At 30.9% G+C, this 60,948-nt stretch overlaps 9 protein-coding genes across 13 annotated transcripts in view; 4 read left to right on the top strand and 5 right to left on the bottom strand.

Annotated features, from left to right (window-relative positions):
• Positions 1-1,005: 1,005 nt before the first annotated feature.
• On the bottom strand, positions 1,006-2,779 carry LOC131601050 (uncharacterized). The gene is made up of 3 exons (XM_058872765.1): positions 2,634-2,779; positions 2,224-2,373; positions 1,006-1,528 (listed from the first exon to the last, which is right to left on the bottom strand). The coding sequence occupies exons 2-3, from the start codon at positions 2,369-2,371 to the stop codon at positions 1,266-1,268; spliced, it is 411 nt and encodes a 136-aa protein (XP_058728748.1). The 5' UTR covers positions 2,372-2,373; positions 2,634-2,779; the 3' UTR covers positions 1,006-1,265.
• Positions 2,780-3,865: 1,086 nt separating this feature from the next.
• On the bottom strand, positions 3,866-9,096 carry LOC131601049 (7-dehydrocholesterol reductase). The gene is made up of 13 exons (XM_058872764.1): positions 8,827-9,096; positions 8,519-8,741; positions 8,373-8,428; positions 7,198-7,300; positions 7,043-7,108; positions 6,495-6,608; positions 5,919-6,045; positions 5,587-5,687; positions 5,283-5,408; positions 5,078-5,142; positions 4,668-4,749; positions 4,504-4,586; positions 3,866-4,126 (listed from the first exon to the last, which is right to left on the bottom strand). Exons 1-13 carry the CDS (start codon positions 8,925-8,927, stop codon positions 4,060-4,062), a joined length of 1,314 nt encoding a protein of 437 aa, XP_058728747.1. The 5' UTR covers positions 8,928-9,096; the 3' UTR covers positions 3,866-4,059.
• A 3,917-nt stretch (positions 9,097-13,013) lies between these two features.
• On the bottom strand, positions 13,014-18,079 carry LOC131601046 (uncharacterized membrane protein At1g16860-like). 3 transcript variants are annotated; one of them, XM_058872761.1, is made up of 6 exons: positions 17,909-18,079; positions 16,349-17,311; positions 16,077-16,232; positions 15,565-15,776; positions 13,461-15,457; positions 13,014-13,386 (listed from the first exon to the last, which is right to left on the bottom strand). In XM_058872761.1, exons 2-5 carry the CDS (start codon positions 17,222-17,224, stop codon positions 15,265-15,267), a joined length of 1,437 nt encoding a protein of 478 aa, XP_058728744.1. In that variant the 5' UTR covers positions 17,225-17,311; positions 17,909-18,079; the 3' UTR covers positions 13,014-13,386; positions 13,461-15,264. The 3 variants fall into 3 exon arrangements, with proteins under 3 accessions (XP_058728744.1, XP_058728743.1, XP_058728745.1); XM_058872760.1 differs by having other exon boundaries at positions 16,349-17,299; XM_058872762.1 differs by having other exon boundaries at positions 13,014-13,380; positions 16,349-17,299.
• Positions 13,215-13,729, bottom strand: LOC131601484 (uncharacterized). The gene is made up of 2 exons (XM_058873315.1): positions 13,461-13,729; positions 13,215-13,386 (listed from the first exon to the last, which is right to left on the bottom strand). The coding sequence occupies exons 1-2, from the start codon at positions 13,727-13,729 to the stop codon at positions 13,215-13,217; spliced, it is 441 nt and encodes a 146-aa protein (XP_058729298.1).
• Positions 18,080-28,408: 10,329 nt separating the features above from the next.
• LOC131601045 (ylmG homolog protein 1-2, chloroplastic-like) lies at positions 28,409-30,975 on the bottom strand. The gene is made up of 2 exons (XM_058872759.1): positions 30,207-30,975; positions 28,409-28,749 (listed from the first exon to the last, which is right to left on the bottom strand). Exon 1 carries the CDS (start codon positions 30,893-30,895, stop codon positions 30,221-30,223), a length of 675 nt encoding a protein of 224 aa, XP_058728742.1. The 5' UTR covers positions 30,896-30,975; the 3' UTR covers positions 28,409-28,749; positions 30,207-30,220.
• Positions 30,976-35,596: 4,621 nt separating this feature from the next.
• On the top strand, positions 35,597-37,380 carry LOC131606070 (uncharacterized). Its single transcript, XM_058878354.1, has 5 exons — positions 35,597-35,963; positions 36,152-36,576; positions 36,744-36,825; positions 36,925-36,993; positions 37,084-37,380. Exons 1-5 carry the CDS (start codon positions 35,766-35,768, stop codon positions 37,333-37,335), a joined length of 1,026 nt encoding a protein of 341 aa, XP_058734337.1. The 5' UTR covers positions 35,597-35,765; the 3' UTR covers positions 37,336-37,380.
• A 4,277-nt stretch (positions 37,381-41,657) lies between these two features.
• LOC131601043 (serine/threonine-protein kinase BLUS1) lies at positions 41,658-48,217 on the top strand. Of its 3 annotated transcripts, none has more exons than XM_058872755.1 (19): positions 41,658-42,060; positions 42,317-42,741; positions 43,303-43,384; positions 43,476-43,544; positions 43,651-43,821; positions 43,931-43,996; positions 44,236-44,304; positions 44,384-44,497; positions 44,642-44,712; positions 44,918-45,130; positions 45,828-45,949; positions 46,040-46,134; positions 46,199-46,255; positions 47,038-47,187; positions 47,274-47,322; positions 47,407-47,456; positions 47,555-47,616; positions 47,703-47,754; positions 47,835-48,217. In XM_058872755.1, exons 1-19 carry the CDS (start codon positions 41,863-41,865, stop codon positions 47,838-47,840), a joined length of 2,121 nt encoding a protein of 706 aa, XP_058728738.1. In that variant the 5' UTR covers positions 41,658-41,862; the 3' UTR covers positions 47,841-48,217. The 3 variants fall into 3 exon arrangements, with proteins under 3 accessions (XP_058728738.1, XP_058728740.1, XP_058728739.1); XM_058872757.1 differs by having other exon boundaries at positions 41,659-42,060; positions 46,199-46,240; XM_058872756.1 differs by having other exon boundaries at positions 41,660-42,060; positions 45,843-45,949.
• Positions 48,218-51,668: 3,451 nt separating this feature from the next.
• Positions 51,669-53,857, top strand: LOC131601044 (putative glucose-6-phosphate 1-epimerase). Its single transcript, XM_058872758.1, has 9 exons — positions 51,669-51,813; positions 51,928-52,002; positions 52,082-52,138; positions 52,216-52,376; positions 52,454-52,594; positions 52,717-52,819; positions 52,915-53,014; positions 53,133-53,380; positions 53,520-53,857. The coding sequence occupies exons 1-8, from the start codon at positions 51,691-51,693 to the stop codon at positions 53,345-53,347; spliced, it is 975 nt and encodes a 324-aa protein (XP_058728741.1). The 5' UTR covers positions 51,669-51,690; the 3' UTR covers positions 53,348-53,380; positions 53,520-53,857.
• Positions 53,858-58,331: 4,474 nt separating this feature from the next.
• The window catches only part of LOC131601042 (4-coumarate--CoA ligase 1-like), a 3,930-nt gene continuing 1,313 nt past the window's right edge, over positions 58,332-60,948 (top strand). The window contains exons 1-3 of the mRNA XM_058872754.1: positions 58,332-58,933; positions 59,798-60,271; positions 60,382-60,580. Of these exons, the coding sequence (XP_058728737.1) occupies positions 58,415-58,933; positions 59,798-60,271; positions 60,382-60,580 (1,192 nt within the window). The 5' untranslated portion in view covers positions 58,332-58,414. The remainder of the gene's footprint in view (positions 58,934-59,797; positions 60,272-60,381; positions 60,581-60,948) is intronic.

The following is a 60,948-nucleotide window of genomic DNA, read 5'->3' as shown; positions in this document are numbered from 1 at the left end:
TTCGCCACTTGCAAGCCCATCATTCCTTTCTTATTTGAACCTCTCCTTCAATCATTTGACGAGAAAGATCCCAATAGACACACAACTTCCGCCATTTCAAGCTTCTTACTTTGACAATAACTATGGAGTATATAAACTTCCATTGAGTAAAAACTCAGATGATAGAAGTAAAAACTCAGATGATAAAGAATAGTGATTGCATCCACAATCAGCATGTAGAGGGATATCTTGTTCAATTGATTGGAGTTTTTTTAAGTGTGGAACTTGGATTTGTTTTTCGGCTTGGAATTTTTATTGGTTTCCTTATGTTTGGGAAACAATGGAGGGTAACTCTTGAACAAAACTCTTATATGAACTTTCCCTTGGTTTGCATTTTGAATATGCAACCCATAGAGGACAAAAACTCAGTTTTAAAGTGGTAGGGACATTAGTGGCTAATGAGTGTGCTATATTAGCAAAAAAGTGTTTTCTATTTCTAACTCTGTTGTTCTTTATGTATATTTCTTTGTATGATAGTATATGTATAGGAAATTTGAAGAAACATTCTATGATACATGGACTTGTGGTGATATGTCAGTGTTCTAAGAGTGAGAATTTCAAGATGTAAAAAAAGGTAGTGTGCATTGTATTTGTTTGGTTCGTAGAATAACCAGATTTCTTTGAATGACAGTGGAGCTTCTGTTTTTCAAAAACGTAGGCGACATTGACTGAATGGTTTTCTGTTATTTTTTATGCCCATTTTATTGCATAATCTCTTTTTTTTTTTCTTTCTTCATGCAAAATAGTTTTTGTGTTTCTGTTTGCTACATAATCTGTCAAATTGGTGATTAGATTCTGCAAAATGGTTTGTGTTTCTGTTTGTGCATAATCATTCAATTCCTTTTCAAATGTTTGAATTGTTTGAAACAAGAAGCAATTAGTTTTAAAGTAAAATTCCTTGTGATGATCAATCAGTTTCCACCATTGGAGCTATGGATATATTTCCTCACCCCATGACAATTAACATAATATAAGCATTTTCCTTTCACAGTACATTTATAAATTTAAGAAATTTCATTGAAGGCAATAGTAACATCACTTCTCTATCAATAAAAAACATCACTTCTTCATACTTGCACAAATTCTATCATAAGTATATCTTAGTCCAAAACAAAATATAGATATGTAGTGAAAAAAACTATTATGCAAGCAGATAGTGTCAATATTAAACATACTAATACAAATGTCAGGGATTTTCCTTCTTCATATTGGAACAACTCCGCGAATCATCCAGGACCAACTTTAGGAATATCATAGTGCTCGCTCATGTTTGCGAGGTATTGATTGAAATCTTGAATCCTATCGCGGTGAGATTTGTTAGAAATCTTGGCCAATCTATGAACATCAAGCTGCTCTCTCTGTTCTATGTACCGCCTCTCTGCTGGCGTAAGATGATCATCATAATGAGCAGGCTTCTCTTCACCGTTCAGTTCACCCCCCTCATTTACTTCTTGGTCATTAGGATCTTTAGCTTGCTCTGTACTTCCACCTACATCAAATACAAATATCACAAACCATTAGTATATACATTGCACAGTTTATGGTGAATACAACAAAAAATAAGATTACGGAAATGCAAACCAAAAAGAACTACTTTGCACGACCGTTCCCAGTAGACTAAAACCCAAAAGTTTCTGAAAATGATCTTTATTGTTTACTATTGCCATAAAACAATGTCCATTATCCCTTATAATTTTCAGTAAAAAAACCCGTGTTCAAGGCGAAATGCGTACTAATTCAAAATCCAGAGTTTCATCATATTAATGAGTTCACCCTAATACTCATTTACTTTAATCAAATCACCTAGACAACAATCGTCTATTCTTCCAAAATTCATTCATATTCTCATCATAGTTTTTTTTTTGCCAAAGGCAAAACATCTTACATAACAAATAATTAGAATCACATAAACACATTCATTAAAGTTCACACATTGGAATCAATTTCATAAACCAATAATAATTAGTGGGGTCGGCTACATTGGAATCGATTTCGCCATAATGTTCTATTCAGTATCATGCTTCTATCCAAATAGTTAATCTCAATTGCATGAGAATATACATCACATCAAATACAACTATTTTGATATTAATCATGATAAAAATCCAAAACCCTAAAGCTGTTTTACTTTTACTCAGTTATATAATAATGAACATGCGCGAGCACACAGAGATAGATCATAACCTGCTGAAACTTCATCATCAGTTGGTTGCAAAAACTGTTGTTGATTTCTTTTACTCTTCTTTTTCTTCTTTTTGATTCTACCAGCAACATCCAATGCTTTTCCCTTCAGCTTCAATTTACCACCAACAACATTCTCGTACGCCGACATCTCTGCAAAAACATTATACCAATCAAAATTGAAATTCAAACGCATTAATATTTAGGGCAGTTATAACAAAAAAAAACCTAAAATGTCAATAAGCATTGGAAAACATGGATCTGATAATTAGGGTTTTGTTTGGGAAAACTATTGAATGAAATCAGATATACCAAACAAACAAAAAGATTGAGAAAAATAATAGATAATTTTGAGTGAAAAAGTTGATTTGAATTTGAAATTAAGAAAGGAAAGAGTATGAGAAAATCGAAACCTTGAAACACGGAAGCGGTAATCTCACGATCTTCACAACTTCATTCTTCTATTCAAATTCTTTGCAAAGCTTTGATTAAGATGACGACGAGGATGTATCAATGATGCTTTTATGCTACTTACACCCCCGATACAATTTTGTTACAGAATATTCCCAAAATACCCTCATGTATAATCGATTTTTTTTTTTAAACAAGGACTTAATGTATTTTAAAATTTTAATCACTTTATGTTTTTTTTTATTTTTAAAATTACGATCTTCTATTTTAAAAATTAATTTTTTATCATTAATTTTTTTATTATTTTTGTGTTTGGTTTCTCAATTCTCACCTAGAGTTAGTTTGCTAAGACCACAGAGTTTTTACCTTTTAGTTTTTAGTTTTTAAATTCATTTTATATAAAATACACATCATCAAGATGTAGTAGATGCTTAGGATCCGTTTGTTTTGGCTTTTTTAAAAATAATTTTTATAGTGTTACATAATTTTGTGAAAATTTTTTTTATAAAAAGAAACTTTTTATAAAAGCTTCAAATGAAAATTTTGTTTGAATAGTTCTTCTTAAAATGTGATTTTAAGTATTTCATCTATTTATGAAAAAAAAATTTGGATTTCAAAATTTCAAAAAATCACTTATGTCAAAATTAGTGTTTCATTTTAGAAAAAACAAATATACAAAAACTTGTAATATTTTGAAAAATGATTTTGGAAAATCTATTTTTAAAAATACAAAAAAAAATCTATTTTTTTAAAGCTGAAATAAACATGCCCTTTATTTTACCGCCAATTCAAACACATTTATAATTGATTTAGACTCTTAATTATTAGTTGACTAAAAAAATTCTCTCCTAAAATAGATCCTTTTGAATCAAACTGAAGAAACTATTTTCTTTGTTAATTCTCTTCTTGTATCCTATTCTTGTTGTTATAGTTTTTCTTATACTTGGAAGATTATTATTGTTTAAAACTATTTAGTATTAGTTGTTATTGTTTGCCTCACATCATTTTTTTTTTGTTTGAATCCTTTAATTTTCTACTTTTCACAACAAAAACGATATTTTATAACTTTATTGATTAAAAATGTTATATTTTTACCTCAAAAAAAATTATATTCTTGAAGGTTGACTCAATCATTGTTCTTAATTCACGATTGGATTATTGCAAAACCAAATGAATCACGAGGATTCAACAGGGAAGATTCCAATTTCATGAGAAGCAAAAACCATCTCTAAAATGAAAAATCAGAAGCAGCCGGAAGGAGTCGTTTGACATTATTGATTAACAGCTCTAGAACCAAAAGAGAGTTCCATAATTACTGAATTATTTTACAGCTACAGTCTACCATTGCATCAATCAGAGGCATTAAACAACAAAAGTACATGGCACCAATTGAAGGATTCCAGATAAGTCATCTTCAATAATCATTCTTCAATATATTCCTGGAATGATTCTGTAAGGTACCCTGTCACAATAGAGTTTCCAGTACTTGCCATACCTGCATGCAATGCAAATTTTCAACTACAGAACCAAGAAATTTACTAATCTATTCGTAATATGAAGAGTTCACTAACGTTATGAATTGTATGCTTCATAACCAGACGAATTATAGTTGTACTAGACTAGTTTATGTTTGGAATAGTTTTGTAAAATCACGATGTGGTGACTTTGGCAAAAACTACAATTCGATGTTTTAACCAAATCAGTGTTATTGAAATTTGGCGGTAAACACCATATATCCAAACATGTAGTTAAAATCACAACTCATAAGCAAACTGTTTGTAAGGATAGAATGATGACAAAAAGAGCATCTATAGTTAGACTATGCAGGCTGAAAAGAAAGTGTCCAAGTAATAAATATAGCAGAATGCTTACTTGGATCTGCATCGATCGTCATCCCTTTTGGCTCGATCAAAAAGAAGGATGGTGAGAAATATCACGTAGAAGTAAGGCAAAAACTGCACAGGAAAAAAGAAGCAGTTAAGCTTAAGATTCTCTACAACGTTCATCTTGTATGGAGAAATAAACACTCTTATTACATGACTGAAAAGAGCTGGGACAGTCCAGAAGAATGCAGCTAGTATTTCAGGGACATAATGAAAATGACGCGCTAACCCCCACCTGCAGGTAGCACAGAAAAAATGAGCTTTCCTAAGAAAATAAGGTTACACCAAATATCAAAATCCAAGATATATTACGAGACTAAGTATAACCTAGAGTTAGCAATCACATATCTATATGGACGTAAATGATTAACATCAACTTAATGGAATTATAACACATCATAAACCAACTGTAACAAATGGAGAGCTTAAACTACCCAACAAAGGAAAACAGGTGTTGATCTTCCGGTAATCATCATACTACCCCGATCATTACAAAAACTTCGCTTTTACGTAGATTTTTTAATATGCTTCAAAAAATGTTTTACTTATAAGTGAAAACTTACCATCCAGAGGTTAAAAGAAGACTTTTTTTTGTTTCCCCAGAAGTAGTAGTATATGAGGCCTCTATCTGCAAGTACATTTTCAATATGAATGGATTATGCAAGTCTTACGGCAAACTTTTATATAAGTTATTCCTAATCTGACCTACGTTATATAAAAAATAGAAAGTACATTCCATTAGAAAATGGTAATATACTGCATATTTACCTTTGATGGAGCTCTTCCCCAGACCAAGCCTTTTCCATTTGTCCTACGAAACTCTTGCCTTTGCCTGTCACAATCATAGTTGATGTATATGCACAGAATGCCGGCCACTAAAATAAAGAGTGCTAGCTGCAAGACAAGGAAGATAATGTTCATTAAAATGGGAAAAGGTTGAAAAAATATATATTAAAAATAAGGAAAACTCTGCTGGAAAAATCACTTGAACAACTCAGACCTATCTTTTCATATTGTTCCCTAACTGTATAACTACCACAGAGCAAAGACACAAACCAGAAGGGGATGGTACCTGGGTGCCAAGATTTACTGGATGGTTGACAAGGTACATTCCAGGAGACGTATACACGGAGGGAACCCAAACCAAACAGCCCCAGCAAATATAAAATCCAGCTGCCAGATTTAGGGGTTTTAAGATTTAATTAGACAATAAAGAGGTTTGAATACAATGAATTTAGCACTAACATGTGAATACCAATTTGAACATAATATACGAAATCCAGCTGTCGTGGAAGGTATGATCTTAACAAACTATGAAAACTAATGAGGTCAAGAAAGCATGACAGCTGAATGATAGGGAAGAGCAAGTATGTCAACAAAAACAATAATAAAGCATGTGTAAACCTCGATCATGTGCAATATCCATTGTGTTCCAGTATCCAGCTTCCCACCAGAAAAACTTGGTAACATACACCAGCATCAGTGTAGTATTTACAAGCATTGAGTCAGCTACTTTCCCATTTTCTTCATACTATTAGAAAAATAATACAAACGTTAGAGAATTAACCAAAGGGTGGAAATTTCACAAAAATAAAGCTACAAATACATCTATGTTCAAAACGACTTAGGAATTCCAATCCCATATTAATCAGTACTACCTAAAGTAAGTTCAAAATAACTAAGGTAATAAGTCAGTACCGCCTGGTCATTATATCAAAAACAACTAAGGAAGTCCATCCAAACCCATATAAATATGATTTATATTCCTACCATAAGCTAATCCATATCATAAGTTAAATCTTATCAAGAGACCCAAAAAAAATCCAAAAGCAAATGGCATAATGGAGTTTGTTTGGCCAGCAACTACAAGCAGGTAGTTAAAGGATTATTAATTTGTGTAACCTAACTAAATGTTGGATAGTATAACCATTAAGCTTAACTTCAATATTCATACAAAAAATAAAACCTCTGAGACTCAACCTGCTTTATGCAGTAGGTAAGTGCAAGAACAGCCCATGACATCATTCCAAATCTGCAGTTTGTGAAAACTTTTATGTCAAAATATTTTCCAATGCGTGGATAGAGCTCCAAACCCTGCAAAAATGACAGAAAGTTAGAAGGCCATTATTCATGGAAAAAGGTGGAATTAATCAACACGTCAAGATATGTTATTCATCCCAAAGGACAGTATAATTTTTCAAGCATTTTCTTCTAATACGGTGAAAATAGAAATTACAACCATAAAATATTGGAACATTTCTACAATAATTTCAAAGTTCTTATAATGACATCTTGAATGGAATTTCAGCAACTTAAACAAAAATATTGGTAATTCTAAAAGAATATTACATGTATTCTCTGCTTTTTTGGTTTAGAATGAGAGAGCCGGTAATTTTAAAGAAAGATTTATTGCATCAATGATCCTCTAAAAGCATGACACCAAACAATCAGACAAGGGAAAAGCAGAAATTAGGTTTATATACTTTTTTTAATAGTTTAATCAAAGTATAAAGTGGAGATTAGTTTACCCAATAAAAATCGATGATTATGTTCCCAGATGAGCCAGAATCAGAAGAAGATGGTGCCAAATGACCCTATCAAATATAATTATGTCAGAAACTTCAATGTAAATTGCACAGGAAACAAGTAACTTATAGTTTCTTCTATTTCACAACAGTCTCACTTTTATGTATAAGAAAATACAAAAGATTAAGCTCCCAAAGATGAGTGTTGAATATATCTCTCCCAAATGATCATAAACGATTGTAGGGTTGAATATCCCAAACCTGAAAATAAAGGCAAAATTACGTGTCATCTACTGCTGAAAAAATAAAAGCAAACCTCTGGCTTTGTAAAGAAGAACTAATTATGTAACACAGTTTTCTCACAGAAGAACACATATTAACTTGGGATTAGTTTCTTAGAGTATTTTTGTACCTTTAAAAGCATAGGAACTTACCTTCATAAAGCCTTTAAATTCAAAAGGATAACCAATTGAGGAGACTAGCAACAAACAATCATATTTTTGTTTTAGTTTTACCAAATATATCAAACCAGACGTCATCTATGAAGCATTGACACTTCACGTAAACACCAAAGACGCCACTGACGCCAACACAAGTACTAATTTGTTAAAATAGAAGTTTCATTCCTAGAGTTGGACACACCTTTAATCTAAAGTGTTGGTACTAGTACTACATAGGAAATCATACCAAGTTTCATTCCTAGAGAATCTCAATGTTAAGTGTTGAGATCTCCTATGTCAATTTTATAAGAAAAACACAACATCCAAAATGAAATGAAAAATCAAATTCATTAGCAACCATGAACTAAAAAGCAGAAACATTGGACATGCCGCTGAGTCTGACACTGATAATTATTTAAGCGTGTGTTTGGTTCTACGGTGGAAAAAATTAATTTTGAGTGAATTGATTATGTAAAATTGATTCTGGATAAAAGTGAGTTAAAGATAAAGTGATTTATGTTTGGAGAAATTCTTGCAAAAGTGAGCTGAATAATAAATTCCAGTGTAAAAATCACGTTTGATCAAAAGCTACAAATCCTAGCTTCAAGTAGAATCAATTCTGGAAAGCATAATCAATTACGCTCGAGATCAGCCAAACACTTCAAAATCAATTATAGACGTCCAGAATCAATTCTAGATGCCTCAAACGTGAAACCAAACATAGACTAAGTCAATGAATTGATTGAATATAATCGCGTATGTTCGGGTCAGAAAACCACACAGTTGAGAACAGACACCATACGCCTTCAATACAAACGATGATATATTTGATATTTCTCATTAATTCTCTCCTCTGAATGAAGTAGAAGAAATTACAAAAGTAAGTAACTCACCACCAAAGAGCAACATAAGTAACCAAAGTGACTAAATACGCAGCAACACCATTCGCCTGAAAAAAAAAATTCAAAAACAAAAACAGAAGTTATCATCATAATTCAAGAAAAAAAACTAACAAAAAGAAAGAGAAACAGAAACAGACCTTATAAACAGGACGATTGCCAGTGGGAGAAATAGGACCGTAAACAGTTTTACCAGGAAGAAGAAGCTGAAGCACGGCTTCAAAAACACCATAAACAGCGATAATTTCGCAAGCGAGAAGAGTAGGTTTAGGCCACAAATCAACAAAACCTTGAAAACCGTTACTCCTAAAGTAATGAAAAGTGTTGAAAACCGATCCATCCGCAACCGTCATTGTATACCATCTACATACATACACCATTCAGTTTCAAATTAGATCTGATTCAAATTCAAAATCGAAGATTAGAGATTCAATTAGGGAGTACTTACAGTAGAATTACGAAAGGAGGACAGAGTGTGAGAAGAGAAATCATGGAAGCGTATGTGACGAGCGGTGAATGAACGATGTCGTTTTTCTTCGATTCCGCCATTTTCGATCTGCTTCTTCTTCACTGTGTTCTTGACTTGTTTGTGAGTGAGAGAAAGAAGCTACGACTCAGCGACGACTATAAATTTTGCTACGCAATTGGCCAGAAGTGTTTATTTTCTTTGTGGAAAAATCACGTTTCGAGTTTGTTAATTACATTTCTTCACTATTTTTAGATTTTAAAAGCTCTCTTTAATATATATGGTTGAAAAATTATACAGCAACAAAAGTGTAAGATCTTAAATTCGTTTTAAATTAATTACATATTTTTAAACTGTTTTAAACTATATTTTATATTTTTCAAGGATAATTGTAATAAAAAATAAAATAAAAAGTGAGATGTGTGTAGGTTTGGGTCTTGAGATATGTATGTGTATTAAATTGTTTTATAGCTTTGGATGAAGATCATGAGTTTGATAGAAGAACTCTATATTTAGTTCAAAGCTTGATGATGTAAATCTAGTCTTTTCTCTTCTTTTTATCATATTTGTTTTCATCAAAATATATCTAGATAAGGTCTTGACTTTATAGTTTTTGAATCATAGACAAACGGAAAGGTTAAGTTGGCACACAAGGTGTTATTGGACATAATCAAGAAAAAGTAAGAGGACGTTAAGGGGCAGTGGTTCGAACAACTCTAGGAAGTATTGTGGTTATATCATACCGATTTCCATTAAACTTATAAAGAAACTCATTCATAATGGTATACGGCGTCAATGCCATGATGTCGGTCGAAATTGACACACCCACATGAAGGCGCGCTTAGTTCAACGAAGAAGAACCCAAGATACGATTTAGATGAACAATTGACCTGATCGACGAAACCCCGTGACATCACACACACCATATAAATCACTGCCAAAAATAGAGCCATCAAAAGGTGCAATTTTAAAGTGGTCCTAAGTGGAATGGATGAGGGCAGCCTTGTGCTTACGTAAATGGTCGTACTAGCTTACTTAGGGAACCTGTAGCCTAACAAGAAAGATTTATATTGTAATTGTAAAAAAATTACCTCATGGCGCCTACAAACTCGAAGAGCTAGATCGAAGACTTATCTTTAGGACGTGGAACACAATTAATATGAGATATTATTGCAGTTAGTCATTTACTATTACTTACTCAATAAGGCAAGAGACACTTGGCCTGTCAATGTATGAACTTTCATAAAACGACTTGCAAATATTAGAAATAACGTAGCATGTTTTCACAAATTTGAGTGTCCTTAAAGGGGGGGCCCCATCTTAATAATATAGTGAATTATGAGACTAAAAGTATTTATGTTGGAACTTCAATAAAGTGTCATTGTCGTCCTCAGTGGCAATATTTATGTTGAAATTTCATTGAAGTGTCCTTGCCGCCCTCAGAGACACTATTTATGATGTCACTTCAATGAACTTTTATTGTCGCACTCAGATGCACTATTATGCTAATACTTCAATGAAGTGTTTTTGTTGCCCTTAGAGATAATATTTATGTTGAAACTTCAACGAAGTATCCTTGCCGCCCTCAGAGACAATATGTATGTTGAAACTTTAATGAAGTGCTCTTGCCATTCTCAAAGGCAATATCTATGTTGGAACTTCAAATGAAGTGCCCTTTCTACCCTTAGAGACAATATTTATGTTAGAACTTTAATGAATTGTCATTTCTGCCTCAGGAAATATTAATGTTGGAACTTCAGTGATGTGTCCTTGCCCCCTCAGAGGAAATATTTATGTTGGAACTTCAGTGAAGTGTCCTTTCCTTCCCCCAGAGGCAGTATTTATGTTTGAACATCAAATGAAGTGTCCTTACCGCCCTTAGAGATAATATTTATGTTGGAATTTCAATAAAGTGTCATTGCCACCCACATAGGCAATATTTATGTTGGACCATCAGTAAGGGATCCTTGCCAAGAAAAACTCAAGCAATGCTTGAGGGACTCGCTCAAGGGAGAAATTTATCCAGTCAAGGAGCGTGACAGACAAACAACGAACAAAAGTACATACATAAAGCATTAAGTCCTGCAAAGCACGGGGAAACCGCCTCAAGCAAAGATTGAGGGATTCAAACGATCACCTTCTCTCATGACTAAGCACTACAAGATGTCTTCGCCAACTCAAGAAACAATAGAAAATCAATGAATAAACTACTTAATGCTAGAATATTATCATTAAAAAGACCCTAAACGCGATGTTGCAAGAAAGTCTTTAACGGGCAACATCGTATATTGTATAAAAAATAGAGACTTAAGAGTTGTAAAGATGGACTTAAAAGGTCTAAACCTCACTCGAGGGACTCAACTCAATGAGTCTCGTCGCAAAGAAGTCTCAGACAATAAATCAGATGTTTATCCAAAGTGACTCATGTTATAAATGTCCACGAACTCACAAAACACTTGAACTAAATCACTTCGCTCTTTCCAAAATCTAGTGCTTGAAGAACTGTGGATTGAAATAATTTTACAAATCTTAATAATTTGTTTATAAAAAATATTATTATGAAATTTATAATTAAGAAATATCAATGCGTTTTATTTCTTCTATTTACTATCTACTATATTATTAAAAGTGATATTTTTTATAAATTTAATATTACAGCCATTTTTTATAAACCTTTATTATTAGTAAAAAAAAGAAGTTAATTCAACCTTGTTAAAGGGAAAAAGAGAATCTTACTAGTTATATAGAAAAATAATAGTAGTACTAATTAATAAATCTTTGCCGCACATGCAAGAAGCCAAAATGCAAAATATTTCAAAAGCTTGTAGATCTGAGTTTCCTTAATAAACCAAACAAAATGACAGCTTGCATTAACTACTTCTAAATTAGGGTGAGATTACATGAATTTTCAAGAAGTTCTAATAAGTAAGGCTATGTTTGGATTGATGGAAGGGAGTGGAATGGAATGGAACGGAATGGTATAAACTTATGTTCCATTGTTTGGATTGATTATAAACGGATGGAATGGAGCGGAACCGGATGGAATGCATTCCATCCCATTCCATCACTTTCCATCATTTTTTATACCCTCCGATTTGGGCGGAATGACAAAAACACTCTATTCCGTCATGAAATACCCAAACAATGGAATGTCATCTTTAATCCATTCCGCCCCGCTCCGTTCCGCTCCACTCCATTCCGCTCCGTTTATTTTACTCTATCCAAACATAGCCTAACAGAACCTTTTTTTTACTCAATATACAGAACTTTAAAAAAAAAGAAAAAGAGAAAAATTGAAACAAAAACTGTTCATTTATAGACAGTAACTATTTTAATCATGAAAACTATAAATACAACCAGATTTTTGAAAGAAACACAATCATTGAAATCTAGGAATATATTTCAATGCATTTACTCCCCCTGTCTAATTATTTTGTGGAAAGTGTTTTGTCCTTGTAATCATATGATACTCCTATGTTTATGTTTATCGATAGCAAGTCAGAGTATGTTAGAACATATAGGGTAGACTATATGGTTACTCATCTTAATTTAATGATACAGGGAATATAACTATGGTAAATTTTTTTAAAATGTAGTAAATCATAATCAAATTTAGTACTAATTTACAATTCTTTAAATATAAATTTGTAAGTCCTCTGTCTCATATTATAAATAAATTTTACTTTTTAAAATCATTTACTTTTTAAAATCATTACCAGATACATAAATTATATAATATGGGACGGAGTAAATATAATTTTTGAACGAAAAAATTATAAAATATGCCAACTATAATTTTTAGACAAAAAAACTAAAAAGCGCTCTCTATATACAACTATCCAAATTTTTAATACACTACAATAATTTTTATCTCACTAATGCGTTTTACTTGCCCAAATTTTCAACTAATAACATGATATATTATGCTCCTAGACTTACTCACAATCTTTATTGCAATTTAATTTTACTTCTTATGATTGTGAGATACAGGGGAACCATACCTTGATTATGATTGGTGCATATAAGCTCTTTAATGGCTTATACATGCTCATTCATCATGTTTATACCATTAAAACTAATACCACTTGTATACCTAATACCACTGTCCCTAGTTCTTAGAATTTCTTCATATCTAGAAAAACTATTTTTTTATGACAACAGTTACCAAATAGAGAGAAAAAAATGACATGAATTTAAGCTTGTCATCTAAAAGTGCAATTCATGTGCACACACCTCATTGATCAATCAAGTTTATGAATGATTCTAGTTTATGATATGAAGCTTTACACAACATAACCCACTTCATTTTTTTTGTATTATTAACTTTTTCATACACATAAAACATTAAACAAATACTACTTCTTAGTTCTTCAGAGCTCTTTCTTCTCTTTCCTATCATGAGACAAACTCCTTTTGACCTTCTCTGCAGCTGATTTTGCAACATCCTCCAGTGTTGCTTTGCTTGTTCCTATGCTTTTTGAAAAAGCTTCTTTCACTCCATTCTCATCTTTTACTACTTGAACCTCCCCTCCTTTTCTGAAACTTCAAAAAAAAAACCACAAAAATTAATCCATAACATTACTCTACAAAATCAAATTATTCATGAAGGTACTTACTCTATATTTGGAGGAAAGAAATAAGCATAAGTGTGATTGAAAATAGCCTTAACCATATGCCAATACTGTCCAACACTTGTAGGGAAAATTGATGAATACATAGAATAGGCCCTTCTAAATTTCTCCCATACCCAAAAACTTGATTTCTTGCTCTCATCTTCCTCATCATAAGAAACTCTATTGGTATTAGCATTAGCTATAGAGAAGGTGAAGAATCCTAACACCAACAACACCAAAACAAAAACACTTGCATCACGATTTTTATCCATGTAGAGTATAACATTATTGTCACTACGATTGTTGTTAAGTAGGGTATGATGCTAGAGAATTGCATCACACACACATGACACGTGGCCTTTTTGTATTGCTTACTCATACTCTACACGTTTCACTTCTCCATTTCTCTACTCTAAAGTTTATCTACATTGATTAATTAATATTATATATGCTGCACCGATATGTGAATCATCTTGGAACACTCATTTTTTAATAGTTGAAGGAATGCACATGTATGTAGTAGAACCTTACACTTCATTTTAATGCCTAAAACAGAATCATGGGACTAGCTTTATAAAAAGAAAAGCTAAAGGGAGAAAAAATAAATACACTATCATTGAAAAAATCAAATTTATAGTGGTACCTAATTCAAGAGTTGGAATCTTATTTGTTTTATCTTACACGTGTAGTTTTACAAAAAAATTTATGTTAAGGTTACGGGTATTTGCAATGTAGTTTGAATCACGTAAAATTTATCTTATCTATGGATAAATTTATTTGTAATACGTTTTGATTTTAAAGAATTGATAAAAAAAAATTCAATTCGATCCACAATAGGTAAGGGGGAGGGGGTTGATGTTACACAATAGGAACAGCTTCTACAATTTGGGAATGGCAAAAAAGAAAAAACAGTAGTGCATGACCTTTTTATATGTGTCTTGGTCACAGCGGACCGTACGATCCATTATATATTAGGAAGCTCAAACAACGCCATCAAATATTGGGATCTCCTCGCAAATTGTTCAAAGTATGCAAGTATCTTAAAATAAAAGAGATATCCTTACTGACTAGTGTAGGAATATGCGTCAGAAGCTCTCTACAAAACTCTACTAATTAGAGAATGTCTCATCAAGACTCTTCACTTGCTCTTGTCAATAGCCGACCTAAGAACGTACGCTGCAAACCTTCGTCTTACAAAGAAGAGACAATGGCTTGGGGCAATTCTTCTGACCTGTTATCAAAATATGAAATTATGATTTTTAGTTTTAGAAACAAAATATTAATTTAAAATTAAAATTTATTGTTCAATAAAGTTTTTACTTATATATATCTAAACTTAAATTACTTTAAGTTTAACTCAAATTTAAGTAGAATCAATTTAACAAAATCAACTTTTTTTATTGCGGAGTCAAATAAGGTTAGAAAGGATAATTTGAAATATTGTAGTAGCAAAATAGGGTAGGAAAATGTGGAAGAACCTTATTTGCTTTTATAAGTTGATGTTGAGTGAGTGGGGGAACCATAATGATGATGCATAATATATTCCATTAACAGATCAAAACATCAAGTTGAAATGAATATACATTACTTTGTCACTATAAGAAATCATGATAATATCCATTCAAAAAGTTTGAAATTCTTAGAGAAAAATAAACGAATAAGAATTGTCATTAGCTATACAACAAAACTAAGGAGGAGTAAAGGAAATTCATGGTAGCAAGCAAGATCAATAACACATATATGCTTCACAAAACACAAACCACAAACCACCACCCCATCAATACAACATCAACAATAGTAAACATAACTACACCGGAATCACATCAATCTTCGATGTATCTTCGCATCTCAAAACAATTCCTTCGAGACTAGCTGGAAAAATACATTTCGCCCATTGGCACCCCGTTGTTAAAGGCTCGGGCGGAGGCACAATCATTAGCACATTGTCGTTTCTATGAACAACTCCCATTACGCTAACCGTGCTACCTTCTTTTATGTACCTGCAAAAACATCATCGCCAACACTTACATAAGAAACTCGTTTTCTTCAAACATAAGCAACTTGTTTGGATAATCGTGATAATAAATTGTTTTCATAAGTATTTTACCCTTCTTTTAATTGCATGACACGATCATCGCTTGAAAGGTTTCTCTTCCCCAACCAACGAAGGAAATCGGGGGACATGTCTTTATTCTCTGGATTTACATCAATTACAACGGAATCGTCAACATAAGGAGTCACCCTTGCGCCAAAGCCTGTTTTAACCAACGCTCTCAATCCGGATTGGAAATCAGAAATGTAAAAATCCACCACATGCCTCTACATTAAATAGAAAGAAATGAAATATAAGTTTCATATATTTATCCGCAAATGTCCCGAAAATACACAATTTGCATCCTGATACAGGAATTTCTAGTCAATGTTAAACGAGATTCAATCTTCCTCTAGCCGTATAGTCCACGCTTCAGACCCGTGTAAGAGTCCGGTTGTGTGGATGTGTTTTGGAAATTCACATAAGCAAAGCAGATTCAATCACAAATATTTCATGTCACACTATTTTATCAAACTAAATAAAACTTGGCAGTCTAATAAGAACAGATAGAACTGACTATAACTTACCTCGGTCGAACGAAGTCCCCAGGTAAAACGGCGATGTTTTGCGTTAGCTGCTTTGGAATCCCATCCTCTATATTCATACAAGCTAGTGGATGTATATACACATCTTGGAACTTTTTGAAAGGACGACTCTAACGGAACATTCCCGCAAGTAACCACCTTCAGAAGTTACAATATATCAATCGTTTATTTCCATCAATCATGCATATATAACACTATCATACAATGTACTATACATGCTTAGTTAATCGATGCGTCGATATTAAAATACGTACCCCAGAAACCTTCACAAATTGTCCATTCTTGGCAGTTCTTAGTTCTGCATCTGGATATTGAGAAATGAAACCAACAATAGCTTTTCTTCCCCGACAACTATTCCAAGTGAACAATGCCGCAACGGCGCCAAAAAGAATTACTACAACAATAAGCAATATAGCGTTGTGGACAGCTCCGAGAATAAATCCACCGGCAATGAATCCCATAACAAAAATCAGAATCACAGACCACAATATCGGCTTCGGGAAGTTCTTTTTGAAGGAATACTCATCATCCACACTGAGAGTAGTAACAGCTGGATTATGAACTACAGCGGCACTATGCGCTTTCATCGACCCTAAAGACTCTAATGGACCAGACACCTTCCTCGGAGCCCCTGATGAGTTTAGCGGACCAGATGTAATCAGACCGGTTGTTGGAAGAACGGGAGGTATTGGACCCGAGTTTTGGCGTGTACCGCCACCTGATTGAGGACCAGACGACTTCTTAACCGGTTCACCGTGTTTATTCAACGGACCAGAGTTCGTCCTTTTCATCGAGGCTGAAGTAGACATGCCTGCACCAGATAGATTCCCTGACGTGACATAAGCAGAACGAGCAGCCGCGTTCTGCATAATTGGTCCGGAATGCGAAACAGAGCCTCCAAACGATCCAGTCCTTATAGGTGCATTATTTAACGGACCAGATTTTCTCGATTTAGAGCCATCCATAGGTATGTCAAACATTTTCCCTAACTCTCCCGACCTCTTGATGTCACCGCCCGTATAAGGCATCGCAACCGAGCTCATTGTCGGAGCCTTTTCTTTCGGCTGTTCAGGACGGCCTGATACATACAGACCGTTGCTGAGCTGATGAGATGGGAATCTCGAACCCATCACGTCTTTTCAAATCAGCCCAAACAAACTAATTCTCTTCGCGCCGATGCAGTACTCAAAGAAACCAGATTAAAACTGCAAATAAAACTATGAGAATCTCAGAATTGCTTAATTATTTAATTTTGGTTTGTCAAACACAAAAATACAAAAGAATATAAATTATAATTGAAGTAAAGTAACAACAAAAATCCAAAACTAATACAAGTAGAATTCAAAAGTAACTTAAACTTAAAACATAAAAACAAAATCTAATGTTTATAACTATTAAGTGTGTTTAAAGAAACCCTTAAAACTATAATTAAGTAACAATAGTGATGTTTAACCATCCAAAGCAAAATTGAAGACATGGTTAGATCTAAAGGAAAAAGAAATTTCAAAGTGATGGATCTTCTTCATTGTGCAAACTGTTAAGAGATCCATTCATATATAATTATTCAGTCAAATTTGTATTAAAAAAAATTAAAAAAAAAATCAAAATGTTAATTCAAATTACAATGTACAAACCAGAACTTCCAAAAGCTATAATCTGATGAACAAACAATCAAGAACAATAAAAAAAATGATTTTTTTCAAAAGGGTAAGTTCAATTCATGAGTATAAATGCAATGAGAGAAGATCTATTGAAAAGGAAGAGACTTTATGAACAAGAATATGAAAATGGAAAAACCCATTTGAGTAAAGTACCTGAAGATTGAAGATTGAAGAAGAGGAATGAAATCAAAAGAAAGATTGAGATCCCATAGTTAGAGTTTCTCTCACTAGTTAGTTGTTGTTGAGATGAGAGTAGAAGTAGTTTCTCTCTCTAAGAAGAAGTATAAAAGTTAAAAAAACAAAAACAGGTACTGCAACAACTGGTAGGTTGTCTTGTCCAGCAAAAACCACCAAACCAAGCAACATATTGTTTTTTTATTCAGACATTAATTAATTACCTACTAATACTTTTTTATTTTCTTTCTTATTCCAATACTTTAATTTATTTATTAATCTTAATCCTAATAGGTTATTTGCTAAAAGTATTAATTACTCTTAATAGGTATAGTTACAATACCCAAGCAGGGGTTGAAATAGCTTTGCTAAAAATCACAAAAGGCTAAGTCTTGTCTATGGTCTATCTTAGACTTCTTAGCACGATATTTTCGAGTGTTTGTTTAATCTATTAGCTTAAATAAAAGCATATTGTATTTAAATAGATTAACAAATTAAAGTATCCACGAGACAAGACGCTTATTTGTATTTATTTATTCAAGTTTACTTATTAACACAAGTTTTGTGATACTATTTGTTTAACAGAATTTTTAAAAAAATTGTATTTTATTTCAAAATTTTATTCAATTTATTTTTTGTATTTTTGTATTTTATTTCAAAATTTATTCAAAATTTATTTTGTAATTTTGTATTTTATTTTTGCGATACTTATCACCAAATTTTACTAGTAAATTTTTTAACTTGTCCGTAAATTTTTCAAGATAACTAAGATTTACTTTTGTATTTTATTTTAAGTATAAATAAAATATAATAGCAATAATAAATTTGTTTTTATTTATTTAAATAGGTCGGTTTAATAGGTTTAAAAGACATTTTGTATGGCATGTGGCCTAACTATTTTAATTAAATAAACTTATAAAAATGTTTAAACTTTTTCTATTTAAAAAAAAAAGTTTGCGTGACCTGAGTCTGTGTAAGATAAATTGTAAATCCGTATTAATCGGTCTGACCTATTCTCACCCTTAGACCTAACTAATTAGTTTCTTGTTTAAATAAACTCTTTTTTTTTTTTATGTTTTGAGTCAAATCTTTTTTCATGGCTTTGGTTTTTTTAATTCATATGTAAAACTTGGAATTGACTATGTTTGTTTTAGATTTTAAAATATTGATTTTTTATTTTTAAAATTATTTTAAAAAAAATGTTTTTTAAATGTTAGGTACAGGAGTGAGTAATTAAATTCTCGCATTGTCTAAATGGATGAAATGTTGAATTTATAAAAAAAGATTTATTTACCTACCACCTTAAAATTTATGATGAATATGTGATGTCAAAGTCTCTTATAATCATATACGTGTACACTTCTAGATTTTGTTCCCCAGACTTCTCCATCATAAAATATAAAAAAGTTTTTATATTTGTTTTTTAATTAAAATATTAATTTTAACCTTGTAAAATATAAGTTATTTTGGTAAATATTAAAATATATTCAAAATTACAATCTTTTCATTAAAAATATATCTCAAAAATATTTTATTATAAAAAATTATTGGAAAGAGTTTCATATTTAAATTATTTTTAAAATTTAAATATTTGAAAAATTATAGTAAAAAGATAGAATTCTTGATATTATATTTTAAATGTAAATTTTTATTTAATATTTTTATAAAGAATTATTTATTAATTTTTTTAAAATAAAAATATATAAAATTATGAAAAGCGTTTTTTAAAAACTTAAACAAACGGACCTGATGTAATAAATTTAATATAACTAGAGGTGGCAAAACGGGTCGTCCGCCCTACTTTAAGCCCGCCAAAAACGAGCGGAACGGACATGTCTGCCAAGTGAAATGGACATAAAAATTATGTCTGTCCCGCCAAGATGGCGGGTTAGGGACGGCGGGCTTGCCCGTCTATTTTTATTTTTTTCAATTTTTTAATAGATTAATAGGTTTTTTTACCTTTTAATTAAATTTTTCACTTATTTTTTAAAACAATTTTTTATAAAAGTAACTTTTTAACAAATTTTACTTAAAAAAATATTACATATATTTACAAATAAATATATAAATAAACCATCAAGAATTGAAATTACTAAAGTTAACTAAAAAAGAGGGAATTTTGAAAGAGGGACGGGTTTTGGCGGGCGGCGGGCTATGACGGGTGACAGGTATTGGTGGAGCAAACTTTGGTGAGCGGCAGGTCTAAAATCCCAACCTTACCGCCATTTTTTGGCGGGCGCGCGGGCCACGGCTTATTTTTCCATCTTTAAATATAATATAAAAATTTGAGTTTGACTTAATTTTATTTTATAAAATTAAATTTAAAATAAAAATATTCACTTATTAATAAATTTTCAAACTTTCTCTCATTTAAGAAGTTTAAATATCTTTATTTTGTGATTTTATAGTTTGTGTGAAATAGTGTTTTGTTCATTGTTTTGTTTTGGTAATAGTTGTTTGTCCTTAAACACAACTTATGTGGGATCGCATGTGAGATCAAGATTCAAAATCTTGTTGTTATTAGAGATGGTAAAAGGATATGTCTTAGATATGTAGATATGTAAATACTGCATCTTTTAAACGGAAAAATACTAAAATTTATGTTAAAGCTCACGTACGCAAAATTTATGTTACTATTATATCAATTATAATAAAAAAAGTTCAATCAATAGCATATACTAATGCCAAAAATATTTTGGTGTTTTATTTTATTAATTTGAATGATATGTGGTTGTTATTAAATTCATTATTTTTCATTTTCACCTATATTAGGGGGGGAATAAGTCAGACCGATTAATAGGGACCTTTGATCTAACCTATACAGGCCAAAGTCAGATCAAATTTTTTTTTTAAATAGAAAAAGACCTACGCTTTTTTATAAGTCTATTTAGTTAAAAAGATTATGTCACAGATCATATAAAAAGGCATTTAAATCTATCAGACCGGCCTATTTAAATAAATTTGAAAAAAAAAGTTATATTTTATTATGTACTTTTAAATAAAACATAAAAATAAAACTTAATTATCTTCAGGCAATTATGGAAATAAGTTGAAAAAAATCTTATGAACAATGTGATATGTTGTTTTCATAATTTTTCACAAACGAATAGTATCACAACACAGACGTTATTAAGTATACTCAAATAAGTCAAAGAAAACAAATATTTTGTCTCATTGATATTTTAATTTGTTAATCTATTTAAAAATTAATTAAATTATTTATTTAGAAATATTTAAATAAAATAGACTTTTAAGTAGGTTCGTTGGTCAGTCAGACCTTCAAAAAGGCCAAACTCAGGCCTAAAAGTTAGCATATAATAGACTACAGACCACACTTAGACTTAGAGTATTTTAGAAGGCCAGACTCAGGGTTGACAAACTCTATCTCGGTTCAGCCTATTTTCACCCCTAATTATTAGTATTTGGTACTATTAGTATTTTATAGAAATGTGTATTCAATCAATTAGAAATTCTTTCTTTATTTTTAAATTTTAAGTTTTATAATATACATCAATAAAAGGCAAATGGGTGATAAATTGTGTTATTATTTCTTTTTTATGACGAAATCAATCCTGTTTAAAATTATTTTCATATAGGAGATACTACATTGTTATTTATAAGTCTTCGAACTCTTTGTAAAAGATCAACTATTTTGGGTGCTAAGAAACAAAAGTGTAAAATGTAAATTATATAAAAGCATGTTAATTGTCGGAACACATTTTCTCATGTTTGACCATTTTACTTGAAGCAACTTTGATTATTAATTGCCTCACTGTAAAATCATTTGTCCTCAATCCCACTAGTAAAAAAACTCCAAGTCAAGTAAACACAAACATGTTTCCTTCCTATCCACGTGTGTACCAAAATATTTATTGGCCAAAGTGTCAATCTCCCCTCAAGTTAATCAGTAAAAAAATTCACATACGTCTCTTTCTTCACAAATACGTGGGCCCGTCAAAATATATCAAACAGGACATCCCTATAATGAATCGTGTATTCTCCAAATGTATCCAAACACGCCTTATGACAAAAAGGATAAATCCCATTAATAGAAAATAAAGGAATCATAAGGTGGTATCTTAAGATAGTATGGTATTTCATTGAAGACATATGTTGATCCAGGCCATCAATAGGAATAACAAGAAGACAGTCTTAAGCATGTGCGGCTTGCAAACAACCAAAAATTATCTTTTATTTTGTGGTCATGTCAATTTTTACAACCATGTCTTTTATCGATTCAAATTATATATATATATATATATATATATATATATGGGAGGATATCAAGTGAGAGTATTTTTAAATGAGAGATGAGAGGAAGAAATATCAACCATTGGATTCATCAAGAGAGAGAAATTTATAAGCCTCATTAATGTAATAACATTCTCTCTCTTGATGAATTCAATGGTTGATATTCCTTCCTCTCATCTCTCATTTAAAAATACTCTCACTTGATATGCTCCCATATATATATATATATATATATATATATATATATATATATATATATATATATATATATATATATATATATATATATATATATATATATATATATATATATATATATATATATATATATATATATATATATATAATTTAAACGGATAAAAATATATTTTTTTAAATATCGTATAATTCAAATGCAAATTAGTTAAGATAATATAAATGATATTTTTATAAAAATTTAATTAATTTGTGTGTAAAATTTGCTAATTTTATGAGAAAAAAGTCACCATTTTTTTATCTCTTTCTTATATTTCTCTCTTATGTTAATGAGCGAATAAACTGTCTTTTATGTTACACGATATATTTATTTAATTAATTTTTATTTTTTTAACTTGTTTATTATATTTTTTTAATCTATGTATAAAAACTTTAAATAACACTCATTTTAAAATGCAGAGAATAATAATTATTCCCTACAAAAAATATATCGTGTAACATAAAAGATACTTTAAATAGTAAAATGAAGGGTCGATGTTAAGTTAACCCCCACCAAATATTATTGCTATTTTCAATGTAAATAATGTGTATTTTTTCTTTTTTGTTATACAATTTTGTATGTGTATATGGACAACTTTTCTTGCTTAGATTTACTTAACATATTTTATTAATTTTGGGGTTTGTCTTTATGAGCTTCGAGAAATGACTTTTTGATGCTAAAATAAGTAGTAATTTGAAGAACTTTACAATCTTTGGATATGAAGCATATATTATTAAAAATGGTTGCTTAAACTTGAGATAAAATGTACTATTGTGGTATGTTCGAATATTACTGTCTCATTCATTCAACACAATTTTAATACATATTTGTATTGTATTAACGTATAGTTGTTTCTAACCCTATTTTTAAAATTTATGTTTTACTTATATGCTATGAAAGGACATTGAGATTTATGCTAACATGACAGCAACAATTTAGACAAAAGAGACTATTTTTTATGCTTAAGAAAAAAAGAATTTTTTACCTCACCCTTGAGGTTCTTATGCATTATATGTGTTTTTAGAAATGTCTTATGTTTTTTATGTTGTATCTTCGGACGTATATTTTGCTTATTTAATTTGTTTTGTAAGTGTATTTACGAAATAATTCCTGTTATGTATCTCTGAAACTATTTTTGATAATTTATGCTAGAGTCTCTTCTCTTTCTTTATTTTTCATTTTTTATCTTCCAACTCTCCAAACTCTCTCAAACATCAAAATTATTTTTCCATCAAATTTGCTTTTTTTCACTCGAGTTCAACAGTGAGCATCAACTTCAACGATCAACACACTCCAGATCATTCAAAGCTCAATATAATCGATAAATTTTCGAATTTTTGATTATACCATTTTTTGATGTACTATTTTTTGATGATGTTTATGACATATGACTATTTTGATGTATTAGTTTAATGTACTATATAAGATTGAGTAGACATATCACTATTTTGATGTATTATTTTGTTGCACGGAAAATTGGAGTTTTGGAGTGAAATATTATTGATTTAAAATATAGCAGAAAATTCCTGAGCCATATCTACAGAATATTCTAGCGCTCAGACGTTCTGGATATGCATCTACGAAACTTTCCCTGAACTTAATTAATTTGAAGTTTTTCTCAACGTTTGTCAGTTTAAAATACTTCCGTAGATGTAACTCCGAAAAAACCTAATTTTGACCAATTAAAGGTGTTTCCTGATATGTATCTTCGAAAATAGGGGCATTAACGAAATTGGGTCAGATGCATAAGAGTATCAAAGGGTGGGTTAAGAAATTGTCTAAGAAAAAAATATTATTTCAGTATATTTTAAATTGGTGTCGATTGTCTACTGGGCTAAACTATCAGGCCTAACTAACCAACTTCCAAAAATAAAAAAAGTGTTATTGGATTGCATTTGTAATTTGAAAAAAAAAATTAGGGGAATTGTTTTTCCCAACTAACCAATATGCAGACCAAAAATCATACTAAATGTTCAAGCATTATTCACTAGGTACTACTCTCACAACTTAAATGAACGTCCAAATTTTTTTATTTTGGTGTCATTGTGTTTCAACTTCTGCATAGATTTTTTATACTGACCACTTCTTCCGCATCTCATCGAAACAAATACATATCTTCGATCTAAACTGGAATCTGACCTCCCGATAGTTTTCCCAAAACGTAATTTGTCAAATTTCATACAAACCGATTGGAACATATGTTCACGTAACATAAACTCGTGTTTAATGGAAAATTCTTTTTCAAAATCAATATGTACAAACCTATTTAGGTATCTTCCGAAACACCATCCTCTGATCTATTAGCTTTGTTGGTAGCATCAAAGTACACCATACCGTCAACCAATGAAACTAAAGACAATTTCAAACACACATACAAACGATCCAAATTTCTCTCTCGGAAGATCTTCAGATGATAAACTCTTGACGATATTCATCATGAAGGAAAAAAAATCAAATTTATTCAATGATCTCAATGATAGAAATGTACACGATTATGATTTTTATGATGTTAAAATACAATTTAATTGTGTTGCAAGCAACATTAATGAATAAGAATGGAATAGGGTTTAAGAAAAAATGTTATATGATCGTGAGCAAAAGAGTTTAAAAAACAACTATGTTGAAAACACGATGGTCCAAATTTCACTCTTTACACTATCCCACTTTTTGTCATTAGGTTGATTGTATTTTAAAGCGTGTATTCGAAGAGTGATATTTGTATCTAGGAGTAGTAAACGCGCATGTCCACCCTGTTTAAGCCCGTGTCGCTAAATTCTAAAAAAAAAAACAGGGCAACATTATGTAAGGTGCAAACTTAAAACTTTGACTCGCCCTACAAAAATATGAGGGCGATGTGGAGTAGACTTGCGGACACTACACATTTTTTATCTAAAAAAAACAAACATTTATATTAATGGTCGCAGAAACTTACAAAAAAAATGGACAGAACTGAACGAATATATTAGAAGATGTGGACCTAAATTCAAGACCCGTCACGTAAAAAAATATGGATAAAATACACATGTCCAACTGACTGCACCCATTTTATAACTCTTAAATGTATCTGAACAACAATATTTAGACAAGCTCTTTTACACATTAAACATGTTTTGAAGTGAATTTAGTTTTTATATTTTGCGGAGCGTTCAAACTTTATATTCTGAAGGATGTAAAAGAGACATTTTCAAAAATAGAAATACGAAAGGTATAACAAACAACTCCCATTAAAAAATATTTTGAAATTCTCTCAATCCACTCTTTGAAATATAAGAATTTATCATATCATGTTCCTTAAATTTATCTCGACAAAAGTATACTATTAAAACTTTTCACTTAAAATATTGAAATTTAAAATAATTCAAATTGAAATTAGAAAATAGTACACATGTGTTTGTTTTAAGTTAAGAAATGTCTCTTAAAATCCTATTCTCAAGATTATTATTCCTCAGAATAATATTTCTATAAAAGTGTTTGCTAAAGATTATATATCTCAAGAATCTTTACAAATTTTATTTTATTTAAAATATATAAATTAAAAATAAAAATAAATATGAGTATTAGTAGGAAGTCATGGTAAGTTGATCATTATTCTCATGGAAATGTTGAATTCCTACCTTTAAAGTAGAGAATAAACTTGAGAAAATTTATGTGTAACAACATTCTAAGGAATAAAAGATACCCGAAAACAATTTTTATAAACTTGAAACAAACATGGGATTGTTTCGTTTCCAATGCCACATTCCAAAAAATATATTTACAATCTTTGAAACAAACACACCCTTAATTGAATCTGATTTAATTGTTGTATCAGTTTCATCCAAATTGAACCGAAGAACACATAAATAATTTTTTATATAAATTAATCAAAACCGAGCCACAATTATTTATATTTTTAATTGCATACTTTAAAAGATTTGAATATATAAACAAGTTAAATTCCATATGTTTTTAAACAAATCCAATAGAACCTAATTAGTGGTTGCTGTAATTATTTAGCATTGGATGTAAGAGTAAGCCAACTGGTTACTTATCTTCAAAGAAATTATTTGTTGTTATGATTGTTGGAATTGATTTTGTTTAGCAACTTGCCATTTAAAGATTGTGAATTAGGACATGTAAATTTTAAGTTTGAAAATAAAAGGAGAAAGATCAATGTTAACACATTCTTAAATACATTTCTTAAGTACTTTTTCAAAATCCATCCCTTTCTTATATGGGAATTGTATGCACTGTGTGTGTATCATGCAAGTAGAGCGTCTATATTGATTTAAATTTTTGGTTCTAGTCTTAAAAGTTACTATTATATCATTAATAATGAATAATAATGTGTATGAAATTTTTTATAGTTTTTCTAAAAAAATATTTATTTTTAATTGTTTGATTTTTCTAAAACTCATTATACCACAAAATTTATAGGTCTTTTTATATGTTCAAATCATATAAATCTATTTCCACCATCTTTTATATTATGTTCAAATCATATTATTCTAAGTGTTTCAAAGTCGGATTTTCATCGGAGACTTGAGAATCGAATAACAAAGACGAGCATCTCTTTTAATAATCATGTTAGAATTTAGAAGAAAAGCTTAAGAATATATGTGTGAAAAATAATAGAGAATAAAGATATATTTTAAAAAATCTCAGTATACTATAGCGTCATGGGAAGTGATACCTCCTCTTAGGCGAACAATGCATGTGTCAGGAGAGATAGTGCAAGGGTATTGTATGCATCAAGAAGTATGGGGCATGTTCATTTTTCAGTGCAGCCGCCATTATAAGTGGCGCCTCTCTTTGCTACAATTTTTTGTTTGTTTAAAACATCGCTCACTGTTCAAGAGCCTTATGGCTCTGATACACTCCCCAATTTATTGCTGGTGTTTATTTGCACCTGCAGGGAGGGGCCATCTGGAATTAGAAAGTATGTCTGCAACTTTTACATTTTTTTTTGAACACCAGACTCCCCTATGATCTGCTCACCATACATACCTTTAAACTATAGAACCTATAGGCAGCAAAGAGTCATACCATACCAGAGAGATGTATCGGTTCCATTGCCAACTTTTTGATTGCATCAGAAAGTCGTTTTTCTTATTTGGTATGGATAAAACATCTTCCGATGTTATACTATTCAATTCTCGACCATGAATTATTTATTTGATAGCTCAGATATTGTTATTCTGATATTGATCCGATTTGATATCATCGAGATCCAATACGATTGAATTTAGTGACGAAATATTTTTCATTTCTATGGGATTAAATCCCGAAGTATTTATTAGAAATTAAAGAGAAAGAAAACATAGAGAACATGGAAGTCAATATTCTTGTATTTTGGTTAATAATGATTAATGATGGTTATTGGGGTATTTAAATTGAAAATGTTGGTTATTTTAATATATAAAAAAAATCGGTTTTGTAGTTTATAACCCGAAGGATTTTCAAATTCTAAAATTTGAACACTCAGACAGAATCTTCTGATTTTTAAAACCATAAGAATATTTCTAGAGTGTTCAAGAAATTTCAGGGGTTAAGAAAATAAATTCTCATGATCCTTTGTTGTTAAAAGTTCACATACTTAATTTAAGCCTAGGCAGTCAGTAAAAAGCCACTAAACAACTTTCATGCCTAGTGAGCATAGAAAGATAAATTCAAGACAAGAATCACAACAAAACACTTGTATTTTAAAAACGCCCAATCAAATAGATGGGGCAAATAACATGTAATTCAAATAAATGATGATCCTACATAACAAAATCAAATTTTCTAGCAGAAATACAGGGACAGGCAAATTTTGTAGTTCCCTACCTTATCCCCTCCATTATCGAAGCCACCTAGCTTGATAAATTTTTCAACAATTATATCACAACTTAACATACATGAATCAGTGTAAGAAGTGATTCGTTAGATCATATTAGAAGTTGAACTCAAATAAAGAATATGATCAACAAAACTGAAATTGGCGTAGATGGCAAAACATTCATCGTGCGTCATAATTTCATAACCAATATCGAACGTGTATTTTATATTTATGCAAGAGCAAGATTACTGGCTTGCAAATTCTGCACAGAGCTTATAGCGAAGGAATTTCAATTAAGATACAACTAAACTATCCAACCCAACAACAAAATACAACATAAATTATTTGAAATTAAAATCCAATTACTTTCATAACCACATGCATAACTGCCAAAAATATATCAATCTGAAAAATTACACTGTATAGAGAAACCAAACTTAATCCTAAGCTTCTCGAGAACCTGCTTTTCAAAATTCTGCCAAAACGTTTTAGGACGATGCTTTGTCAGTCATGAGAACATTCTTCAGTAGCCCACACCTATCCAACCATAGTAGTAACATCCAAAATATTAAAACTGACAATACAAGATATAAGAATTAAGTAGTGAAGATTGTATGCAAAGACACCAATTAAGAGAAAAAATGGCATAAAAATATGAAATTCTACCATCATTAAGAGAGAACTTTCATAGATAGATAGATAGAGGATATACTATTCAAATTTCCGTGATATAATAAGCTATTAAGCATACGGAAACGTTCAGATTCCATGGCTAGCACAAATAAGCATGATATAAGAGTAAGGCCTCAATTCAGTCTTCAACCTCAAGTACCAATCCCTCCTACATAGTCCCTAGACTATATAAAAATAATAAGTCTCCAATATTTCATAAGTAGTCACTAAAATTTTGCTAAACCCTTGTCATGTTGGTCCCTAAGTTCCTGTCAATTGCCATGTCTAATTGTATGGTTTAACATGAAAGGTTTATCAAAATATATAGAGTAACACAAAAGACATTTCATATTGAAGTTATGTCTAGTGTCCGACATATGTGGTTACATTTTCTCAAGTTATTATTGGTGTCTAGAGTCTAACATATGTGGTCACATTTTCTCAAATTAGTATCGGTATCTAATGTTTGTACTTATGGGATTCATAGATGATAACTAAAATTGGGATTTAGTCAATATGTACGATCAATAGTGAATGTAAACACGTGTTAGAACGACTTTCCAACACCAACACATGTAGCATATATTTGGAATCAAGTTACAAACCACAATCTAATGCAATAAAACATGAAAGTATAAAAACTATTTAGAGCTTTTGTGTTTATGTGGTTTTCTAACGCAATTTTGATCAAAATGATGGACACCCAAACATATATGTAGTTACAATAACTCACATAAATACGTGAATGCTTGGATGCCCATCAATTCGATCAAAACTGTAGTAGAAAACCAATGTTGAGTCTAGTGTGAGGGCTTCATAAGCGGTAATTAAATTTGGGGCTTACTCAATATGCATAATAGACAGTGTTTGACACATGAAGGTTTTCCTATTGGCTACCCCAAATTTCAATACACAATAGCAATGTAGAGGCGCTATACCAATTTTTTGACGACAATAAAACACTTCCCTAGTTGGGGTTTACTCAATATGTATAATCAATAGTGTCCAAAACTTATTCAAACGAAACTAACACATGAGATTACAATAACACATTTCCAAATTCTCATATTATTACCGGCGTCTTGAAACTAACATGTGATTACAATAACACATTTCCATACTCTCATATTAGTACCCGTGTCTATGCATTTCCATATTCTCATATTATTACTCGCGTCTACGCATTTCCATATTCTCATATTATTACTGGTGTCTCCGTGTCAGTGTCGAGTCTAGTGTCAGAGATTCATATGTAATAACTAAACATGGGGATTACTCAACATAAAAATGAGAAATTAAAAAAGGAATGCAAAGTAATGTACCTGTGAGTGTAATTCTAAACAGGAACAGTGAGGAGACTGGCCAGAGTCCCCAAAACAGCAAAAGCAAGAAGAGGACTAATATCAAGAGTATCAAAAACAGGTGGAACAACATTCCTAAACAAACTAAGATAAGGATCACAAAGATCCCTAATTGCAGAAAGTGGCTGTCTCTCCCACGGAATATTCGGGAACCAACTCAGCAAAACCCTAACCAACAAAACACCACTGTAAATATCCAACCATTTCTTCAATCCCGCCGCCACAACCGCCAGCGGCGTGTTCAGGGAGCTCTGAGTACTCTTCCTCATTGCAGCAAAGAACAGCGACGACGACGAAGTTCCAATCGATAAACATAGTTCCGGCGGTGGAAGAATGTTGACAAAAGCTTTGATACATAAAGCCGCAATTCCGAATAGCGTGGTTATTGTTCGAGTGGAGCCAGAGAGATTAACGGTGTCGTCGTCGTTGATCGGAGATTGAGGTGACGGTGCTGCGGCGGTTACGGTGCAGGCGGTTACGGTGCAGGCGGTTACGGTGGTTTTAGGATTGTTTGAAATTGAAAAAGTTTTGGTTGGGCGTTTGGTTGGGATTAGGTTTGGTTGAAAAGCGAGAAGACGAGAAGAGGTTGAGAGGTGTGAAGTTACGGTCATGCCCATGCTCATACCCATTGTTGTTGCCATTGACGCCATTGTTGGTTAAGTGTAGTGAGTTCTCGAAACAATTTTTAGGGATTAGGTGTTTTTGTTGCTTCTCGCACTCTACGTTTCAATTTTACTTTTCAAATATCTTAATATTTCTTCTTCTCAATTTATTTATTTTTTAAAATATTTCAATATAATTAATTATTAATTACAATATTTTAATAAATAAAATAAAAATTATTAGTATAATATACATAATTGATAAGGTGTGTGAGGTAATATTGAGTGCGAGTTGTTACTATAATGGACAATTTATTAATATTAATGTGCATAGTAATAATAAAAATTTCAAAACAACATTTTTTTTTTAAATTATATTGTTTAAAAAATATATGTGTGCATGTTAACCATATAAGGGGAGAGACACTCATATGTCTTAATAGGTGTATAATAAATTGTGATGGTTAGGGCTTGCTCACGACAACAATAAACCTTGTAAGGTGGGTGATGTTTATAGTAGTTTGGAGGATATGTGTTGGGTGCTTAGTTATAAGCATATGAATTGTGATTTGTCCTTAACCTTAAGGTTGAGGTATTTTATATATATATATATATATATATATATATATATATATATATATATATATATATATATATATATATATATATATATATATATATATATATATATATCAATGAGTCTGGATAGTTGAAGTGATGGAAGATCAGTTCTTCCTTAAATTATGGGGGTGGTTACCCTCTATGACTCCCTTTCAGAGTTTGTTTATACTGGGACACGTCATTTCCATGTCTACTGAGAGTTAATACATATGGATCCAATATGTGAGTTAATACATATGGATAAATCTCAATTGATTAGCCAGTCACAGACGCCCAGGCGACCTCGTAACACATTTCGAGGGACTCTTAACTTTGTAGGGTGACTCGTACCTCGTAATTGTAGCCTCCCTTCATTTTCATGGATCATCCCCTCTTAGAGACCCAATAAATGTATACCACTACACAAATTATATCATTTAACAATGATATATCTTTTTCAGAGTTCTTCACAAAAACTTTAATTTTTAGATGAAAATGTATTATTTGTAACAGCAAAGAAGCACATCCAATCACTAAATCGTCTTCTTTTAAACTAAGGCATGTCTCAAAGACCTAATACACACACTTACGCGAATAACAAGAAGCACATTCGTTTACTAAATTCTTTTATGTTAAAGTAAGTCATGTTTCTAAGACCAAATACACACACTTGCAAATAACTAGAAGCACACTCATTCAAGTTTTTGCCACCGTGACATTTTTGTCGCCCTTTAACCTTAACAATCTGTAAATTTATTATACAACTGTCTCCTTCCGCCATGAATCTAACTAAAAATATCTATCATTATTATCCATTTTCTTAAACAACTTTTTTGCAAACCAGTTTCTCTCAACTTGCCTACACTATGATTTGATTGTTGGATATCCTTTCACCATACGGAATCCTTACTAATTTCTCTAACCATTTCTATATTTATCATTCCATATTCATCTGATATAATTTAAACCGTAACTCATTTATATCAATTTTACACCTCTAAAAATCTTATGTGTTTACTGTTGCTCTAATAAAAACAGTTTAAAAAAATAATAATTTTATAAATAGTATAGAGAAATTTTGAAAAAAGAACAAATTAACCCACAAACGCAATAATTTTTTAAAAAATCTATATCTATTTTTAATTTCTTAAAATTATTTTCTTTTTAGCCAAGAAATTGAGTTTAAGTTAATTAGTTTGAATTAAAATAAAGTCCTTCAAAATAATTATAGTTTAAATTCGCGTAGAATAATTTTTTAATTGATTTTACTTACCTCTCAATCAAATTTTAGACTTTTAAAGAGCTCAATTCCCCTAAAATCTAGAGAATTAATCCACACAAAAGTTGCTACCTATTTTTTTCTTTATACTTGAAATTTTGGCTCTTCTACTTTTTCTTTAATTTACGCTATTTTAATATATTTGTCACGTCATTTTCTAAAATCACAATCAAATACCAAATCGACAGTTAAACAGAGAATGGAAGTTCTCATTATTGACAGACCCTTTAAACCTTCAGCCAACCACATATCAATTGACATGGTATAGAATCTATGTAAGCAGTAGACAAAATACTCTTTTTAGTTCTTTATCTTATTCTCAGGACAATTTAGCTATGTTAAGCAATCGTAGATGTACTTATATAAAAGTAGCATCTATGACGGCGGTCAATAGAATTTATGTATTATATTTGTTATATAAATGATAGAGGTCATTCTCCTATAACAAATAGCACGAGTCAATGTTAGAACATGAAATGTTCTGATCAATATTCTTAGTTTTGATGATAACATTATATATGAATTTTGTATAAGACAATGTGGTACTCTAATTATTCATGATTTCCATTTTAGGAAAAGCCTAAGAGAGTATGCACAAAATCAGCATTCTGAAGCTCTGATGACTGAAGTTGCATCTACACCAACGCTGAAGACTCTGATATTCAAACGTTATTCTAATAGTCTGAGTCTAGAAGCAAGTACAAGATGAAAAGGCTACAACGTCAAATCTGTCTGACTGACAAAGGAACGTTAGAAACTACAAAAGGCAAAGTCAGCAAAAACAGTTGAAGCATGGCTCGAGGTAGTTGACAAAAGAGTGAAACATTAAATGCAGCAGTGTACAATTCACGCAAAGCATTAAATGCTACTCAACGGTCATATTTTCTCACTGCCTATATAAAGAAGTTCTGATGCTGAAGCAGCTAACAACTCTTGCTCCAAGTAACCTTACGCTGCCAAATTAACTCCAAACATTGTCACACAAAAACAACAAAAAACTTCATCTTCAACCTAACAAATTGTAATATCTTAGTGAGTTTTAGAACTTAATCTTAAGAGAAAAATCACTCGGTGATTATAGCTTATTAAGAAGCAAATTAAACTCTTGTAATATTATTTACATCTTTTGTAAAAGGAAATTCCTAGAGTGATCAAGTTGTGATCTGTATACTCTAGAAGGCTTGGAAGTTGTCTAAATGGAGAACCATTATAATCAAGATTGATTAGTGGATTAAATCCTCAATTGTGGTAAATCACTCTGTCAGGGGTGGACTGGAGTAGTTTGATTAACAACGAACCATGATAAAAATAACTGTGTGATTATTTTTTTATCTTTCAGTTTTAGAAACAACTCTTATTCAATCCCCCATTTCTAAGTTTTTTTCACTCCTTCAGTCAAACCAATGTGATCAATACTAAGTTAAGGAGACGAGATCATTACATCAATCAAGTCCTTCTTAATATTTTGGGACAAACTTATTGTCAACCCAAAGATCTTTTGATAAAGTGGAAAGTAGATTTGAATTGATGAAAGTTCATCAAGTACTAATCCTAACCTAATTGAACAAGATGAATCATCATGCAATTGATCCAAAAAGAAAAAGAAAGAGAAGGAGATGGAGAGATTGGACAAGATAAAATCAAGCAAAGATTAATAAACCAAATTGGATCTCAACTAGGTCAAACTTCATCAAAATAAATCATTCATTTTTGTTGATTTGGCCTTTTAGACCTATTAGCACCCAAGTTCTATTGATGTTGATGAAATTTATGACCAAATAAGTCACAATCCAATACAATCAGCAACCAAACAAGTCACAACATAATTAAACACAATTAAACAAATAAAACTATTTTTAATGATTTTTTAAAATGAAAATAAGAGAGAAAATAGCAAAGTATATTTAAAACATCAAACAAAAATCAAATAAAATCACCATAGATCAGAAAGCCATCATTGAATCTTATACAATTTTTTTCATAATTTTTTAATACATAAATGAATTTTTCAACTATTTAAAATGCATGAAACAAAAAAATAGATGAAAAGTAATATAATTTCCGAGAAATGTGTAAAACTAATCATTTATATCCATCAAGTTCTTTCATATTACTATTTTATAAGTGATCAAAGTAATATAATTGTATCCATTGATGTTATTTTGTTTTTTCTTTTTTAACTAATATATTAATGAATTACCATTATAAATACTATTCCATATTTAAATATAATTTATGGTACAATCTTGATATTTATATCCATTATAATTATAAGAGGATTGATTTTTATTTTTTTTTAAATTTGATTTACATATTTTGTATTATTAAAAATGAAGATTATACTGAAGTAAGAAGTAAATGGACGCGGTTATTCTTTTTATGACAAAATCAATTATTTTAAAAATTAATATATAAAATAAATATTATTTTATATTATATTACACTTTTTGTATAATTGATGAAATGACATATAAAATGTGTTAGTTATTATACACTTAGTATAAAAATCATTTACAATGTCACAAATTCATATAAAGCTATGTTCATACTAACAGATTGAAATTTCTAAATTTATTTGTATGATATGGTAGAATGATATATCTATTAAACTCTTATATTATAATATATTTAATTAATTAATTCTTTTTTATAAATACGTAAGGAAGCTGGTTGCATAAAAAGAGAGGATGGGTGGCAGGGTAGCAAAACAGAACTCTCCCCTGTTTACGGACACCCATTAAAGCCTGAAGAAATAAATATAAATAATAATAACAATAATAATAATAATAAAGATTAAAAAAGAAAATAAATAAAAAAACAAATCACAATATTACAATTCAAAATATATTCATTTGATTCCTCTCACGAGAAATATGCGGCATTCACCCATTACATTCAAATACGTTATGTAATACTTTTTTTTCCCTTTCTCATTCATTCATTCATGTATTACTCCATCGTCCCTCTTTTGGTTTTGTTTTCTTCTTCATCATCCTCATTGCATCACCACCATTGTGAGTACTTTCATCACCGATCAACATGAAGGATAAAGATAAAAACAAAGACAAGGCAAACGAAACCGAGAAGAGAAAGTATCCTACCGGCGCCAAACATTACCTTCTCCACGAAGAGATTGGACAAGGCGTTAGTGCTTCCGTTCGTCGTGCTATTTGTGTTCCTTTCGACGAGGTCGTTGCCATCAAGATTCTCGACTTCGAACGTGACAGATGTGATCTGGTAATCCTTCATTTAATCAAATGCACCTTCAATTACCGTTATAAATTAGTTATGGAAATCTCTAAAACCTTCCCTAATTGCATTCATTTGGAGGATATATAATTTAGAAAAATTACTAATAAAATTTTAATTTCTTAATTTCTAATTAGTGATTAATTATTAATTAGCGGAATAACGGATGAATGCAGAATAATGTGTCTCGTGAAGCGCAAACGATGGTACTAGTGGACCATCCTAATGTATTGAAATCATATTGTTCATTCGTGAGCGATCATAATCTCTGGGTTGTGATGCCATATATGGCGGGAGGTTCGTGTTTTCATATATTGAAAGTTGCACATCCTGAGGGATTTGAAGAGGTTGTTATTGCAACCATACTTAAAGAGGTATTGAAGGGTTTAAAGTATCTTCATCATCATGGTCATATTCATCGAGATGTTAAGGCTGGTAATATTTTGATCGATTCTCACGGTGCGGTTAAGCTCGGCGATTTTGGTGTTTCGGCATGTGTTTTTGATTCCGGTGATCGGCAACGGTCGAGGAATTCTTTTGTTGGAACTCCTTGTTGGATGGCACCTGAGGTTATGGAGCAATTGCATGGCTATAATTTCAAGCATGTTCTTCCTCTCCTTTCTAAAATAATAACCATATTCCCTTTCTAAATACTAATTTCTTACCCTTTTCAAAATTTTCTTCAATAATACCTATGATTGTTGTGTTGCAACCCTCATAGCTTATTGACAATGCTAACATTAATTTACTTCAAAATGAATCTTCCAGAGCTGACATTTGGTCATTTGGCATAACTGCATTGGAGCTTGCCCACGGTCATCCTCCCTTTTCAAAATATCCACCTTTGAAGGTGTGTGAGCATGACTGGTATAAAATTATTTGCAGTAAGAAAGTACATAGTATTTTATCTCATTTTTGTTTAGTTTAAATTCATAATTGAACTTTCTAGGTACTACTTATGACTTTGCAAAATGCACCCCCTGGCCTTGACTACGAAAGTGATAAGAAGTTCTCTAAGGTGATGCCATCTTTTACTGATTGCTTGCAAGAAAATTCAACTCTTCTATGACTTTTTCCACATAATATTTTATTCTTTGTTTCTTCCCAGTCGTTTAAGAAGATGATTTCTTGTTGTTTGGTTAAAGATCCTTCAAAACGATCATCTGCTAAAAAGTTGTTAAAGCATTCCTTCTTTAAGCAAGCACGTTCCAGTGATTATATTTCACACACACTTTTGGAGGGGTTGCCTGCTCTGGGTTCTCGCATGAAGATTCTAAAAGATGCTTTATCCTTCCAATCCATTTCTTCTAATTTGAGAGCTAGATCAAGATCATATCGAGCTTTCCTTTCTTCCTCCTAAAGTTACCCAACATAATGGTCTTAATGTATTATATATTTATTTGTTATTAAAAGAAATCATTTTTTATGATTAATCATTTATTTTATGTAATTGCAATTTAACCCTTTTTGCATTAATGATTTTTCTCCTCTAACCCTGTCCTATGTTTTCTAAGCAGAAAGTCCCTACGCATTGTACAATTTATAATTTTTACAAATTAATGTTTTTACTTTTGACAATAAAATATTTATCACTATTATGATTTAATTTTCTTAAATTTTCACATTTTAATTTTTCTCACGGCAAACTCACTTTATTTGCCTATCAAATCTATTAAATATAAAAAGTACTATTTAAATTCCTAAAATTTATACCGAAAGAATACTAACAAATGCTAAATTATATAAATATTAACATTGACCCTAAAAAATAACACCAATACTTACATTAAATATTATTCGTCGTATTTATAAGGTGAATAATATTTTTTTAAAAAAAATTTTTTTAAATAAAAAATATTTTTAAAATTACTTTGTTACACAAATTTAAAGTTTTGGCATTAATCAATTTTATCATTATGTTAACCATAAAAATATCCATAGTTTACCACTTATTTTCTTTATAATTTATTAATGGCTTTATGTACTTTATTAACTAATAAAAATATAATATTAACCATTTTTATACATTAAATTATAATATGTCTCAATCAATATTTACACTATATTAATCATCTTTATTTTTTATTATTTAAGGTGTTTTTATAACTCGAAGGTTGGGAATACCATTATTGATAGGATTGTTAACCGTGGTTGGATCAAGATGAAGCTTCGTAGTCACTTAGCTTCTTTACTTATGTAGCTTCCTTTTAGTCTCGTGTGATAGCTGGACCTATGGGTCGCATTTGTACTAAACAGTTTTTTGATATAATATATCTTCCTATTATTTCAAAAAAAATAAGATCCAAGTTTTTTAGTATTGTTTATTTTAAATTTAAGAAATCAAGCATTTAGTATCAATCCATCTTTTGTTTTGCAAAACTATTTCAATTTTTTCTGGGCATTATTTTATGATGAGTTTAAGAAGATCAACTCCATTACAACTACAACAAGAGGGAAACTGCAAAACACAACGGCGAGATGGTTGAGTTCACAGCGGCGAAATATCTGAGTTCACGACGGTCAGAGATTTGAAAAATTTGAGTCCCAATCGCTAGATATTTGAGTTCGCGGTGGCGCTAAATCTAAGTTCACGGTGACGATAGGGCAAATAAAATTTTTAGGTGAGGAATAAGAACAATAAAAATATCTAAATTTTTTAAACGTGTTTGAGGTGTGAGAATAAATGAGTATTTAAATATTTGAGTGATATAAGAGAATATCTAAGTTTTTTAACCACAAAAAATACATAATTTCAACCTTTTGATCTGCACCTTTAAAAAAATTAATTAACACATGTTGCATATCCAGAAGGAGGATTGGAAAACTAGACATTTTTTTAAATGGAGCAGATACGGACTCCCCATGGACATTTGTTAGCATTTTCCATAATATTAAAATGTAAATTTATGGTAAAATGACAATGTTATTTTGTACCATTTTTATTATACAATAATCATTACACTTTTTTGTAATTGATAAAAGTACATAAAAATTGTTAGACGACGAGACCTTATCTAGAAGGATGAATAGATCCCCTTATTCAAAATTATAAGTTTTAAGATTTTTGAAAAGAATTTAAATTTTGGCCAACGAAAATTTCGCATTTAGATTGAAAGTCGTTAAAATATGCCTACCGAATTTTCCCGCATGTAATTCTAGTTAAATTAAATAGAATTAGTATTTCATTTTTTTATTTCTCAGTTTACATTTTTATAATGTTATTGTAAATTTAACTAAAAACTAAAAAAAAAAAAAATACATGTTGACGACAGACCAACTGAAGCAAGCATATATCAAAGGCACATGCGCCAATGAATGCATAGAACGCCATACATAGGCACCAATTGGTCCAACGCTCTTTCTGAGAGCCATAAGAGCATCTCCAATGGTGCAACCCATTTTTGGGTTCTTTATGGGTCCCACTAGCCACATCATCTTAAAATAATTTTTATAATTTTTATTTTAATTGTATAATTCTAAAAAGTTATTATTGGGCCCACAACTTTACCTCATAAACTAATTTGATTGGGTACCACAATTTTTTCATAGTTGCATTGCAATGCAATGGTACTATGATGTGGCATGTCTAGGTGGAGAACTTATTAGAAGGAACTACCATTGGAGATGGTCTAACATAAGTGGCAATTGCTTTTTATTGCAATTTTTAGAAATTAAGTTAAATTAGATGTTTATTTTGAAAAGAGTGAAGACCCATTTTGGTCCCTCACAAAAACTTCAGAACCTAAATTAGTTCTCCATAATAAAAAGGACCCGATTTAATCTCTTACAAAATATAACCGGGTCATATTAGTCTTTCCGTAAATATTTTTTTCAAACCAGTTTTTTCTTCTACTTTTAAACCGTGACTGGACCCTCAAATCGTATTTTATTTTTCATTTTTCATTTTTTTATATACTAAATTGATTTTTATTTTTAATTTCGATTTTATTTTTAAGCAATTCAGATTTTAAAATACAAAAAAAAAAAATTGTTCTAAAAAGGAATCGAACTCAAGACATTTTAGTCACATCATATGCCTTTACCACTATGCCAACGTACACTGGTGACAAATAATTCGCATGATTTACAGTAATATTAAACAATTCTAAATTTAAAATATAAACTATAAAATTTGTACTCATGAGGTCTCAAACTCAAGTCCCTTCAAATTTAATGATAGTCATTTCACTGTAAATATGAAAAGTGATCTAAGAGCGGGTGAATCAGTTAGATTAATCAGTATTAGTGAATTTTTCTCGATTATGAATGTTAACAATGTTGTTCTAATTTTTTTGAAATTGTTATAATAGTTTCAAAAAAAATCAAAACATTGTTAACATTCATTATCGAGAAAAATTCACTAATATCAATTAATTTAATTCATGCAACCCTCTTAGATTACTTTTCATATTTACAATAAAATGACTACTATTTAATTTGAAGGGACTTGGGTTTGAGACCTCGTAGGTACCAAAATTTATGTTTTTTTTTAAATTCAGAATTGTTTAATATTACTATAAATCATGTCAATTATTTGTCATCAATGTATGTTGACATAGTGGTAAAGGCATAGGATGTGACCTAAATGTCTTGAGTTCAATTCCTTCTTAGAACAAATCTTATCTTTTTTATATTTTAAAATCTGAATTGTTTAAAAATAAAATTGAAATTAAAAATAAAAATCAATTTAGTATTTAAAAAATGAAAAATAAAAAATAAAATACGACTTGGCGCTCTAGTCACGGTTTAAAAGTAGAAGAAAAAACCGGTTTGAAAAAAATATTTACATAAAGACTAATATGACCCGGTTATATTTTGTAAGGGATTAAATCGGGTCCTTTTTTTGTGGAGGACTAATTTGGGCTCTGAAGTTTTTGTAAGGGACCAAAATGAGTCTTCACTCTTTTGAAAAAAAATGCTTACTCAGGTATTAGGTATTTTACTAGTTAACTATAGTAATCAATATTTTAAAAAATAAGACCGAATTGGAGGTTGGATTAGGAATCGAAGATGGAATTAATTGGGTTAATCTTTCAAATATTTAAACCAAAAGAACCGGAGTCGATTTTATAAAATCGTCATGCTAACCATTTTCATCAAATTAACCATTTTTTTTATATTTTTTATTAAATATATTGTATTGTTTATTTTTTATATTATATTTTATTTAAGTTAAGTATTCTTAGTTAGTTATTATATTCTATGATTTTAATTTTAGTTTGGATTAGCTTAAGTGTACGTAATTCTTTAATTTGTTTAAATTATTTTTAAATAAAAATTGAAATGAATCAAAATGTGAAATTATGTTGTGTTATTATATTTTCTATTGATATTGTTATATTGAGTTTATAATAAATTTTTAAAATATTTTTAAAATATATAAATTTAGCTGATTGAATCAATTAAACTTTAAACCGAAAATTTTACCAGTTGGATCTCAACCCCATTTTTAAAACATAATAATAATATAAGACGTAAAGAAGAAAAAGACGGTTGAAAAAAAAAAGAGAGAGAAAAGGTGGCGGGTGATAGCAAAACAGAACACTCCCCTGTTTGCGGTCATCCAATAAAGCCAGATGAAGCTCATAAAAATTATAATTATAATAATAATAATCAAAATTAAAAAAGAAAAAGAAAAAAAAAACAAATCACAATAAAGAAAAAAAAAATATTGATTTGTTTGATTTCACGAGAAATCTGCGGAATTACCAAATACATTCAATTTATATCATTACGTATCACTACCGATACCTTTTTTTTCCTTTCTCATTCATTCATTCATTACTCCATTCACTCTTTTCTTTTCTTCTTCATTCTCATCGCACCACCATTCTCCGGCCACCGTAACTGCCATCACCTCCGTGAGTACTTTTCATCACCGATCAACATGAAGGATAAGGATAAAGACAAGGACAAGGAAAAGGAAACTGAGAAGAAAAAGTATCCTATCGGCGCCGAACATTACGTTCTCCATGAAGAGATTGGACAAGGCGTTAGTGCTTCCGTTCATCGTGCTATTTGTGTTCCTTTCAACGAGATCGTCGCCATCAAGATTCTCGACTTTGAACGTGACAACTGCGATCTGGTATAATCATCATTCATCACAATCGTTTTCGTTTTAATGCAGCTTCAATTACCGTTGTAAATTCGTTATGGAAATCTCTAAAACCTTCCGTAATTGCATGCACTTTGAGAACGCGATTTAGAATTATTGTTAATACGATTTTAATTTCCTAATTTCTGATTAATGTTTAATGAAGGATGATTAGTGATTAATGATTAATTATTATTGATTAATTAATGTGATAGTTATTAATTAGATGAAAAACGGATGAATGCAGAATAATATATCTCGTGAAGCGCAAACGATGGTACTAGTGGACCATCCTAACGTATTGAAATCACACTGTTCATTCGTGAGCGATCACAATCTATGGGTTGTGATGCCGTTTATGGCGGGTGGATCGTGTCTTCATATATTGAAAGCTGCACATCCTGAGGGATTTGAAGAGGTTGTTATTGCGACCGTGCTTAGAGAGGTGTTGAAGGGTTTAGAGTATCTTCATCATCATGGTCATATTCATCGGGATGTGAAGGCTGGTAATGTTTTGATTGATTCTCGCGGTGCCGTTAAGCTCGGCGATTTCGGTGTTTCGGCTTGTCTTTTTGATTCCGGTGATCGGCAACGGTCGAGGAATACTTTTGTTGGAACTCCTTGTTGGATGGCACCTGAGGTTATGGAGCAATTGCATGGTTATAACTTCAAGTATGTTCTTCCTCTCTTAATTTCTTGTATCATATATGATAAATTAATAACCCTATTCCTTTTTTAAATAAATACTTATTGCTTATTTGAAGATGACAATTTTATACCATAAATGGCATGACAACCCATAGATTATGATCAAAATATGAAGGATTTTCAGTCATTATTAATTGATTTAATTTTCTGGAATATATCAATGATGGTGATTGCAATGTTACAATTTTCTGCAATATTAATGATCCTGATTCAATAGTGCACGATTTTTATTGTTATTTGACTACAATTTTTAGTAATTTATTAAAATTGTAGCTGTACAATGTACATTTATTATTTAACCAGCTAGAATTTTCTGCAATGATATCAATGATTGTGTACTTGTGTTGCAACCCCTCATTCTAAAATCGTGTTTAAAATCTTGTCATCCAAATAGGAGTGTGGTCCGTTTGCCTTCTATTTCTATATAAACGTTTTGAATAGATTTGAATATATTATACTAGAACTTTAACTACCTTTGTTTATTGACAATGCTAACATTAATTTACTTCAAAATTAATCTTCCAGAGCTGACATTTGGTCATTTGGCATAACTGCATTGGAGCTTGCCCACGGTCATGCTCCTTTTTCAAAATATCCACCTTTGAAGGTGTGTGTGCATGTACAAAATTATTTGCAGAAAGTACATAATATTTTATCTCATTTTTTGTTTAGTTTAATTTCATAATTGAACTTTCCAGGTACTACTTATGACTTTGCAAAATGCACCCCCTGGCCTTGACTACGAAAGTGATAGGAAATTCTCTAAGGTCAGCTCAGCTCAGTTTGATTCCACCTTTTACTGATTGCTTGCAAACAAATTCAGCTCCTCTATGACTTTTTCCAGCTAATATTTTATTCTTTATTTCTTTCCAGTCGTTTAAGCAGATGATTGCTTGTTGTTTGGTAAAAGATCCTTCCAAACGACCATCTGCTAACAGGTTGTTAAAGCATTCCTTCTTTAAGCAAGCACGCTCCAATGATTATATTTCACGCACACTTTTGGAGGGGTTGCCTGCTTTGGGTGCTCGCATGGAGATTCTAAAGGTTGCTTCCACTTTAATTTAACACATCTTATATATTTATATTCCCTCCTATCCACCCCTGTTATGATATATTATTATAATATTTATTTGAGGTGATTTTTCTGTCACAGAGAAAAGAAGAAGACATGCTTGCACAAAAGAAAATGCCTGATGGGAAGATGGAGGAATTATCACAGGTACCAAAATACAATGTCTTAGTACTGTATTGCTTCCCCATTTACTTAATTGAACTCAACATGTCCCATAAGATAATACACCTTTTTTAAAATTCTACTGTGTGTATATGCTGTACACAATGAAGTATTATAAATGGGTTGGATTATTATCTTTTCTCTTTTGAGGGCTATTTTCTCATTGTTACTATTGGATTGCAATCTTATAACATTGTTATGATGTGTTTAATCCCCTGCTGTAGAGTGAATACAAACGAGGCATTAGCGGTTGGAACTTTAATCTTGAAGATATGAAGGCCCAGGCTTCTTTGGTACAAATCATGTCCAATATTACACTTTTTACTCACTACTCTAGTCAAAATGTTCTAATTATAACTTTTATTTCTCTAGATCAACGATTTTGACGATGCTATATCAGATATCAGTTATGTGGGTAGTTCATCTTCATTATCAACTCTTGATGGACAAGATAAGCAACAGCAAACTCGTCAAACAGTTAACTTGGTATGGTATTTACAAATTCATTTTGTATAATAGGATTGGGATTATTTGCATTATATTTTTATAAATATAGCTTAATTTTCCTTCTTTATTTCATTTCGCTTATTTTTTATTGCTAATTTTGTACTAATGACTAATTCTTTATAGGAGGAAATTGATGAAATGCATACTCCATCAGCTTCTGTTCCGGTAGTAGATTCCACGGTAAATGATGCCAAGTATGTCTCTAACGCGTGTTTGATGTTAAATTATTGAATAGTTATACTTTTGAAATACTCAAACTCCTAGAACTTTTTTTTTTTACATCATGTGCTAATGCTGGCATGGGATATTTTATTTAAAAATGCCTTTCTGTCTTTACAGCTAGAAATAGAACTTTTGTTAACATTATGGATCAATGCTTTTTTATCTTGCCATTTCCAGGACTAAGATTGAAAAATGTGATGATGACTCTAGTATCACCAGTTCAAGCCACGAACCACAAACTTCTTCTGGGCCAGATGATCATGTGGACCATAGTTTAGGTGAAAAATGTAATGTAGAAAATGGTGGAAGCGTGGCTGTCCCTTCTCATCACAGAAGAGCTTCATCAAGCATATTACCGGAAGTTACTCTTCCACCTATTCGGGCAGAAAGGTGAATACTTTAATTATGCATCGAGTTCATTTAATTTAATTTTGAATTAAATAATCTTTTAATATTTTTTTCCAGAAAACTTCATAGTTATAGTTAATATTTAACCCCTCCTGTTGGTTTTGTCACCCCAATAAAAACATGGGCCCAAACAAAAGGAATAAACCAACTCCAATTTGGCTGTATAGATGCTCTTATTTTCCTTTAGTATTCAGAAGATAGAGAATGTTTCAAAAACGTTGATGGTTTTCAATCATTTATATTTCACTCCACACTTTGATTATTAATATATGTGATTCCATCATAAATCATAAATATTTCAAAATTATAAAAATATATCTAAATGTATTATTTTGTCGAAATAACAGTCATTTTGATTATTTAATTTATTTTGCATTAATTAGTTTAGTCCTCAAATATGTCTTATGTTAGTCAATTTAGTCTATAAAATTTCTAACAAAATTAAAATTGTAACAAGAAAAAAGAATTACTAACAAAATAGACATTTGGAGACTTGTGTGTAATATGGTTACATTCAAAGCTATTTTTGTCTAGATAGCTACTCGAATACCTCAACTTTTATTTTATTTTATTTCTCAATTATTTTTTAAATTAACACAAACCAATATGTTTAATATTTACAAACATTGTTTAAGGAAATCAAGCACTTCTCTAATCTATCATCAGCTTTAATATTTAGCAATATAAATGACAGTGAGAAGCTACCAATTCTGCCTGTCTCAAATGCCAATGCAACTTCAGTTCCCCAGAACGGAGAAGATGTGCTGACTGAACTTCCTTCAAAAGTCTCAAAATCATCAGGTACCTTCCCATCAAGTTTTGTGCTCTTGAAGTCCTTAAGCATCACTATTCACTCCTGCATTTCTTTCTAACTAATCACTTCTGTGGCAGCTAATTCTGATGACACTGATGATAAAGCAAAGGTACCAGTTGTTCAACAGAGAGGACGTTTTAAGGTTACATCCGAGAACGTTGACCCGGAAAAGGTAAGAAATAACTTGTACTGATAATTCATCTTTCTTGGAGACTGAATAGTAAGGTTTCTTTCAGGTCACCCCTTCTCCTGTACTGCAAAAGAGTCACAGCATGCAGGTTGGTTGTTTAGAGGTTTGCATCACTGCCACCTACTCTTCTTTAGGTGGGGGAAACCCCCAAAAATATATGTTCTTCTCTAAGCTAAGCTTTTGATGCCCGAGTTGTATTTTCCTCTTGCACATAGATTTCAAAGATATGTTGACTGTATCTTAATAATAGTTAGAGGCACACAAATTTCTAACTTCACATCTAATTTATGGAGGATACACAAAAAAACCAGTTCTCACTGTTAGAGGCGCAAGTCTGTTACGTGCATGTTTAGTTGGCTGTTAGTTTGATTAAAGTAACACAGTTCCACAGTGGTTTTACGAAATTCACGGTTATTCCAAACATTCACTAAAAAAAGTCAACCATTTGAATTTGAAGTATATGATTGCTTGTTAAAAGTAAAGTATGCTAAACCTTAACTTAGTTATTTAAACTTGTGATGATTTAAAGATTGAGCCTAACTTGGTAAACAGAATGAAGTTTGAGGTTGACTCATTCATCATTTATGTTTTGATTACATTTTTTAAATTTGACTCATAAAATTGAGCTTGTTTGTCTAGTGAAATAAAAGAATTCGACATACATTTAATGACTCCAACTCATATGAATACATTTCTATTAATGAGTGCTAATGACGTTAAAGAATGAAGAAATAAAAAAATGACTCAAAAGTAGAACATTTGATATACTCTTAACTTAAAAACTGCACTTTTCCTTTAATGTTTTTGAATTTCTTAATATTTATACCCATACCCATAGCAGGAGGGTATAACTCCTAATTTATTGAAACATTTTATGGGTTGCAGTTCATAGGCCAGCATAATGCTCCTGCTATTCATTCACCTTTACCGCTATTATCAACAATATCTGATGCTGCTAGTAGTACATCAAATATTTCTGTCTGTTCTCTGTTCCCAGTATTGCACTCTGTGCTGCAGACAAATATTCTTCAGAGGGTATGTTCAGTCTTATATGATTCTATTCTATACCCTCCTGCTAATATCCAAGAGTAACTGTTTTTTTTTTGTTTGACATTAAACAGGAAACCATTCTGACTTTAATGAGGCAAATTACTGCTGGTGAATCTCCTGGTGCGATCTCTATCTATTGATTTTATTAACCTTTTCATTAATTTCTCTTATTCCTCTTATATTAATAATTTGTCAACTGTGCAGCTGATACCACAACTACCCCGGCACATATAGCAACAATGGAGAAATCCTTGGTATGCATTTTAGAATATATGTATAACTTATATGATGTACTTGTCAAAAGTGAATTCTCAAAGTCAACTTATTATTTGAATGCCTTTCATTATTGCAGCTTGAATCATGTCACGACAGGGAAAAGGAATTACTTCATGAGATAACTGATTTGCAGTGGAGGTATTGTAATATAAAAGTTAGTTGGATTGGATTATATGCTATGATATTAGCGGCTTACTCCTTAACCCTGCTTTGTATCATCTTAGGCTCATATGCGCCCAGGAAGAGCTTCAAAAATTGAAAACAGATAATGCTCAGGTAGAATCAAACATATTCTAAGATCCTTTTGTGAATAATTGATTTCACATTCTAACTTGTTCTGTCTTGTAAAATAATAGGTATGATTGGATTGTTGAAATGGATACTTGAATTAGGATTTCAGAAGTGATTCTGTTGCTTAAGTGGATACTTGGATTTTGCTTAAATCTAAGTTCTTCTTGAGATCTTAAATACGTTAAGGTGCAAGGAGAGAGGAGAATTGTGACCAATAGAACATCCATTTACTAGATATCGACTACTATATTACTTTTAGGTAGCTCCTTGGTAGTGCAGATTCGTTGTTCATAATTAATTTTTGTAAATGATTTTAGTGTTATTTCCTTCTTGTAAATTATAGTGCACGTGCGGGAAACTTTCTGAACCTACAATTTTCGTCTCTAGAACTCATTCAATGCTACTTGATGCTATATATTCTTGAAGGTTAAAATACTATTAGAATGTACTGCTCTTTTTTGTCTTGGTGGCTTAAGAATGTAAGACTTGCTATTCATTGAGTGAAACATGAAATTTTTTTTTTTTTTTGCAAGGCCAAAGAAAACATTTTTATTAATCAAAAGGCATAAGGGATGCCACTGAACCAATTACATCAAAATCCAAATGAGTGAACACCATACATTTGCTTACTAAACAGTAGATAAAGGTCATTGCTAAAAGCTTGTAACAGCAGACCAAAACCACAACCAGAAACATGAAATTGATATTCATTTTCTGTATCATTCTTGCTAATCATTTTAGTCATTTGAAGTTACCATCTTAGTCTCAAAACTTCTTCCAGACAAGGTTCAGTTGCTATATTTTGTTTCTTATACACGCTACCAAGACGAGTACACTATCAATTTTTAAAAACACATCCCTATGTCGTCTGGTCATCTGAAAAACACTCATCATCCACATTGCCAATAAATTAAGCCGTAGCAACATTGGTTCTTGACTGGGTTTGCTATGGAAATTCACATGTTTGAAGACAAGATTTGGCTCGATTTAATTAGATGACAATGTCTCCTACATGCCTTGCAACTTTCACCGGGTTAAAAGATTAGGCCAGAAAACATAATGATTTCTTCCATGCCAAATTTTCCATAACGTGCATAAAACAGTTGAGCTCCTCTTTGTTCCATGCACATAACGGCTAGCTTTTCAAATTAAAATCTTCATCTATTACATTTTTCTTTAAATGAATTACTTGAAAAAAAAAGTGTCATAAATAAAAGAACCTTAAAAGGTTTATGGTATTTCATTACAGTATCATGATACTTTTGGAAAAAGAGATTAATATTTTGAAAAATGAAAACAAAGCCTTACAATGTGGAGTATCTTAATCTCACAAGGCAATTGAGTGTAATTCTATGAAGTACTACTCCGGCCTGATTTATAAGCAAAAATGTTCTTTTTAGATTCATTGAATAATGAATGTATCTAGTCTACATAAATGACAAGATACATTCATTATTCAATGAACCTAAAAAGAGAATCTTTGCTTATAAATAAGGCTAGAGGGAGTATATATTTTTCCAGAATTTCGCACTAACATCCTAGATATAAGCATGCTAGCTTCAATGATCTATGAGGCTAGCATGAACAATAAGGGAGACATCAAATATGTTGGTAAGGTCGTTTCTAAAGTTTGTGATTCTAGTACTTTGTGCTCTTATTGTATCAAAAGGGAGGTCATAATCATGACTCTTGCCCTTTGTTGAAAACATAAAAAGACAAGAAGTCTCGAAGGATTAATCTAAAAGGACCCAAAACATTAATCATGTAATAGATATGCTTAGTACCCAAATGAAAACATTAATCATGGTACATGCACAATGACTTTCACAATACACGAACAGCGAAACACACATGTCAATCCATGAGGGGAATATGTCTATTTAACCATTCATTTTTTATTGGCTGGGTCAAGATTTCTGATCCGCCTTCTCTTTTAGCACACCTCGCCACACCCTATCTATCTTTTTTAGAAGACATTAGGGAATACAAGTAGAAATGAGGATGTGCATGACTTTTTTACGGAAAAAGGACACAAATTAATAAATTAGTTATAAAAATATTTTCTTAAAGGACGCACATTCAATGTGTTGAAACTTTAAATGTGAGTTAATTATATTTAATTTTTTCTAATTATAATATTTTTTTATCATATTTTTTGAGTTTTATGGGTGGTATAAATTGCCAAAACTGTTTTATGAGGATTTAACATGCCACCCTTTTTAATATACATGTCACCTCCCATATTTATTTATTTCAAAATTACCCTTGAACAAGTTAGTGGGGTGAAGCATGAAATTTCTGGTAAAATTTTCAAAATTTCCGGTAAAAACTCACGGAAATTTCTAAAAATCCTGTATTTTTTTGAAATTTCCAGTAAAAACGCATATTTTTTTAAAAAATTAGTAACTTTAGATAAGGGTAGTAAAAACATACTTCTTAAAAGGGTGGCATGTATATCTAGGGGATGGCATGTTAAATCGTTGTATTTTGTGCAAGTCGAGTCAAAGTTTCGGCTCACTTCTTCTACTTTTCATGCCCACGTCATTTTTTTTGACAAACCTAAACAATAACATGTCAATTTTCCACCCCATTGATATCTTGTCTTTAGTTTGATAAAAAGTGCCTATTTAAAACTTTAAGTTCTTCTAAAAGATAAGTTCTAAGTTTGATTTTTTTTTACAATTTTTAAATTTTTTATTTAAACAATTTATATTTAATTTATCTGAGTTTGAGAATCTCTAAATTTTTATAAATAAACATTTTATAATATTTTACCACAATAATCTGTTAAATATTAAAGTATAATTAAATAAGTTTTCTTTTAACAAAAACTAAAACAAAACACATTCCTCTGAAAAAATGTGACAATATTATACTATTTGATATCTTTCAAACAGAATTCTTTATAATTATTTTATATTTTAATTTGTACCATAATATAATTTGTATCTAATCTATTAATATTATCATACATTAATTTTTGAATGGTGATAATTTTATAATTAATTAGAAATTATCCAAATAAAATTACTTTAAATTAATTCTTTCTTGATCGTACCTGTTTAGAATGGATCATCTTGGCTTGTAACTTGTTGATGAGAATGGAATAAATTTACCTGCAAGGTACTCCGATGCCAAAATAAGAAAGAGAGCAAACGAAGCGCAAGTACAAGAGAGTGAAGTGAGAATAATAAATACTTGACCCTCTAGCGAAAGAGGGTATTTATAACCCTTACGCTGGGTCAAAGTCTTCATTTTGGGCCTAATATGGAGGCCCAGAATGAGGACTCCCAGATCCACGAGTGTGGTGGAGTCTAGCACGTGGTCTCTATCCTGGGTCAACTGCTCCAAAGTTTCAGGGTTGATGTAGACTTTCTGGGAGCACATAGTCCACATGATATTCGAAGGATTGAAGGTGAAGGAACCCTACGAGGAGGAGGGTCCTCGCGGATGACGGACAACTGGTAATGCTCGTAGCTTACGCATGCCCGAGACCCTGCAGGTGGTCACACTCGGTAGCCACGCCTGCTCGAGGCGATGTAGAATTGCTGGATTAGACAAGTGTGGCCATTCCTCGGCGGTCGGCCAAGTGTAAGCCCATACGAATAGGAGCTTAATCGGGCCTTCTGCCTAGTTAGACTTCAATTGGGCCTTGCGCCAGATCAAGTGTAGGTCCAGTCCAAAACTGTAATCATCCAAAATAAATCAAATTACATACAATTTCAATTTTGACTTAAATCATTTTTTTAATCTCAAATACACTCTCCATTCTCTTTTATACTCATCAAATAAATAAATGTCCCCTATATTTATAATGAAAAGAATTTTTTCTCTCTCTCAACCAGATATAGCCTATATATACATTAATAGATGAGAAATGTTGATTGAGGGGAAGAAGGACATTCCATTTGCATTGATCGGATGAGGAGAGAGATCAGAGAAGAGAGAGATATGTCACAAAAACCGGTTTACGTAAAACAGTCTATAGGCGTTAATGGCTTAGAGAAGATCATTCTTAAAGAAGTTCGTGGCTTCTCCGCTGAGGTATTGCATTAATATTCACATTTCACATTCATCTATTGATTTCATATTCATGTATGATCCATCAATGTATCATATATAATAGAAAATCTAATTATATTCAATTTTCATTTTCAGGTGTATTTATACGGAGGACAGGTTACATCCTGGAAAAATGAACGTGGAGAAGAATTACTATTTGTTAGTAGTAAGGTAACCAACTACATTTTCCTATTCAACCTTAAATATATGTTTTTTTTGTTTCATAATGTGTGCCAAAACATCATTGCAGGCTAATTTTAATCCTCCGAAATCAATACGCGGAGGCATTCCAATATGTTTTCCTCAAGTATGTGTATTTTATAAAGCTTCTATGTTTTCATTTCTTGTTTGTTTCTTTAAGTACTTTATTATATTCATATGCAGTTCTCAAATCTTGGTTCTCTTGACCATCATGGATTTGCAAGGAACAAGTTGTGGACCTTAGATCCTAATCCTCCTCCATTTCCAACAAACAGCACTAGTAGAGCTTTCATTGATTTGATTCTTAAAAACTCTGAAGACGATTCAAAGAATTGGCCTCATAGGTATACATGTATAGCCGAACATGACTAATTAACTATGTAATTGTCGAAAAATGTGCTTAATATTCTGTTTCTTGTAGATATGAGTTTCGCCTAAGGATAGCTTTGGGACCTACAGGAGATCTGATGATGACCTCCCGAATTCGAAATACAAATAAAGATGGAAAATCGTTTACCTTCACATTTGCCTATCATACATATCTCTATGTTACCGATATCAGGTTTTGTTGCGCCATATATCTATTTTTCATAAATTCGCCTCATAAATTCTTGGTCTATATATTGTTGCTATCTCAAAGACTATTTGCAAGTACAAGCTAATTTTCACCTTGCTAATGTTCAGTGAAGTTCGAATAGAAGGACTAGAGACATTGGATTATCTAGACAATTTGAAGAATAGGCAACGATTTACAGAACAAGGAGATGCTATAACATTCGAGTCTGAAGTGAGTATATGTTATCAACGGAGTAGTTTCTAGTATTCTATATTTTATTAATTCAGCTATGTAAGTCTTACAATTTTGTTTCTTCAACGACGAAGGTGGACAAAGTGTACGTAAGCACTCCCACAAAAATTGCTATCATAGACCATGAAAGGAAGAGAATTTTTGAAGTGCGAAAAGACGGGCTTCCTGATGCTGGTTAGTTTATCAAATCTTATGTAAACAAAAATTATATAAAATTGTGTTTATTGCATGATGTGTTGAACACGCATTTTTTTGTTATTTTATTAGTAATGTACATTTGTATTATCTGTAGTGGTATGGAATCCGTGGGACAAGAAAGCGAAAACCATATCTGATTTAGGGGATGACGAGTACAAACACATGTTATGTGTTCAATCTGCTTGTGTAGAAAAAGCAATCACTCTCAAACCTGGCGAAGAGTGGAAAGGAAGACAAGAAATATCCGCGGTTCCTTCAAGTTATTGTAGTGGTCAACTCGATCCTCGAAAAGTACTTTTCCAGTATTAGAAGAATGAGATACAATACATTGTTGTTGTACAGGTACATCACTCAATCTTGATGAACTACAAAAATTATGTCACATTAACATGATTCTATCGATAGTCCTAACTTCGATCAAAATATACAGGTTTTAGATGTCTCTACAATTTGATGCAATGGAGTGTATATTTTTTTGTAGGAATTTATGTTCCATTGATGGTGATGTCAGTGATATCTTGCCCACATTTGCTTCAGGTTTAATGGAGGATTCATTACTAACAAAATTTTCTATACCATTTTTGCCTTTAATTAGTGTTGAAATGCTTGAGCAAGAGATGAAGTGGGTTATTGGAAAAGAACTTGATGTTTTGTAGATTTGCACAACTTTTCCATTGGGAGAATAAAACACTGCACCATTGGATACATATATCATCTATAATTCTAAATTATAGCAAATGATAGATAATGAGTGTTGCAAGGATATTGTTTAACTTGTCTAAAAATGAAAATTTTGTAAGAAGTTGTAGTATTTAATAAAATGAGAATAGATATACTTAACTCTTTTTATGAATAATTATTTGATTTAGAATTCTTGAACAATCTTTAAGACATTTCTATTAGCAAAACCATGAATGTGTAAGCTTTTCATTCTTATTAGTTAGTTGAAGTTTTTTGTATCATTTGTTCTTCTTTATTTTTATTAATGTTATTTCATTTTCACCCTATGTATAGAATATGCATTGCTTTTATTGATCAAAAAGTGAAAATTTGAAGTTTAATATATGTTTTTTGCCCAATCACCAGGCCAAATCACTTGTGATGGAATTCCCTAGAACCTTTTATATTTGAAGATTCCACCAACAGTCATATTAAATAATCACTAAATAACAATGTCATCATGATGACATCAAGCTGACATCATCTTCTTAGTGTATAACCTATGAATAATCTTATAACATTTGTCACCCTTTTGGATAACTGATATCTAGGATTGGGGGATCTTAGACGAATTTGCCCTAAAGAGATATTTGACCAATGCAAATGGTTGAAGCAAGATTGTCAGCTCACATAACGAATAATCTTATGGCATTTTGAACCATGCGTCAAAATACCAGTCATATACTAAAGTTCATCGTCATTCTAAGGCTTACCCTCACATTTGTGAGCACCTCGGGTCTTTGCCAGATCATTTGTGTTGCTTGTAGGAATTGTTCGTCAATATTTCCATCACATATATCAACCTCAGAATGATGAACAAATGGAAGAAAACGGTGTCGGTGTCTAACCGACCTTGTTGACCTCTGATTGTGATTCTAGCAAGTGCACTAAATCGATGTCAGTTTAGAAATCAGCAGAAGCTAATGAGTATCCAATTCAAAAAGTGTCTTCTTTAGTGGCAAAAATCAATACCCACCTAGAATGACAATGACTTCATCCTTAGTGGCAAAAACGAGGGTAATAGAATCTATACGGCAAGGGAAATTCGCCTATTAAGAGTTTTTTGTGTAATGGCTTATACTTCTAAAAGACTCTACATCCATGCCTTTCAACTTTTCTGGTGAAAATTAAATATCCTCTACATGCATGTTAAAGTGGTCACATACCATCATATGTTAAAGCATGATTTTCACATCGTGTCAACAATACACATTGACTAATGCAAAGTCTTTGAAAATGGAGAAATAAGTAAAAACTGCTGGCAAAAGTCAATAGGTATATATACGCCACAAAAACTTGAAGATTTGAAATAATGACATCCATTGGTTATGACCAGTGGATTTTATCTTAAGGTGAAACATTGTCCAAAAACCTTGATGTTAACCCACAATGGAGGATAAATCTCATAAGGGGCCAACATTAGATTTGATAGAAAATGATGCTCAAAAGTGGTAAAAGACAACCAGAGGTTATAGTCTCAAAAAGTAATATCACATGTAGGAATATGAAATAAGGATACCACCCACCCATCTAATCTTTGACAATCGAAAAGACCATGGCCTATTCGTCAAGTCTCCTAAACTACGTCATGTACATTCCAGTTCTCCTAATCCTACCTAAGACTACATTTTCCTTCTAAATCCTAGTAATTTCAAACACCATAGGATGGGTTCATTGTATTACTTAGTTTCTGAACACTTTTTGTAATAGATTGATTTTAAAGTTGGTCAATTTTAAGAAGTAAAATGAAGTAGAGAATTAGAGAGCGGTAGAAAAAATGAATAAATGTAAAAGAGAAGAGTTAAAAAGATCACTTCAGGATTTATACTAGTTTGACTATAAACCACGCGGTCTAATCTAATTTCCAAGGGTTTTCCGTTGAGATTTGCACTAATAACTATGAGCTTTTACACCAGGTTCATCTCACAACCTTCTTACATCAAACTTTTCACAAATTTTGCTTGCAACATTTGTATCACTTACCATGTTACAAGATAACTAAGCTTTTAAATTAAAATTACAACACAATTTGATCTGAACAACAATTTACATAACTCTTATTTTAAACTCTTCGATTTATCAACACTAAGATAACAACTAGTGTATAAATAAATTTTAATATGAAGAAAGTGAGTGAGAAAGAGGAGTAGAAAATCATATTTTTATGCTTTGGAAGAATGCACAAGACTATTTTATAAATGAGAAAAAATTGGCTCAAAATAAAATAATCTATGAGTTGTGGTTGCTCTTTAATCAATTAGACTACCGCACTAATTGATTAAACGTAGCAAATATGGAAACAACTTAACCCGGTTTAATTTCTAATTGATTAAAAAGGTTCCTAATCGATTCCGTGGCAAATTCGCCCCTTAATGGATTATACACCATTTCTAATTGATTAGAGAGTGAGAATTTGATTTTCTAATTGATTATGACGCTTCCTAATCGATTAGTCAGAATTTTCACTTTTTAGAAAGGTTTTGAAATACATTAAATTTTGTAAAATATTTTAGTATATGTGTATTGCCTTAATACTTTGAGAATAATTCTTGCTTAATTTATACACTAATAATCCAAATCATATAAATAAAAAATAAAACATATGATCAAGCAAAAGCAAACTTTCACGACTTCAATTTTTTTTAATATTGATATTTGAATTTAACTATCTTTACTTTTCATCGCAAAAATTTATTTTGCTTTACTTTATGATAAATTCAATCTTTGATGTTATAATTAATTTAACTTTGTTCTTTAATCATCGTCAATAAACTACTTAATATTATAACCTGCAATACATATAATCAAAGTAACAAAAAGTAAAACGTAAGGGAATCACCACCATTGCGATAAGATAAATATCGGTATATGTGATAAGTTTTTAAATTAATTTATTAAATCTTAAAAACGAAGTACGTAGGTCCTTTCTGTCAAAATGTCAATAACTGCGTTAATTTTTGATGATATAGCAGGTGACATGTAAAATTCAATTTTTATGACCGAGTGACAGAAAACAGAACTAAATAATAATTTCTGGGGGTTTTGTAACTGGAAGCAACAAAACAAAATGAAATGAAAAAACTTTTTTTTCTCTCTGTGTGTCTCTGTCTCTCTCTATCTGTGTTCAACAACAACACAGACAAATACTCTCTCAGAAATCTAAGAAGAAAACAAACGACCATATCAAGTTGTCATCATTATATTTATTTTAATGAAAATGTTTAAAGAAATTTTGGTGAAAATTGAAATGAATAAGTAGTGAATAGAATAAGAATAAAAAAACGTTTTTTTAAATAATAAATAGTGGCATTCCACGTCAAGCAAATTACAATGTCATTTTTTTTTTACTTTGACTGACGGACTTAGATGAAAGGACTAACGTTTTTAATAGTTAAAGGATTAATTTGAATTTTTTAAAAGTTAAGAGACCAAATTGAACTCCGAAACAAATTAAGGGACGAAAAAAATATTTTTCCAATAATTTAAATATAGTGTCAAAATATAATGAAAGTTAGAGTTCATTGTATATCATATTTAAGCCCATAAATACTTAATACATAAACAGTAAAGTTATTAATTTAAGAAAAAAAACTGTAATAGCATTAATCTTTTCATTAATAGAAACGTGACATAAATGTATCTTCTATCAATGAACCTCAGATTCTCTCAATTATTTTTCCTTTAATGTTTCCTTTTCACCTTTAAATTCCTTCCTTCTTTATTTCATTGTAAAATTCCTTTTCTTATTTTTACCAAAATAAAATAAAATTCCTTAATGCTCTTATAATTTTTTTAAAATTTTAATATATATATTTTTTAAATGAGATGTAATATTAAAATATTTTTTTTTTAATATTTTTTTTAGATGAAAAGAATGGGAAACCAAGGCCTATTGGGCTTGAAGACATTCATGAAAATATATGGGCCAAGGCCCATTTAAAGAATACAGAATGATTACAAGCCAATCATGGTCTTTGTGGTTGGTGAAAAGGATAAGATTTGGTAAAGTTCCGTCCAAATGGAAATAAGAGACTCCACTCCACACAATGAATTGAAATGGTCTTGTGGTAGGTAAAAAGAAAAAGAAAATAAAATGCCAAAACTAAATTCTATTTATTTAGAAAAAAAATAAAACCAAAACCACTAACCAATCTAAAAATTAATTAACAATTTTTTTAATTAAAAAGAAGTTTAAATAAATTGATATTTATAACTCATCTGAGTCAGAGCAAATCTTTATCAGACCATTTATTTTAGATATATATTATAAATAAATATGACTTTTATTTAATATATATAATTATAAAATAAAATGAACATTCTTTTGTAATATAATTTGTTTAATATTAATTTATTATGCTTAAGAATTTTTTATTTTAATTTTAGTAAATGTCACTCTCACCAACAACTATTTTTCCTATGATCCATGATCTATAATGCATATTCATACATCACCCACCAACTATATATTAAAAATAATTTTTTTCTATATATTTTAAATTGACCATTTTGTCCTTCACCAACCACGACCACCTTTGAACCAATTCTCATGTGGCTGGCTACAAGTCCTATAATACAACCATAATTCTTGTTCTTTCTCAAGTGAAGAAACAAACCAAACATCAACATAAATTTCATCAAATCAAAACATTCAAAATGACAATCCAAAAAACACAAGAAATCATTTTTAGGTCTAAGCTCCCTAACATCCACATTCCCAAAAACCTTCCTCTCCATTCCTATTGCTTTGAAAATCTCCCCAAATATGGATCACATCCATGTCTCATCAATGCACCAACTGGCGAAATCTTCACGTACGACGACGTCGAGCTATCCGCCCGACGAGTCGCGTCCGGTCTCCAGAAACTCGGGATCGAACACGGCGATGTCATCATGGTTCTTCTCCCGAATTGTCCCGAATTCGTGTTCTCCTTTCTAGGTGCTTCTATTCGCGGCGCTATAATGACCGCCGCGAATCCTTTTTTTACTGCTGCTGAGATTGCTAAACAAGCAAAAGCTTCTAATGCTAAGTTGATTGTAACGCAAGGTTGTTACTATGAGAAAGTTAAGGATTTGGAAAATGTGAAGCTTGTTTTTGTGGATTCTTTACCAGAAGGAGAAAATCATTTGCATTTCAGTGAATTGGTTAAGGCTCATGAGAATGAAATTGATGAGGTAATGTTAAAATTGATGCAAATTTTTTAGTATTTTCTCATAATAATTGTCATAGTTAGAAAAATATTTATGATTTTCAGATTTATTTTTATTCAGTTATACTTCATAGTATCTGCATTAATTTCAAATTGTTATTTTACATCTATATTACGGTTAATTTTTTCTAAAAAATTTATCTTTTTCAATTTAAATTTTTTTAAAAATTTGTGTGAAATACATAGTATGGGACTTTTGTAGGATAAAGTATTATTTGGACCAATAAAAAAATGAGCAAAAATAGATTTTACATTATTAGTAAAAAAAATATTTTTTGCTTTAAAATCATATTTCAATTATTAAATAATGGAAAATAATTAATTTTCTAAATTTATTTATTTTTTTAAATATAACTTTTTTATTTAAAAATACAAAAGGAGTGTTACATATAGACTAGTAATGTAATGTCTAGAATATATATAATAATGTGATGTAGAAAAAAAAGTATGAACTATTGGAGCTAAATTTCTCCAACACCCTAATTTAGGTGGAATTAGGTTATACATATCATTCAGAAGGTAAGTGGAATATTTGGTTCCAACTCACTACCAACTAGTGCATGGTATAATAATTAAGTACTACGCAATTTTATTTTATAATATTAATAAAATTATTATAATTGAACGAATAAAAAAAATCGATACAGTTAGATTAAACATTATCATTCGAATTTATAATTAAAATTAATAACTGATAATTGCGAATGATAATTTTTTATACTAAAAGAAATTAGTATTATTGTCCAAAAATATTTAATTTGGTAAAGTGATTTTTTTATTTATTTAGTGTGTGAAATTGGTGCCTAATTTTTTTTAGAAATTTCAACAGGTAGAAGTGAACATCAACCCTGATGATGTGGTTGCTTTGCCATTTTCTTCTGGAACAACAGGGTTACCTAAAGGTGTTATGCTAACACACAAAGGACTAGTCACAAGCATAGCACAACAAGTGGATGGTGAAAATCCAAATCTATATTACCATAGTGAAGATGTGATACTATGTGTTCTTCCAATGTTTCATATCTACTCACTCAACTCTGTTTTGCTTTGTGGTTTGAGAGCCAAGGCTTCAATTCTCTTAATGCCAAAGTTTGATATTCATGCATTTTTGGAACTTGTTCATAAATACAGAGTTACCATTGCTCCTGTTGTGCCTCCAATTGTTTTGGCTATTTCTAAGTCACCTGAGCTTGATAGCTATGACCTTTCATCCATTAGGGTTTTGAAATCTGGTGGGGCCCCTCTTGGTAAAGAACTTGAGGACACTGTTAGGGCCAAATTTCCTAAAGCCAAACTTGGACAGGTATACTTGTTATATTCGTAACATATGTGTTAGTGTCAGAGCTACAGAGATTGTATGCGGTTGATGCAATTGAAATTGCGATTTTAATGTATTTATTTGATTGATTATAGGGATATGGAATGACGGAGGCTGGACCAGTGTTAACAATGTGTTTATCATTTGCAAAAGAGCCAATAGATGTTAAACCAGGTGCATGTGGTACTGTTGTTAGAAATGCTGAGATGAAGATTGTTGATCCTGAAAATGATTCTTCTTTGTCTCGTAATCAACCCGGTGAAATTTGTATTAGAGGCGATCAAATCATGAAAGGTACTATACTTTATAAATCTAATCACATTCTAACTCTTATGCCAAATTTTATTTTGGATCTGACACATCTCAAATAGACTTACAGACTTACCAATATATAATTATGATAAATGAAAATTATACACTCTAATCATTGTTATAAGAAAATTTTCTTTTTTATATTTATTGATATGTCTTACCAATATATAATTATGATAAATGAAAATTATACACTCTAATCATTGTTATAAAAAAATTTTCTTTTTTATATTTATTGATATGTCTGATAAATACCGATAAATTATGTAATAGATCAGATACGTCGATAAATTAAAAAGTCAAATTCACATTCACTTGTAATATTTAATCATAGGCAGTGTCTTGGGTCT

The sequence above is a fragment of the Vicia villosa genome, linkage group LG5, assembly GCF_029867415.1.
Source record: "Vicia villosa cultivar HV-30 ecotype Madison, WI linkage group LG5, Vvil1.0, whole genome shotgun sequence".
NCBI lineage: Eukaryota > Viridiplantae > Streptophyta > Magnoliopsida > Fabales > Fabaceae > Vicia > Vicia villosa.
This window is presented reverse-complemented; position numbering and strand designations above follow the sequence as displayed.

Bases quoted from the DNA above. Each gene is read 5' to 3' on its own strand.
- LOC131601043 (XM_058872755.1), top strand. From the start codon at position 41,863: ATGAAGGATAAGGATAAAGACAAGGACAAGGAAAAGGAAACTGAGAAG. The intron at 43,997-44,235 runs GTACCAAAATAC...CCCCTGCTGTAG, and splicing joins AGATGGAGGAATTATCACAG to AGTGAATACAAACGAGGCAT. The intron at 45,131-45,827 runs GTGAATACTTTA...TTTAATATTTAG, and splicing joins CCACCTATTCGGGCAGAAAG to CAATATAAATGACAGTGAGA.
- LOC131601045 (XM_058872759.1), bottom strand. From the start codon at position 30,895: ATGGCGTCAATGGCAACAACAATGGGTATGAGCATGGGCATGACCGTA.
- LOC131601049 (XM_058872764.1), bottom strand. From the start codon at position 8,927: ATGGCGGAATCGAAGAAAAACGACATCGTTCATTCACCGCTCGTCACA. The intron at 7,301-8,372 runs GTGAGTTACTTA...CTTTATTTTCAG, and splicing joins ACTTATGTTGCTCTTTGGTG to GTTTGGGATATTCAACCCTA. The intron at 5,688-5,918 runs GTTTACACATGC...TAAATCTGGCAG, and splicing joins GGATATTGCACATGATCGAG to CTGGATTTTATATTTGCTGG.
- LOC131601484 (XM_058873315.1), bottom strand. From the start codon at position 13,729: ATGGATAAAAATCGTGATGCAAGTGTTTTTGTTTTGGTGTTGTTGGTG. The intron at 13,387-13,460 runs GTAAGTACCTTC...TTTTTTTTGAAG, and splicing joins TTCTTTCCTCCAAATATAGA to TTTCAGAAAAGGAGGGGAGG.
- LOC131601046 (XM_058872761.1), bottom strand. From the start codon at position 17,224: ATGGGTTCGAGATTCCCATCTCATCAGCTCAGCAACGGTCTGTATGTA. The intron at 15,777-16,076 runs GTAAGTTATAGT...TATTTAATGTAG, and splicing joins GGGGACTTCGTTCGACCGAG to AGGCATGTGGTGGATTTTTA. The intron at 15,458-15,564 runs GTAAAATACTTA...ATGTTTTTGCAG, and splicing joins GTCATGCAATTAAAAGAAGG to GTACATAAAAGAAGGTAGCA.
- LOC131606070 (XM_058878354.1), top strand. From the start codon at position 35,766: ATGAAGGATAAAGATAAAAACAAAGACAAGGCAAACGAAACCGAGAAG. The intron at 35,964-36,151 runs GTAATCCTTCAT...GGATGAATGCAG, and splicing joins AACGTGACAGATGTGATCTG to AATAATGTGTCTCGTGAAGC. The intron at 36,577-36,743 runs GCATGTTCTTCC...TGAATCTTCCAG, and splicing joins TTGCATGGCTATAATTTCAA to AGCTGACATTTGGTCATTTG.
- LOC131601044 (XM_058872758.1), top strand. From the start codon at position 51,691: ATGAGGAGAGAGATCAGAGAAGAGAGAGATATGTCACAAAAACCGGTT. The intron at 52,139-52,215 runs GTATGTGTATTT...ATTCATATGCAG, and splicing joins TTCCAATATGTTTTCCTCAA to TTCTCAAATCTTGGTTCTCT. The intron at 53,015-53,132 runs GTTAGTTTATCA...TATTATCTGTAG, and splicing joins AGACGGGCTTCCTGATGCTG to TGGTATGGAATCCGTGGGAC.
- LOC131601050 (XM_058872765.1), bottom strand. From the start codon at position 2,371: ATGTCGGCGTACGAGAATGTTGTTGGTGGTAAATTGAAGCTGAAGGGA. The intron at 1,529-2,223 runs GTTATGATCTAT...TATTTGATGTAG, and splicing joins TGATGATGAAGTTTCAGCAG to GTGGAAGTACAGAGCAAGCT.